At 40.1% G+C, this 72089-nt stretch overlaps 2 protein-coding genes across 7 annotated transcripts in view; both read left to right on the plus strand.

The window, feature by feature from the left end:
- The first annotated feature begins 652 nt into the window (after positions 1-652).
- On the plus strand, positions 653-51975 carry GLRB (glycine receptor beta). Of its 2 annotated transcripts, XM_075091006.1 has the most exons (10): positions 653-720; positions 1904-2045; positions 13329-13435; positions 16025-16092; positions 23521-23750; positions 26200-26282; positions 28929-29069; positions 32446-32598; positions 38525-38817; positions 49010-51975. In XM_075091006.1, the coding sequence occupies exons 2-10, from the start codon at positions 1924-1926 to the stop codon at positions 49304-49306; spliced, it is 1494 nt and encodes a 497-aa protein (XP_074947107.1). In that variant the 5' UTR covers positions 653-720; positions 1904-1923; the 3' UTR covers positions 49307-51975. The 2 variants fall into 2 exon arrangements, with proteins under 2 accessions (XP_074947107.1, XP_074947108.1); XM_075091007.1 differs by lacking the exon at positions 32446-32598.
- A 16098-nt stretch (positions 51976-68073) lies between these two features.
- Positions 68074-72089, plus strand: part of GRIA2 (glutamate ionotropic receptor AMPA type subunit 2) — a 99462-nt gene continuing 95446 nt past the window's right edge. For 3 of the 5 annotated variants that reach the window (XM_075091012.1, XM_075091013.1, XM_075091011.1), the window contains exons 1-2: positions 68074-68555; positions 68953-69093. In XM_075091012.1, the coding sequence (XP_074947113.1) occupies positions 68468-68555; positions 68953-69093 (229 nt within the window). In that variant the 5' untranslated portion in view covers positions 68074-68467. The remainder of the gene's footprint in view (positions 68556-68952; positions 69094-72089) is intronic. The other 2 variants (XM_075091010.1, XM_075091009.1) reach the window with 2 other exon arrangements.

A 72089-nucleotide genomic window follows, 5' to 3' on the forward strand; every position in this document is an offset into this window, starting at 1 on the left:
AACCCAAACAGAGCTTCACAAAGAAGCGTGATGAGGATTACAGGAGGTTACAGAAAGCATCCGTTGATGTATTGCACCTACTTGTTGGATCCACCCTGAAGAATAAAAAGCATTCTTCAGGTGATGCTGCTCTTTTATCACCCTGCAGACTGAAGCTCTGGCAGCATATACTAGGAGTGGTAAGAAATAAGGCTGGAAGATAAAGAAGACTTGGGAACAGTCATGACTTTCACTGCCTTGGTTGCTAAAAAGAATACGAGACTTATGGGATATGATGCCTTTGAACTGTAACGGGAGGGTGGGCACTTGCTAACATAAGACTACTTGGCTGTCTGATGATGACTGTCCATTTCCAAAATTTAGGCCAAACAAGCAAGAAGTTCAGCACGTACCTGTACTTCTATAGGTGTGAGGTACGAGAATCTCCATAAAGAATTTTATATATGAAATCTCTGTTCCCCCACCTCACCCCTCTTCTGTACCTCCCGCCGCCACGGCAGTGACCAGGCTCCGGCGGCGGGAGGCCGAGCGCTGCCCGGTCGAACCCCCCCGCTCCCGCCCTCGGCCTCCCGCCGCCGCCGCTCGCCCAGTGCCCATGTGCGGGCGGGCGGGCGGGCGGGCGGGACATGCTCACTGGGAGGGCACCGGGCCGCTCGGCGCCTACCGCACATGCTCACTGGCCTCGGCGGAGCGGCTGGCGCTGAGCGCTGGGCACCGGCGGTGAGGGCCGTGGCGGCGGCGGGGCTGCGTGTACGCTGCGCCCGGTGGGGCGGGAGGGGAACGGGGGGGCTGCGGAGACGCCGTACGCGGCGGGCGGGAGCGGCCCGCGCCCCGTCAGTACCTCGGCCAGCGGCGGCGGCGGCGGGGCCGGGGCGGGCCGCGGCGGTGGGGCCGGGGCGGGCGGCGGCGGGGCGGGGGGGTCGGAGGCCGCTCTCTCCCCGGTGCTGGGGCCGGCGGGAGCCCTCGGGCCGGGCCGGGGCCGGGGGCGGGGGGGGGGGCTGCAGCTCCCGGGGTGAGCTGAGGCATCCCGCGGTGGGGGTGGGGGGGGAGGGGGAGGCAGGCAGTGCTCCTTAAAAAAGCTTAAAAATAAATAATAACACGAAAAATGGAAAAACAGCAGCCGGTGCTGAGCTAACCGCAGATACCGGGAAGTATCTGTGGGTTGGGAAACAAATGGAAAACCCCCCGGGGTGTCGCACAGCTGTGGCTGGGGCAGGTGGGGCCGACTCTGGCAGGACACAGACGCAGCTCCTGGCCTTTGGGGTACGAGCTGTTGCCCCCGAGAAGTTAAAATATTGAACTGGACACAGTGTAATAAAGCACCGTGTTGCGGGTTGTGTTTAGTCATCTTTGCAAGGCCTTTCTAGTGTTGGCTCTGCAGCAAGGATACTTCATGCACAATAGTCGATTGCATTTAAAATGTGTACATAAAATTAAATTTGCGACCCTTTCTCATAACTAGCATTAAAACGATTGCTGTTTTATGTGTGCAAGGTCGTTGAGGGCTGGCAGTTCTCGCCTTGCTAGGTGACTGGTTGGTCACATTTAGCCGTATTTAATGCAGTTGATGCGTGACATTTTTGGTGAGGAATTTCCAAGTTTCTGAGGATTTTGAGTTAGGCAGCCTTTGAAGGACATTACATTTATTTCTTAAACACACTGGAGCAAACTTGCACTTAAATCTGTTCCTTGCTGTCATTCTCTTAACTTCGGGAAGCTGCTTGACTCTCAGAAAATTGCCTAAGTTGGTTCCACATCAGAGGTACACTTCAACAGACTCCCTCTCCCAAGGCAACTAAGATCAAACTTGTTTTTTTAAAAAAATTTGTTTACTTTTTGTAGGTATGTGTTCGCATTTGCCATATCTAGCTCTGCAAACTTTTTTGTTTTCCTTTTTCCATAGACTGAAGCTTGATCTTCAAGATGAAGTTCTTACTAGCAGTTTTCTTCTTCATCTCGTTCTCCTTATGGGTTGAAGAAGTCTGTTCCAAAGAGAAGTCTTCAAAGAAAGGAAAGGGGAAAAAGAAGCAATATCTATGTCCATCGTACGTTCCTTGTTTCTTTTATGCTTTTGTGTGATGGCAATCTGCTGTATTTTTAACAGTGGAAGTTATGTGACCATTGAAATCGAAGGCGATGCTCTCTGCTGAGAGAATGGGGTGGGAGTGGGAGGAACTGGGTTTGACCAGCATCATAGCTAAGTTCTGTCAATCAACATCTTCTGTCTGCAGCAAGTCCTTGGTTTTAATGAAAGTTAAAAATCTAAGTAATAGTAAGTAATTTCTTTCTTTGTGGAGTACTCCAACCCAGTGTCTTGCTATTTATGGGGACATAGTAATGTAGTCCCATAATGCTATGCTGCCTAGCATCGTGTTGCAGGTAGACTGAGAACAGCAAAGAGGATGCAAAACTGTCATACTGAAATTCAGTTTCTGGTTAGCTTAGTTCTGTAAGAGAAGACTTGTCCTACGCATATTCTCACTGCATGTTGGATAGAACTAAGGTCTTCAGCATCTTCCAGCAATGATTTACATTACTATTATTTGTATGGAGGTGGATTGATGGTTGCTATAAAGCATGCTCTTATGGAATAATCTCCCTGTAGAAATACAGAAATTAAAATCTGTGATTGTCCAGCTGCATAGGGAACGAATTCTGGACACCTAAGATTACGTGATGTTAAAAATACTCCCTCTTTCTAATGCCTACCACGTGTTAGGTTGTGATCCATAGGGCAATGCAAAAGTTTATTTGTGAGGGCCTCTTCTGTCATTTTCTTGGCCAGCCTTGCTCATCTTTTTAGTGTTACAGTGTAAACATCTGAGGAAAAGATCGATGGAATATAATAAGTTGCCAATAAGCGTAGAAAGGCACTATGCCTGAAATGATAAAATTGTGTAGACAAATTTAAACCATTTGACCATAAAAGAAGAAGACTGGAAGATGAGACTGGCTATTTAACATTAATAGGCTTTTCTCAAAGAAAAGAAAAAATAAGTAGAATAACCAGACAGAAGCAATGTTTAAATAGTACTTTTTAAAGTTTCCACTCCTTTTAAATATTGACAGTGATGTTTATTTGTAAACTAAAATTCTTATAAAACTTCTACATATGGTGTTTTCATTCTTTTTTTATATCTAACCTGAAAAATGAGTTGTATCTTTGGATTTGAATACATTACAATACAGCTCTCAAGCGTGATCATGACCCATTTAAAATGACCCCTACCTATTCTATCCCCTTTGAATAGTTAAGTTGAGCTCTGTTTGGAGCTTTTGGTCTGAGCTACCATGAGGATTTGTAGCAAGGAGAGAAATGTCATAGTTCCCAGGACAGGTGTAACCACTGGAGTCCTCAGAAAGTGAGTTACACAGCTGGGAACTGAATCCAGATCTTCCATGGTCTCATCAAAGCAGCCAGCATTTCCCCCCTCTGTTTTTGACTTGTTCTTAATTAGGATTCAAAACATTGATGTCATTTTATCTTGATAAGTGGGTGGATTTTTTGTTTGTTTGTTTTTCTCTAAAGCCCAGTATTTCTTGGTACCCTGTTCTTTCTGATACCAGTTGATGTTACAACCATTAAATACGATGACATTTGTCACCAATATGCTTGAAAAGCATTGAGTAAATGCTATAAATTCTGAAGTGATACTTTTACACTGCAGCCAGTTGAAGCTTTCTGCAAAAATACTAGCAGAATCCAGTATTTGTCTGATGTATCACGTGTGTGGTGTTGCTAGCTAGAATTAATTGCCATAGCACTAAGCCCTATCAGATCTTCTGAATAATGAACAAGTTGTCTATATCTTACTTGGCTGAAGTTCACAGCTTGAGAGACAACTACTTGTAACAGCAGAGGTGCAGGACTGCTGGTTTTGTGGCTGGCACCTAGAAGACCTCTCACAGGAATGAGCAATGAAAGTCAATCCTGCTTGCAGAGAAATTATCTAATGCTCGCTTATCTCAGGCTACTGATTGCAAACTTTCAATCATCAGCATGTTTTTTATAATCTTTCACAAAGCTTCTTTACTTGATGACACTGTTATAAAAAAGGCTGCCTACTCTTCGTAATTTTTTTCCTGTGAAAAAAAAGTTAGGAATCTTTCTTTAGAAAGAAGGCAAAACACAATGCAGTGGAGTGGGAATTAAGTGACACCATAAGGGCTGACCAAAAATAGTCTCAAAGCGGCTGAATGAAAAATTTGCTAGTAAAGCACAAAAATCTTTTAGAAGAATGCATTGTATCTTTTTAAAAGAAAATAAATCAGATTTTACAGCATTTATAAAATTGAATGCTACAAATTCCTGATGCAAACATCCATTTATAAGTTAATATCTTAATCTAACTTTAATTTGCATTGGCTATTGGTGTAATAAAATTTAAAGCTTAATTGTAACCAATTACTGCCTTTTGTTTCCTTACAACATGTGGAAAGCTAAATTTTACCTCCTCAGGAGAACAAAAAACCACGCTAGTAATTATATAGGGAACAGTCTTCTCTTTACAAACTTTATAATGAAATTCAAATGTATGCAAATGTCTTTCCAGGAAAGAGTTATGCTGAATCTGGTGTTACTGCTTCAGTTCCTTAGTTTGAAGTTAAGAAATGGACAGTGTAAGACTGGTATGGGACTTTAGCAGGAATTTGTATGAAAACTGAGCATACTTGAACTTTTCTTTTTATGGCTCTCCAGAATACAATCTTCCACCAAATGTGCCCCCCTGGCATGAAATGAACTACTATTAGAATAAGCTGAAAACAAGCTGATTAGAAACCCCATAAAAAGTTCATTATTGTCTCATAAATAGGTATTTGCTTCCTTCAATTAGAATAATTCTATTTTGTATCTTAGAGCCAAACCTCTTGCTTGTGATTATTCATAACGCTGTACTTCTCAGTGCATTGTGTGGTGGTGGCTTGACTGGCCATCATATTTTCATTTGTTTCTGATATTGTTTTTTCCGGCTTTGTTATTAAGGGGTTTCATGAAGCTGATGCTTAATCACTTGGTTCTTATTTTGATTTAATGCTTGCTCAGAACAGATGTAAGATCTCGCATCCTACATTTGGATAATTTTTATTCTTACCTCAGGCTTTCCAAATGAAACATAGAGTAATTATACTTGTGTATGATTCCTGAATGTTCGCTGATTAACAAAGAAAATTATATATTAGGTCTGAAGTCCATTAACAGGGAGTTTTGCAGCATGAATCTGAGAAGCTGGTTTCCACAGATGCATAGTGCAATAAAATATAAAGCTTTAGTATAACAAAACTCTTCCCTTTTGTCTCCATGGAAAATATATAAGAAAAACCCCCACGGGTCCACCTCTTCAAGAAAAAAATTAAGGATTTTGTGGATTACATTCTTCTGTTTACAAAGCTTATTTTGAAATTCACTATACTGAATACAGATGATTTCAATATAGCTACAGATGGATTTAGTCACTTGATCTCCTTCTTGATTGTAGACTACCCATCAGGTGTATCTCCTCTGTTAGTTACTTCTTATTAACTTCTTCCTATTTCCTCATAATACCACATTCTGGTAACCATGTTGGACACTTAGCTGTGACTTTTTCTAAGAGCACTGCTGAAAAATGTTTTTCATTTTGTTACATCGTAATAAATACTTCAGTTGTTTTATGATATTCGAGCTGCTGCTGTTATCCCCACAATCCTCAGTAGCCCAGAGGTCTCTCCTCAAAACTACTTGAAAGATCTCTAGACAAATGCAATTATAAGGAAAGGGAAGTTTGCTTATGACAGTGTTATAGAAGGCATCGAGATGTAAGGGCGTTTAACACCAGCTAACAAAATCAGTTATGACTGCTCATAATCACAACCGTCCCTGTTAATTATAGTTTTAGTGTGACTCAGTTGTTCACTTGCTCAATGTTCATTTCTGAAGATCCCACAGCATCTCTAATGCTATGGCAATGCTAAGAGTATAACCTCAATCACTAAATCTCATTCTTTTGTCTGAATATCAAGACTGGGCTTTTAAAATAGCGTCCCTCCTTGCCTTTATGCATTCTTCCCTATAGAGTTTTATATCCATGTAGATGATTAACAAAGTACTGTGTGATATCTGTAGAGACTTTGTCACCCACAAGGAAGGAGTACAAGTCATATTTTGGCTTGTATTCAACAAAGCATATCAGCTACTTCAGAAACTGTGAAATGGCCCTCTAAGCCCTCCAGAAAACATGGCCTGTGCCTTGGAGGCAGAAACTTAGAAAGGTCACAGATGCCAAGGTTCAATAAACAGCTTCTTTTAAAAAATAATAACAAAAGACAGTGGAACTAGGGAAAAAAAAAAGCCTTTGATGTGTTTAAAACAGAGTTGTATGAAAGTCTGTCCTCAAATTTCTCTTGATAAACTGTCAGCTTCTGACATGTTCTTCCCATAAAGACTAAAGTAGAGGTTAAAAGTGTATCTTGTGTCTTGGATCCTCTCCACCTTCCCATGGACAAGGACTGTTTTTTAATTACATTAAGTGCTTGGGAATACATGGCCTTTCTATCTGTAGTATGTGATCATCCCCAAAATGTCAATGGTGGCAAAGTGGAATCATCTCTGTCGTCATTCCCATCTTGTAGAAGACACTGTTGATAGTTCGTGAACGTTTTCATTGGCAGGTGTGATGGGAGGGATGGAATGAAGTTGAAAGAAAAGCCTGAATTTGGTTGTGGAAGCAGTTACATCTCACATTCATTCTGAAGAGAAGTACATTGCAGAGGCCAGGTCTGCATCCTATAAAAATTCTTTTGCCCCATAGTAACAGCAGTTGGTTACTGGTTTAGTTATTCGGTAGCATAGCTCTCATGGAAAGCCGTGATCCCGGGCAGAGAGGGCCACATTCCAGGACGTTTGGGAATTTGTTTTCAGAGTGGATAAACGTGCTGGGGAGTAGAAGATAAATCTATATAAGCAAAACCCAAGTTGTCTTGTAAAACAGTAATTAAGCATGGTAGGCTGGTTCTCGTTCAGTAATTCTCCCTCTCAGTGAGCAGCATTTACTCTATTCCGAACACTGTAGTGATGAGACACTACAATCGTGTGGTAAATTTACAGGCCTTGTATTTTATATACAGCCTCCAGACTGAGAAAATACTTGGATCTGCAGGTTAAATTGCACCCCCTAAACCTAAGTGTAAGGAAAACCGTAGGACTAAATTCTGTTCTCAGCTCCACCAAATGGATCTTTAAAAGACAAAGGTCATTTGGAAAAAAGACTGGGACAAGGAACTGATGTGGATAAATTATTTTTAAAATGTCTGTAGTTCTGCTTAAACACCTGATCATGTTTCATGTCTGCATGCAATATCAGGACACAACAGGATGCCCATTATGTGCAAGTGTTGCTTAGGTGGTGACTTTGGTGGGATGCGGAGATGCCTCAGCTAGGCACAAACAAGGTAATTTTAAGAAATGGAAGCACAGATAGCTTGCTGTGAGCGGTACTAGTCAGGGTGGGTAAAGTACCATACTAAGCTGGTTCTACTGGTTTGGGGGCTGTCATCCCTGTGGCAGGCAGATGAATCAGCTTGCTTTTCTCAAGCTTAGGGAACAATAAGAAGGCACTTCAGATTACCATATAAACATTCCTTAAGGTGTCCAACCCTGGCAACGTTGAATGTGAAACCAAAGCTGGACCTGGAGGTTTGTGATAGACGAGGACTGATGTAGTAACGCTAACTGAGCTATTCACACCACCCAGCTTCAGGAAGGTTGCTTAATTCCCTCGTTAGGAAAGGAACCTTTTTTTTCACCACACTGCATTACCTCCAAATTTAGGTTCTGAAGTCACCTATCTAATTTTAGCTGTTTAGCTGTCAACTGCATTTGTGAGGACACATAAACAGTTATTCAGAATTCCGTAGTTTTAATGTAATTCAAATGATATCACTTTGCATTGGAGGCATCGTAATTATTGTTCCTAATAATAGAGATGTCACCTGGTACAGTTTGAGCATGTAGCTATTAAGCGTACCAGAGATGATAGAGATCACTCAGAAGAGTTACATAGTATCTCGTTGATTTCTATTAACCTGTTTTTATCCTTTGAGTTATTGCACTCAGAAAATCAAATGCTTGCCAATCAGAACACTGATAGTTTCTATCAGGGAAATAGTACTTAGAATATATGGTGAGATGACAGATATTGTGTCTCCCAAAACTTATTTTTATCATTAGCAGATATACACTGCCATGTTATATGACTGAAACGTCAGTTTCCATCACACAGATTGGATAAACTGTACTAAAATCTGTTGTTTCAGCATTATATAGGAAATTTAACTGGAGATAACTGAACTGTGTGAGTTGGAATATGTATTTTTATCTGTCAGACAGTAATCTAGAACTATGCAAAGGCAAAGCTTAATGCTAGATTATCCAAGCTATGCACTCTAAGAAAACACCACCAGCAAAATAAGCAAGCTACCCGACCCTCTGGACTGCAGTGTATTGTAAGACGGCGTGTGAATACGTCCCTGTGACATGTCCTTTTTTTTTTCATCCTGATTGTCATGTCATAACTAAAAACTGTATTTATGTTCTCTTCTAAAATTAGAGGCTCTTCAACATAATGGGATTTTAAGACTAGGGATCTGGATAGTAGGTAAATTACTACAACAGCAAAGGTTCTCTTTCCCACTTGTGTAGAATATTGTTTATATTCTTTTCTCCAGTCATCCTCCTGTAGCACTGCATGTCATAAGGTCTTCTTGTAACTTCAGTGGGCTCCGAGAGACTAAATGTCATGATAACCTATAGAGGTCTAATGTCTTCTGACACGTTTGCTTAACAGAAATGTAAGGAAGCTGTATAAATTTCAAACCAAGTGTAATACATGCTTCCTTTTGCCATGCCTATCTGCTTATCTAACCTCCCAAAGACTGGAGAGAGGCCAGTCATATCACACAGAGATGGTATGCTGAAAGATTATCTGTACTTCGTTTTCCTTCTGGCTTTTGAGGACACTGTTCGTAGAAGTGAGAACATTTCTGAGACCACTGGTTTTTTTGCAGAAGAAGAAAAAACATACTTTGGGTTTGGTTTTTTTGTGGGTTTGGTTGGGTTTTGTTTTTTTTTTTCAAAATTGTATTTCAGGTGAAATTCTTGCTAAGGCAATTTCTAGCTTTATTATTACTTGCTTTTAAATTCCCTTTACAGAAACATGAGCCTTTTGTTGGCTTACCCTTTGTTTGGTATTCACCATACCTTGATCAGAGCTCATCAATTACTGTGAGGAATGCAATTCCATTTCCTAATGCTTTCCAGCAGCTCCACATACATTCAAGCAAGTTGAAATAAATGTAGTAAAATTACAATGCATGCTACAACTGGTGAAAATCTAAGGGACCTCTTAGGAGATTTATCAGCCTAAGAAAATTGGAGGTTGGATAAGAAAAAGGAGTAACTAACTTCCCAGTGAGTATTGTTATATGGGAAACCCAGAGCCTTTAGCAAATTGAAGCACTGCTTCTTCTAGGAAGGGAGATCTCAGCTCAAACTCTTTCTCTTCTGTGTAGTCTGCCCTTTTGCCTGTCATTTATTCATTTGAGAATGGCCAATTAAGCAGGGCTGATAGTGGCTATAGGTAAATAACTTAGTGGCATGAATAGTCCCAGCCTGTTTCTCGAAGTGCCTGACCCATCCCGTTCACTGTTTTGTTAAGTCATTCTGCTCATCTGTCACTCTGCAAGTGGCATAATCTCTTAACTCACCAAAAGCACATACAATTTATTGATTTGCATGTGAAATTTAGGTGTTTTGATCAGCAAGGCTCTCTGAAGGAAATACAGTCCTTGTGATGATGTTTAGTTGCGTGAGTGCCATTCAGTGACAGTAGTTCAATGACAGCATGCTGTAAAAGACCACAGTGAAAATGTGATACTCAGCAGAGCTTTTTTTCCAGTAGCTGTTCCAACCACTTCAGTCAAAGTCACCTTTAAAAAATAGCAATTAGTTACTCTCTGTGCTGCTTCTCCTAACTCAAAGCAGCCAACACTGTTGTATTTCATTTGGTTCTTACGTAAATCAGGACAAAAATATGTGCATTACATTTAGATTAGTTCAAAACCCTACCCAATAACTTATGGAAGATGTGATCATGATGTTCTTCACCAGAAAGCAGTGCAGCCACTCGTGCTTCATCCCGTCACTGTCTTCCCAGTGCAGTAGATCTCCTTTGCCAAATTAATGGTTGACCTTGGAACAAACAGCCTGAACAGATATTTGTCCTAATGCACTTACGTAGTGCAACTCAGATCTCACTAAACTATTGCCTTAGTTCACTTTCTGGAAGAGAGAAATAAACCTGTCAGCTGTATTTGGCTTTCTTTGGCTGTTTGATGCTCACTCATTTAGTTTCTCAGACTTTTTTCCTCTTTTCCTCATCGCATTTTATGAGCATCTGTATTTAATTTATGTGTCCATGTTATCCCGTGGGCTTCAGATTACCATCATCACTATTTAATGAACTTCTTTGTATAATCCGTAGCAGAAATTTGAAAAAATTAAGATTTAAGTTTTTTCATTGGTTGCTGTTTACTTTTGTTTCGATATTGCAGTAATACCAGGCATATACGATTTAGAAAGAAATCCTATTGCTTGTGTTAAGGAGACCCTCCTTTTATAAATATGATTTCTGTAGGCATCTGTTATAGATGTTTTAGATGTTAAGCAAGGAAGCAATGCCGTGAACTTTTTGGTATTGGATAGATTACAGTGTACAGAGTGTTTGCCTGCCTTTTAAATACTTAAATCAACATTCTTTTCTGTCTTGTTCCTGCTACAAAATGGAAAATAATCTTAACATTTAACTTTATGTTTTCCTATTGTCCAATTAGTGGAAACTGCAAAAAAAACATACAAAGCTGGTTTATGATATTTGCATAGCAACCTGTTCATTGGTAAAGGTCATCACTGAAATATCAAAATTGCAGAAATAAATTAGTTCTTTTGCATAACAATCCAAAATCCAAAACAAATTTTAAAAGCCATAAACACAACCCTGGCAGGATGGTTTGAAATTGGATTTATCGATTATTCGAAGGGGTTAGAACACCTATTGCTATTTAATTGCTCTAATTGTAAATTATCAGAGGTTTATTGTAGACGGAATAAGGAGATAGTAGTGGATGTTAACATATGTTACTAAAAGTAAAAAGTGCCTTGTTTTATTAGTGGGCCATTTATCTCTGGATAAGTGCTGATAGAACAAGTAGTTCACCTATGCAGTTGTTAAATGTGGCAGCAGTTTTAGCGCATTTGCAAGAGATGGGTGGGGAATTACAAAATGCAGCCACTTAAAGCTGCTCCACAGTTTTTTCTTGTCCTATATGTTCTAGTTTAAGCTGTATTCGTGGATACACACTTTTTGGTAGCTACATCTTTAGGTAGCCTTCAGAATTCATTCTAATCCTGCTAGCGACCGGTGAATAGTCTGAAATTTCAAGGAGAAATGGGTGGTTATTGCTGTCTTAGCTGAGTTGGTGTACTTTTCGCCCTCATGTATAACATCAAACAAATACAAGCAAATGGTTAAACAGATAAGGAGCTTTAGGTTTTAGAAATATCCTGAATACAATAGGGAAAACAGAAACCTGATTGTTTTGTTCCTGAAGGATAAAATGGTCAAAGGGTATCAAGGACACTATGACAGAATAAAACGCAGTTATGTTATCGTAAATGGTTGACATGTTTTTAATAATAGGAGACTCCTTCATAGTTTTATTTATAAACATTTCAGCTGTTAAACATTCACTGAGGAGATTAAATCTCATTGTGAAGGCGTAGTAAGCGCTACCAAGTCGGCAGATCTTGTTCAATGCTCCTGTTGTTTCCCTTATGGTTTGAGTTAAAACAATTGATTTTAAAATTGAGGTTATTCATAAAAGCTCTGCAAAGGCTAGGGTCTGGTCTCATCTCCAGTTTTCAATCAAATATCATGCAATGGTGACAGTTATTTCTTAATTAATTTCCCAGTAGTCATTACGGGAGATGCCGAACAGGTGCTAGTATAATTGGACATCTTAAAATCAGGATGTCTGATACATACATACAATTTTTTTTCTTTGAACTGCCCAAAAGCCTTTTGGAGAGTTAATAATTTCTTCACAAAATGTTTGAATTATGCAGAAGTCCCAGGGGATGTGAAGGAAACTGAAGGATTAGAAGAAAACTAGCAGTGTACAGAGATGTTATATAGAATAACCCATTAGGTCTGTCAAGCTGACACTGATATGGGAAAGAATAATGGAAAAAAGAAATTAATCAGGGTAAAGAAGGCAATGGCAGCTGATGCTGATTATGGAAAACATTAAGGAAATAAACTGGATCATTTTTTAAAATGTGTTCAAACATTTGTTTGTTAGAGGTAATAGTGTTGATGCATATGACATGCCTCTGTGGGGTGTTTGTCTTACTTTTACATGGCATCTTGGTTACTAAATTATAATGACAGAAAGTCAGCAGAGTAGTCCTCATAAAATGGATGGAAAAGTGATTACAAGACAGGTTTCAAAACTGGAAAACATCAGTGGACAGGTTGTACAGACAATATGTAAATTCATTTACACGACATTATCAGCCTGCTAGGTGTGTAAAGTACACGGAGTGGGGGCTGTTGCACTCTTATTGCGTTTTATTGCACTCAATTTCATGTTACTTATGTAGCTACATTTACCTGTCCCAGGTTCCTTTTAATTTTAGCAACAGTTTTAATTCAACACCCGACACAATGACAGCAAGGTAAATGGAGATGTTTAAATTCCCCTGCAAAACCAGAGAAGAGTCAAAGGCCTCATTTTCCATAACAAAGCTTTTATTAGCACTTGTCGAGGAGATTATGCAATGGCTCCAGCTCTCATTGGAATAGCTGGCGCTGGCATGCGAGGGCGGGAGACTGCCAAAAGCCTCTGCATGGTTTGGCACCTACAAAGCGCCTGTCAGTTTACTTATGTTCCTAATCTGACAGTCACTAAAAATAGTTCAGGTGGCTGTTTTCTACTAAGGAGGAAATCGTGCCCCTCTGGACATCTGGATATTTGTATTAGGAGGGAAGGGAACAATTAGTTTATTTATTTTCTCAAGTTTACAGTTCAAATTATATAGAAGAGCTTTGACTTTTGTTATAGTTTCTCGAGAAATATTGAAACACACAAGAGTGTGAGACTATACGCTATGGAAACTGAAAAAACCAACATATTTTGCTCATGAAATGGCATTTACGGCATGGCTTTAAAATGACTTAAGTTTAAGCACACAGTTGTTTCTATCTTAATAGTAACTAACGCCCATTTTTTTACAGACAGCAATCAGCTGAAGACCTTGCAAGAGTACCAGTTAATTCTACCAGCAATATCTTGAATAGGCTATTGCTCAGTTATGATCCCAGGATAAGGCCTAATTTCAAAGGTTTGTCAGATATTTCAGCCTTTTTTTTATTCTTTGGAATTTCACTTTTGCTTTTTTCACACATAGAAAGTTTATAGAGATAATATTCATAGTTTACAGAGATAATATTCACAGCCTAAATTTCTGTGTTTTTTTTGGTTTTTTTTTAATGGAGATTTCCCTAGATAGTGTGAAACTGCAGAAGATATTTGCCCTTTTGAGCTGAAAGGTAATATGTTAGGATTTCATGATCATAATACTATGTGATGCTGCGTTGTTGTTGTTATTATTATTATTTTATTTTTTTAAAGTAGAATTAGATTTTATAAAATAAGTTTTTAAAATGTACTACATTTTAGTTAAACTTTAGTAGTATCTTCTCTTTGCAGTATTTTAAAACACAAAAATTCTCTACAGAGATCCTTTAAGATGACTTTATAAAACTTGGGATCAGCAGTATAGCTATTTGGAAACCATACAGTTATTAAACCCTTTAAAGATTTGTTAGTAATACAGCTTGCACACTTTGGGATTTCAAACAGGTAATGAATTTAAATATATTCTCTGACTTTAAAGCATCTCCCTCGTAGTCAAATGGTGTAGGAATCTTCCATGTAGGCAAATGCAATTTCCTTACATATGCAGAAAAGGTTGGAATACGTATTCTCTGCAAAACCTCTAATAACTCATACAGCTGTAAGTCACGCTTTCTAGGAATTACATTATTTCCCTGCTGGAAAAAGACATAGACAATTTTATTACATTGCAGACACTGCAGTTTACATAAATCAGTTCTTTCTTTTTAAAACTTATATTTAATTATATGTACATTAAGAGATATTTTCACATGCATATCAATAGTATGATAAATTTTGAAATCTGTAATCTTTATCATGCTTTTGAAGAGATCATTTTCAGATGTTCTGTTTAACTAAATTTTATAAATGTGTTAAACTCAGTTCTCAGCAAGTGACCTGCTTTTTTCTTATTCTCTGTAGAAACTTATTTATATGTTTTCAGCACTGAGCCTTGTCACAAAGAATAAATGTCTAGCCTCTCCTCTACCTGTTCTTCAGCATGAGAAACCACAAAGCATATTGCAATTTTCTTTATATTTTTGATAACCCTGCTGGCGGTCTGGTAAGAATCAAGATGGAAGGAAAAGGGAGGACATGCAATGTTAACTCACAGGGAGGTGGAAGGAAAAGAACATCTTCTGACAAGTGGTTTACCCACATTAAAACGTTCCTCACACACGGGTGATTTTCTTGGACGGCACTTCCTATTCAAATCTGAAAGAGTTGGTACACTCTTGGCTACTTGTGGTGTGGTGGGTGCTCTGTCACATCCGCCAGGCACTAAAGCAAAGTATTATGCTTATTCCATAACCAAAAGCTCCACATTTAACTGATTTAAAACAAAAAAAAAAAGCAACAAACTGGTTTAACTGAAAAAAGTTAAATTTCATCTTAGTGATTTTCTGGTGAACCAAAAGAACGAGCTTGAATTTACAGATTAAATGTAAAGTGAAATATTGTATGCAGACAAGCAAACCATGAGATGAGGCATATATAACTTTGTATTTGCTTACCTTGTCAAAATAGTCTTTATATATTGTTATATCTCTTATTGCTGAAAATAGGAAGAATTCCAGTGAATTGAGTACTTGTCACAGCATAAGGGAGATCAGATACATGCATCTAGTGTACATACTGACACTCTCAACCTATAGGTGCTAAATAAAACCAATGGACCATAATTAGTTCTCACAACCATTAGGCCACTTCATGATAACTCTCTGTTAACACCAGATTAAATGACTGCCAATCAGTTCCTGCAGCATGACAGAGGGCAGATGTAGCAGCTGTCACACCATCCCTCTTCAACTACAAGAATCCTGGCTGTGGAAAAGAGGAAAAAATCCAGTCCATCTTAATATCTTCACAGCTGCTGGCTTCTAGGAATTTCTCTTGGCAAATTGGTAACCATTGTAAAATGGAGCAGCTTTCTCTTCACCAAGGCTAGGTAGCTGTGAAAGCTGCATGCAAGAATTTTTATCTGCCTGTATTCGTATTTTACAGTTATGTACTTGACTTGCACAAAGAAGTATCTTCTTACAATATAAGTAAATGTGTCATCATAAATCATAAACAGGTATTTTGGGATGGTAGATCATCATTATGACCTTGGCAGTTGAAAGTGTCCGCTGCTAGAAATGTGAATTGCCTCTATCCATTACACTGCGTGCAAAAGTAATACTGGATTGTGCATTCTGTGATAACGGAAAATCATGGAAATGAAAATTACTCAAATTTATGATCTGAGAAATGCTTTAACCTTAGCACTCTGGACTAAGGATTTTTTTCTGTTTTCTTATCACTACGTTGAAAAGAGTTTTTGTGATTTCTATTGGCTTTCAATGGAAGTAGATTAAACCACATCTTTTGAAAACTGTCTATATACTAACTTGAAAAGATAAAGTTGTATGAGCCTATAAAAAACCATTTCACATTGTGATACCAATATAGAGGAACTTTAAATGAAGGCTAACATACCTTTACTGGAGTGTGCAGTTCACTAGAAATTTTTTTTTTTTTTTTTTTTTTTAAGGAATTCCAGTTGATGTTGCAGTCAACATCTTCATTAACAGCTTTGGATCTATTCAAGAGACAACTATGGTAAGACTGAAATGAAATTAATATAGCGCACATGGAGATTTTATTATTAAATTTCAGGCTGAGGATTATGAACTATAAAGTAGAAATAATTGTTATGATTGTAGACACTGAGAACTGAGTTAATGGGGTTAGTGATAGACTGACTGTGCTTTATGTCATAAACCTATTAATCTGTTTCACTCCATATTTGTCTACACATTGTCATAGCTTTTAGGATCTGATGTACGTGAAAAGAAATCTGTGGTTTCAAAGATGTAAGAAATACACTTATTTCCATAAGTTATTAAGTTCAGGGGAATGAAGAATCTTCCTGAGAGTTAATATGTGTGTTGGTTGGTGTATTACTAAAGAAATACTGGGACTGTATATGGGAGAAGAAGAATATGCCTGCATACGGCTGAAGCATACAGGTGTTCTATTTTATGTAGTTAGTTCTGAAGATAGGAGTAAATCATGGAGGAATAGAAGGAGAAGGAGTAAAGGAGTTGATCATCAATGACCATACTCTTACGCCTGTTTATTTACTGTGTGAGAGTGAAGTTAAACTGAGGAGTGAAGTTTCTAAAAACCTGTTTCCAGTTCAGTCAGAAAATTTCAACATGTCACTAATAGCACCAAATAATCCTTATTACAATTTTGACTTTTTTGTTTCTATATGAAATAATATAGAAACTGTGGTGGGCTTGTATCAGGAATAGTGTGGCCAGGAGGAGCAGGGAGGTGATTGCCCCTGTACTCGGCACTGGTGGGGTCACACCTCAAATACTGTGTTCAGTTTTGGGCCCCTCACTACAAGAGGGACATCAAGGTGCTGGAGCGTGTCCAGAGAAGGGCAACGAAGCTGGTGAGGGGTCTGGAGAGCAGGTCTTATGAGGAGATGTTGAGGGAACTGGGGTTGTTTAGTCTGGAAAAGAGGAGGCTGAGGGGAGACCTTATCGGACTCTACAGCTACCTGAAAGGAGGCTGTAGCGAGGTGGGTGTTGGTCTCTTCTCCCAAGTCACTAGCAATAGGACGAGAGGAAACAGCTTCAAGCTGCATCAGGGGAGGTTTAGATTGGGTATTAGGAAAAATTTCTTTACGGAAAGAGTGGTCAGGCATTGGAAAAGTCTACTCAGAGAGGTGGTGGAGTCGCCATGCCTAGAGGTATTTAAAAGATGTGTAGACGTGGCACTCCAGGGCATGGTTTGGGAGGCATGGTGGTGTTGGGTTGATGGTTGGACTTGATGATCCTAGAGGTCTTTCCAACCTTAATGATTATGTGATCCTATTCTATGAACATCAATTTGAAAATAGAAAGTAATTTCAGCAAAGTCGTTCCAAATATTTTTTGACTTGAAGATCTTTTTTTGAATAGTATTTCCAATAAATACTGCCAAAAATATTGCAAAAAAGTACATTTAATTGTTGATGATATTCTGACCTGATCAGGGTTTTCTTTTATGCAAAAAAGTGGAGAGCACACCATGTCTTGCCAGTATGTGGAAGCCGCATTCAGGGCATGCCCTCAGCGTGGGAGTTCTGAGGCACTCCCTGAGCATCCCCTTTAGAAATAACTTTGATGATCTGCTGTATCAAAAGCATTGAGGCTGTTCTTTTTAATGCTGTGACTAAGGCAGTATTCCTACTCATAATGGCACAGAAGCAATAAACCATAATACAGCTAATAAATAATAAAACACCTTTTGTTGTCGGTGGAAATAAGTACCCACTTAAAATTCAGAACCAGCTTATGTGATACCCTAATGATGTTTCAGTAGGTCTGCATAGCCGCTCGAAGTTAAACATGTGTGATGTCTGAAACAGCTTTTGATCAGCTTGGCCAGAAATTTCTGTTTCTTTAACTAGGAGTGAATAAAGATTTAGATTTGATTACAAATGATAGTAAGTCAACTAATAGCATTAGTGGGAAGTGGCATTAAAACAAAGAATGTAAGCATGCCGAAGATACCTTGAGATTTATTTCCTGAAAACAAAAAGGGGACTGACGTTTAAAGAGGGGCAGGGAAGAACAGGAAAGTAGGAGTGAGATAAGTGTCTAACATGGCAGGTATCTAGGCCAGATGGCCCTTTCAAGTTTCTAAAATTTATTGCATGCTTTAAGAAATGACTTTTACAGAGGCCTTTTTACAATTCACACAGATCCAAATAGTAACAAAACATGAATGTAAGGGCTGTACCTCCCCCCTGCCCCCCCCCGCCAAAATTAAGTGTGCTCTCTACAGCAGTGCGTGTACGCCTGTCTGTGAATTCCTGATATGGTCCTTCACAAATTTACTAGGATGTTTTGTAAGGTGAGTCATGCTCTCCTCCAGATTTCAGAACTTCAGACACCATCCTTACTTCAATTTATGCTTTTATTTAGATTTCTATGTCCAGCCAATCGCCATGATAGCTAAGCGTGTTTATGTGAAGTTTGGATTACTTCCTGGTTGCCATAACATATCACAGGAAGCACTGAGTAAAGAAATGGCCAATCTGTTCTTCCATATATCTCTTGGGAAACTCTTCCTACTGCAGTGGGCATTGGAATGTCCTGTGGACATTCAGGAACCACTGCTCTCTTGGGGACAGCATGGTGCTTGTCTTCAGGTGGTTTGGGTAATGCACCAGATAGTAGAAGCAAGTCCCTTAGACTAGAAAAAAACTTGTACCGTCAGAATCACAGGAAAAGTGTTTCCTGGAGCTGAGGCACCAGCTCCATGAAGGACCAGAGGGGCCTTTTGCATTCAGAAAGGAGAGACATACATTTGCAGGCAGTAACAGGACTGCTGAAAACGGTTCCTCAGTGTTGGAGAAGAGAGTGGCTGTCTGCGTCTCTGCTGTCTCAGGCGTTGGTGTGAATCACAAGGAGTAGTGATTTCTTGACTGTCTCTAAAGTTACCAGAAGCTACTAAACTGGTTGGAGTGATATCATTACTGATACCAAAATCTGTGAAATAGTGTATTTCTAAGTATTTCAGCTGATGAAGTATCATGACGATTCTTGGCTCCATAGCCACTTCTGGCTGTTATAGCTGGATTCATAGGCTTTCACAAAATCTATGTGGGGATAAAGCATCCTGTTTTAGCCACGCTAAAGGGACGATTCCTTCTTCTGGGCAATGGAAGGGTGGGAAAAAATGTCCATGGGTGCCAGGTGATTGGAAGTGAGGTTGTGGTAGAAGGCTCAACAAATGTGAAGAGTGCCAGTGAGAAAAGGCCTTTCAGCATGCTGATCTCCTTTCATTCAGAAGGATGTTAAAAGAGATGCAGAAGGAATTGTCTTCTGCAAGATGTCCTGTATCGCACTCTTAGACCCCCCTCTGAAATAGCCAACTCTGGGCTTAATGCCTGGAACTTCTAGTCAACAGGGTCCCAAAGTGTCCCTCGCCTTGACATCATGGTGGCTGGTTATGATAGTTCCTCACATATTTCAGGAATCCCACAAAATTATTTTCAGTTATTCTTTTGCTTGATATCCTTCTGGTCTCATGACAATTACATTCTTAGTTACGCAGTTGGCTCATCCTCAACAAAAAATGAGCAGAGGTTACCTCCCACTGAGGTAGAGTCTATCTAGTTTTAAGGGAGAAATGAATTTATAGAAAAGCATTGACAGGTTTGAAGTAATATTGGTCTGAGGCAAGATAGGACCTATAGTGTGGATCCTATGCCCAGAAGCCTGTATTGCTTTAATCAAGCCCTTGTGAAGAAACTGAAGGGCAAATGTTTGCTCTGTGTCTAGAAAGGGTAGTATTTGTGTCGTGTTGTTGAATATTTGAGAGAATTGTGACATTTTCACACATCTATCAAACAAGTTACCTGGAAAGACTGAACAAAAAATTAGTTAACTACAGAGTGAATAAGAATTTGTACAGCTAAAATGGAGAAGAGCTTATATCAGAGCTGCTACCTTCCAGTAAGCTCCCTTTATCCTGAATCCTGTAAATCGTTTCTTTCTAGCTCATTAGACTACTTGTCTAGGATCCCCCTGCTAACTCTGCTTCTGATTTTGCAGATGTCTTTTTTTAGACTGCAGTTTTGTGGGTTAACGTGGTGATTATGCATTTAGAAACTGTTATGGACTGGGTGACCAGTCAAGGATTCCTAGAGATAGATCCTTTCTGGTATAAATACCCATAGGGCTATAATACTTTAGCTGTGCTGATGAACTGACCCTCTGTCTACAGAATATATATTCAAGGTTTGTACTTGCAATGTAACATTTCTTAACTGACTTTAATGGCAAAACACCACTTCCTCCTTGTCCTTTGCTTTAAAACTTTGCAGAAAGGTCTTTTTAATATCTATGTATATAATGTCTATGTATTCAGTTTCCTTATTTTAATCTTAAAAATGATATTTTCTACTTCATTAACAGACAGTGCTATTATGGTTCCTTTCTTTGTATGAGTGCAGTTCATGTAGAAAAAGCCTTTCATGATCTTCTGTGTGCTCCAGTTTGCAGAAAGAGATGTGTTGGCTGAGCCTGGTTTCTGGCCTGAGGAGTTTTTCTGGCCACGTGCCAACTGTTTAGTAGGTTGCATTTGAAATATTTCCTAGAAGGCCTCCCCTTTCAACCTCCCTGAAAACAACTTGCCTTCTGTTTGAGTTTCATGGGAAAACAAAGCCCTGTAGAATACTTCTGTGGTTCTTTTTACCTACCAGGTCCTCCTAGCTCTAATGCTGATGAATATCTCTTCCACCCCACCCTAGTTTCAGGCTTTTTAATTGCTATTTGACTCTCCTTTATTATAAAATGCCAATTATTCTGCAATATTCAAAGAATGTTTGTAAAATGTATAGGAAGGAGACTGTGTGCTTCATGTAGACCACTTCTTCAGCCCCTGTTGGACCTAATTGTAGTGCACATACTGAATCTTAAAATTCATTGCCCAAATTTGAGAGGACTGACTGCAGACTTCTTTCAAAATAGATTTATACCAGATCATACTGTATATTGCTTCCAGACGCTCTAATAGTTCATATTCTTCTAAAAAGAAGCCCTTCTTCACATCATTGTCTGGCTAGCCACCGTTTTGTTTCCTGCCATCTCTTTGCTGCATTCTACATTTTCTATATTGCCTCAAGTATGTTGGTGGCCTTCCTCTTTATGTATACCCTGTCACAAGTTTCTAGTCATTTAGGAAGGTCTGAATGTACCTATTTTAGGCTAATGAGATTTTTCTTCCATTGACTTAAATGGGAACAGAATCAAGTTCTTAGAAGGTCACAACATCATGTTGTTGGGTATATTTAAGTTCATTTTTAATATAGCAAGGAAGGAAATAAAATAGAATCCACCTGATCTTACTTCCAGTTCTTATTTTGCCAGTGCATTCTGCTTTTCGGTGATATAAACTTCTCCTCCTGAATGGGTAAGCTGGAGGCAAGAGTTGGACACTGCTTTTCATTTGCCTGTGGCTTTAAGAAGGCATTTTATTTTGTTAAAATTAGGGTAATGCACTTGTTTATGGGGAACTTAATTTTGGTGTAATGAATAGTGTAACGCTTGTGAGCATGAATGGTATGCAGTATTTATCTCATATGGTTTAAAGTAATTGTTTTCGCTGAGACAAGAAGTGCATACGGAATGGGAACTTCAGCAAGAAGGAAGTAAATTTTCAATTATATACACAAAATTGAAAAGATGCTTTCTGAGATAATGACCTGAATTCCCTCCAGTTCTGAAGCTTCTCAATGAAAGCCTTCCAGTACAGTCACTTCATATCAACTATTATTTCAGACTCCTTTACTTTGACAAGATAATATAGGTCTTTGTATAAATAAGAGCCAGACTACATATATTTTTTCAAAAACGGACTGACAATGAGTAACATATCTCTCAGAACTATGACCATTAATAAATATTGCTTCAGTTCTTTCTACTTAGTTTTGATGCTTTGCTTTTCCTTAGAATGATCTAATGAAAAGTATTACACGGTAGAGTGTAATAAAGAAACACCTGGGCTGATCTCACTGGTGCACTGGACATTGGAAAGTGGGCACCATATTCCAATTAACAGGGTAAATCAACAGGATAAATTATTCTGCATGAAGTCTTAGCCAAATGAACTTCTTTCTGTTGGAGTCAGCATGACTGTCTCAACACGGCACTTGCCTTGGACTGTAAACGTATATATTATAGTAAGTACAACAGAAGAGAACTCACATTGTATCAACAGAAAAATGCATAAGAGGGCATTAAAATGTAAAATAAACGTCTTTGTAAAATTAGTTTGTTATGCAGAATACATTGACAAACAAAAATATCTTGAGAGCCTTCACTCACCGATTTCTAGCATTTTGCTGTAATTATCAAGCAGTAGCAGTGTTTTCACTGCTCTGAAATGCACAGCCCTTATCTCAGGATGCTTTGTACCTAATAAACAACTAGGAAGACTGGACATAGAAGTTATCTTACTTATAAAATTTTGGTTGGTTTGTTTGTTTTTTACTTTATTTCAACAATACCTTGATTCTTTTTCTGTTTGTGACCGGCTTGGTTTACATATACATAAAAAGGAGACACTGGCTTAAATGTAAATGTAAAAAGCAAAAAGACTTAGAGGTAAGACTGAAAAATCATAACTGACATACTGGGTCAGATTTTTCCTTTGGATGCACACAGCTTTCACTAAGGACAGAACATGTGCAGGTATCGTTTTGACCTGAGGCACATGCCACTCCAATTCCCGAAGGCAGAACTAGGTACTCATTGAGCATGGCTCTACTACTGTCCATCCTTGAGCAAGAGTCCTGCTGAATTCAGAAGGAAGTTTCCTCTGTGTAAAGTCTTGATTTTGCCTCTTTGAGACCTACTCTGTGTCTCCTTTCAAGCATGCTACCTCAGTACTTGTGTTGCAAGCTGGCATCCGTTTTGCTCAGTTACCAAGAGAGGCCTAAATCACTGTTACAAGGTCTGGGGCTGCATTCTGGGTGGGTATTGTAAAATCTATTATCTACCTGGTCTGTTTTCTGGTTTTATAGTGTGATATTTTGCCATCAGTGTGCCACTTAACCAAATGGAGAATAAGCTGGAATTTATGCTCACAGGATATCCTGATAGAAGTGCTATTGTGCCTGCTGCTTGCAGCAATTTAGTGTGGTCAAGCTATGGCCTCCCTCTGTCCTGCTGTATGCTCTTCTCTATGCCTGGGTAACAGAGGACTAATATCAAGGAGACAGAAAAATGATCCTGGGGGAAGAATTTGGTCCTTTTTGAAAAAAATGTTACCATATTCCAAACATGAGTGAGACATCATCTACCAATTTGTAGTAAACTTAACACTTACCAATGTCATTTGAATAGTGATTAATAACTTTGTGGTAGAAAAATCAGGGCATAAATTGCTTTTCTCTTTCAGTCTGATAGAATGGCTTTCTTTATCCGTGGGTTTTTGGCTAGACTTTTGGCTCATCTAATATTTATGTATTCTTCCCATCAGGATTATAGGGTCAACATCTTCCTAAGACAGAAGTGGAATGACCCCAGACTCAAACTGCCCAATGACTGGAGAGGTTCAGATACACTGACAGTGGATCCAACAATGTTTAAATGTCTTTGGAAGCCAGACTTATTCTTTGCAAATGAAAAAAATGCTAACTTCCATGATGTCACACAAGAAAATATCCTTCTTTTTATATTTCGGGATGGAGATGTCCTGGTCAGCATGAGGTATTTTATTGAGATAATTCTACTCTTTTTTAAAATTACTTTCTATGAGGTAGATATATCTGCTGTGTTAGACTTAGTAACGTAATACAGTTTATGACTAATATTTAAATTTATATGAGTTTGTAAATAATACTACAATAAACTGTGTATAAAGAAAACATATGCGGATGTTTTAAAGTATGTCAGTTGATAGCACAGAATGTACTAGAAATCTGAAGTGTATCTACATTTGTATGTCATGTTAAGCTATCACATTAAGTGAACTAGTATTATTAGAAACAAAATTTAAACCCTTTTGATAATTGCTTGGATTCCTAGAAGCGTAATGGAATGGATAAGATATCTGAAGTAAAGCCTTCAGCAAAACAATATAATTTGCACACCGCTTGAATTTCTACTAAACTAAACTGAAGAAAATTATGGTTACTTACTAATGATATAGGGAAGGGCAAAAATTACAAAATTTGTGGATATAAATGTGTTGTAAATGTACTGGGACATAATCCTGATTAATTTCCATGCCTTACTGGATATAGATTTTTTTTCAGAAGACCCAAAAATATTGTTTAGTTTCATTGCAATTAACGCATATGTTTCTGTGGTTAGGCTTGGTTTATCAGAGGTATACACCATGCCATAAAAATAATCATCCACTGAAAATAGCAAATTGGTTGATTAAAAAGGATTTCATAGTGAATTAAAGATCTGGAGAGTTTGTAGACACAATGATTTGTACAGATTAGGCTCAATTACCTAACTGAGTGAATTTTCTTCTGGTGTGAACTGGAACATAGTGCCCTGGTTGAGGAAGAAATTATTACCTGAATATACAGCAATTTTACCATTAAGAGGGAACCACTTCTGAAATTATGGTCACATGAGCTATTTATTCCTGGAGTAGAAGTGGCTAGAAAAAAGAAAGAAGGCGGCAGAGTCTGGGTTCTTTTTTGCCAATTCTAAATCAGGATGAGAAAACTCAAGTCTCAAGACTTTTGCCAACAGTGATCAGAGAAGAAAATATATTGGGCAATCAAAGCATTTCATTTGGCTTATTCTGAAGGTCCTGGTTCTGATTTCAGGTGTTTACGTAGCAGGCTTTGAAGTCTGTAGAAATTAATATTTCAAAACAGAAAATCACTTTCAGATGTAAAAGAAACTTCCCATTTGAAACAGCAAATGTTAAATGAAACATTGAAACTTTTTAAAAACATTTTTCCCTGTTGCAGCTATTTATAAATGAGCTTATTTCAGTCAGAAGGTTAGGTTTAAAGATAGTGAATATCGAGTGAATACTAATAGAAGTGTTTCTGATGGAAAAATTATCTGAAAACTTCCAAATGACAAAACCAAATTCTATAAAGTTTGAAATTAATGTCACCCTCTAAAAATATTCTGTTGATTTTAATAATACAGTAAGTTCATGAATGCAGGTAAGATTAATTTTTGGAGGCCCTCTGGTTTGGTGAGATGCTTCTAAGATTTTAATTTTTTAAATTATAGAATTGTTATGCCTTGTAGTTTTAGTTTACAGAGATATTATCGCATATTAATGAAAGAATCTCCAGTTATCAAAATACATGAATACACAATGCACGTGAGAGAAAGCTATTGCCTGCATAAATAGTTAGGAATTAGGAAACTGAGTGTAGGAATAAACAGCTAGTGCTACAGGAGGGGAAGTAGAGTCACACAGAAAAATCTCTCTGAGTCCTGCACTCTTCAACGTAAATCATCTGGAAAACTAAATTGGCAGGCACTTTTGATGATGACAAGATATTCAGAACAGTAAAGATAACAGACAACAGTGAGAATTACAAATTAGTCTCATGACTAGGCAATGAAGTATGAGATGAAATTCAATGTAAATAACTGAAAATTATGGACGTGGGAAAAATTATTTTCATGTTACATAAAAACGGATTGGTTTTGAGGTGCTTATTACAAGCTAGGAAAACGACCTTTGGGTAATTATGGCTAGTTCTCTGAAAATTTCAGCTAACAGCTTAGTGCTGGTTGAGAAAATGAACTGAATTCTAGGAAGTATTAGGGATTAAAGAGACCATGATACCACTGTCTAAGTTCGTGCTGGATATCTGGTGAAATATCATTTACTGGTTGCTGTAGTCTCATACTCTTCGTCAGGAGTCTGCCATTGGCCACTGCTGGAGACCGGACCTTTGGCTTGGTTATTCTTACGACCTATATGTAATTTGTCATGTATTAGTAGGTTTCTAATTTGTGAACTACTATATGTTTAAAACTCTATAAAATTTTATTCTCAGACTACTAGAGATAGCTCTATTTCAAACTGCTACTATTATAACTTTAATTAAATTTTTCTGCTATTTTAGAAGCTGAAAATCAATTACCTATGATTTTTTTCCCTACTACAGTCTACTGCTAACATGGCAGCTCACACTGTTTTTAAATTCCATTCCTGTATTTTCAGATTGTCTATTACTCTGTCATGCCCTTTGGACTTGACCTTGTTTCCTATGGATACACAGCGCTGCAAGATGCAATTGGAAAGCTGTATGTAAATCAGTCTGTGCATAAAAACAGTTGCCTTCTAGGAATGCCTGAGAATCAAACACAACCCCATCAATTCTGTATTGTTCATATCAACATTTTTAATGAATCTTGAAATTAGTATTCACTGCTTCCTACCAATATGCATTTCCCTATCAAAAAAATTTCTTACAGTTATGGCACCATGCACTCTGTTTGTAGCTTTTATCAAACATAATGACAACTGATGAGTTTTATAAAAACATTTTCAATAAACTTAGTGAAATGGAAACACACATAATTTGGGAAAAAGAGTCCATGGATCCTCGAGGTAGTTTTAACTCCCACAGCTGTTGCTATTTTGTAGGTTGTTGGGGTCCAATTTATCTACTTGCATTGATGATGCATGGCATTGTTTGAATCTCTTTTGATACAGTTCTGAAGGAAAAGTATTTGATGGCAATACATTGAGAGCATTTAGTATGAAACCTTTTGAAAGTGGTTTCAAAATATGTTGTGGGTGTACTCAGGCATCTCTCCCTTACCAATCTTTCCCTGGTCTCTAGGTGATTTGGTCTTATGAAGGGGAAGCCAGGTCTCATCTCTGAAAGGCTTTATGCCATGCTGGAAGTTGCAGCCAAAATGTTTCTGAAACCCATCTTCCTTCCTGCTCCCCAGGCATAAGGGTGTCTACTGCAGTACAGCCTTTTCCCAACACTCCAACCCTTGGTGATCCCACTTCCATGGCAGTTTGTTTTGCTGAGTAAGGGCAGGGGTGAAGCAGAGAGAGGGAAGCTGGCTTGCTCCAGCCCATTCCTGCTATAATACAAAAACTTTGTTCTCTTGTTACTCCCCCAGATCTGCTGGGGAAGGTGAGGTTAGGGAAGGGAGGACAAAAGCAAAGAAAGAGCAAGATTAATCAAAGCTGAGCTGGGCATCCCAGTGGGGACAAAGGTAAGAATAGTAACAGTAACAGTAATAGTAATATCAGAGCTTTACAGTTTAGTTTTTGATTGCCAGCATTTACCTTTACTATTGTAGTTTTGCCCATCACTAATATGTACATACATTAGCTGAAGTAAATTCTTGTGGTAAATCTAGATCAGTTTGGGGTTAAACTGGAACGAGACAGTAAAATTAATGGAAGTTTGCTCAAGCTTTCTCAGTCTGTATTCCTTTACAAGCATTGCAAGGTATAGTTATTCAAGGAAGAACTACTCATAAAAAAATTCTCAATAACTTTATTTAAACAACCTTTTTGTCTCTTTCCATGCTAAGATGATATATTCAAATTCAGGAGGAGATTTCTCCTTTGGAAAGACACTATGCCCTAAACTTTCTTCCACCTTTTAATTCAGATGACAAAAGTGAGAATGGTACCCATGACTTCCAGCCAGTCCGTCCAGTTCCTTCAGTGGAACTGCTTTTGGTGTTAGCCATTGGCCGTTTTATTCTACTTAAGTTATTTTCAAATCAGCATTTTGTTTCTGGTTGCTAGATTTCCAAAACAAAAAAGGCCACCGGTTTTTACTAAGTCGTTCTTGTATCTGCAGTTATGATCGCCATTTCTACACATTCCCTATAGACAACATATATCATAAAGGATTTGAGCAGTGTTGTGATTTGCTGTATGTTGTAAGGGGGTGAGACTGATTTTATGAATGAAGCATTAGAACAACTGAATTTTTTTTATATTCCATCATGGAGCTTTGAAACATTGAAATTTTTATTAGGTTGTTGTGAATCTGTTGAGAACCTAGCTTATGAACAGTTTACCTTTTTTAATCACAACTGTTTTTCAAAGATATTAAAAAAACCCTGTCTAATGTCTCCAGAAAAATAACAGTTCTTTAAACATTTTTCAGAGATTTTGAATTGCAAAACGCTGCATTCCAACTCCATCTTTTTTATGTTCCACCATCTCTATTCCCATTTAACATGCATTATCTGTGTTTGAATTAATTAATCCTTAATAAACAGAAGGTAGCAGGAAAATGGCATGTAAATTCATGATTATGACTGCATATTTAATTAATATTGCTTTATGCTTGAATATTGTGAGCCTAACTTTCACTGCCTCTCACTTGGTGGTGTTGTCTATGTCATGATTTAGGCACTCAGATGTATACTGAAGTCTGTCCGTACTCAGGAAATCATGATCTGCTTAAATTCCTGGTCAAGTATTCCCTGAATGTCAATGCTTTCATGAGTCAGGGCCTTTAATCCAAACAACTAAGTGGAAAGGTTGTTTTACACAAAAGCCAAGATTCATCACAGTTACTGAGCTGTTAAATTCTTTTGAAGTTACTAGGACTTGTGAGTGCTGTTAAGGTTCAGTATATTTTTCATGCTTTGCTGAAGTACAGTACGGAGCCTTCAAAGCTGTGGAGAATAGAGCTTCACTTTCTTTGTTTAAAGACCAAGCACTGTAACAAACACCTCTTAATCAATGTAATATTGCTGATAAGGTAATGTTCCACCCATCAAGTCCTAATTTAGGCCTACCTAAAAATTCAGGTGTGGATTATTTCATTTTTGCATTTAATTCTTTGAACAGAAAATAGGAAAAAAAAAAAAGAGTGAAGGAAATGATACATATATGCTAGATTTTCTTGCAGAGTCTACTCTGAGATGGTTCTTTAAACGTTTACTATTATTTTGTTCTTGTAGTTGGTTACACAACAGATGACTTACGGTTTATCTGGCAGTCTGGAGATCCTGTACAGCTAGAGAAAATTGCTTTGCCTCAGTTTGATATTAAAAAGGAGGATATCGAATACGGTAACTGTACCAAGTATTACAAAGGCACAGGTAGGTAATATAAGTGATTTTCTGGGTAAAAAATTTTAAGCTTCCTTCAATTGCTGTTTAAGGTTAATGGTTGATATTCCAGCTCATGTCTTACCTTCTGTGGGAGAAAATAAATTACTTATAACAAACCAGTAGTCCATATAATAGTAACTATCACATATAATTACTGCAAACTAGTTCAAATATAGAAAATCTAGGTTGAAGATGAGATTAAACACTTTTCTTGGTTTTGCTTTCATGTCTTCTGGTCTTACTGTCACTGTTTTGTTTCTATAGTCCTAATACCTTCTTATCCTAGTAAATGCCTATCTTTTCTGATAGGATGTTCTCACAGAATTGTGCCAGTTGCAGCAAAGTAGGATAATTTTGGTTTTCTATTTCAACTTTTGTTTTGTTTTGAGATGGCTAGTGTTAGAGTGTAGCTTGTAATGCTTCACCCTGCAGGTTCTTCTTTTCTCTAAGTGTTCTGGAATTTCTGTCATTACAGAAAGTCTGTCATTACAATCCTCAGCCCTGTATTTATTCAATCCTATGATTATTTTCTGAGCATGGGCACAAATTTATCCAATGGTTTCTGTACTCTGGCTTCTCATGATTTATCTTTTCTACCTTGCTTGATTCCTGCCTATAATTACATCCAAACTACTCACATACTGTGACTTTCTACGAGAACAGAAGTAAGCAGGACACATTTTAGTCAATGCTCTTGCATCATATGAATAAATCTCCCATTAAAAGTCAAGGAGGATGGCTGTGGCACTGCAGCTTCTGAGGATCCTCTGCAAGTGTCTCATTGACTGTTCAGCTGAAGTTGAGGGTCTGTTACTTGCAGTTCCTCCTGAGCTAGATCCCAAGTCTGAAGAGATCTCAAGTAACCTTAGTAGAACTCAGACTTAAGGAATTTAACTTGAAAAAGGTAATGAAAATTTAAATGAGGTTTTTTAACTGCAAAATGAGTGAGTTCTTGGCCTAACTACGTAATTCAGTACCTCAGGTGATTTACCATTTGTAAATAATATGAAATTAGCTCCCCTCAGGAAAATTCTGCATCTGTGAAAGCACAACCAACTGGCAGTGATTGCATTCAAATCTAAATCTGGATATAGTTGAAGTTTACTTAGCAGTGAAAAAAATTTTATTCTTTATTAAACAGTGAATTTGCTGAAAAAAAAAAAGCTATAGTGAAAAATTAAAGGGATGGATCTTGCAATTCCCAAATAAAATTCATACAAATGGGAAAATTGGAAGACTTACATTCTATTTGAGGGAAAAAGGAAATACTGACTCAAGATGTCTTGTTATTTAAGTTATCACAATAATTTTGAATTTTGCCCTATATCTAAAACCTCAAAAATCTTTAGATATTCTAGGTATTTTTAGGAACCTTAAAGAAAAATCTAAGAATTATACACCATTAAACAGGAAAGAAAATCAGTAATGTTGTATCAAGTTTCAGCACCTTGTGACCACAAGTTGAAATAATGCTGTGCAAAGTGTTCTGTAAAATGGTCCCATTTTGTGTGTACGTCTGTGTTTTGAACATAAAAGAAAGAACATTAGCGAACTGTTGGAGTAGGTGGAGTGACAACATGAACTTTTAAAAAGTTTTCATAATTCTTTTATTGCAAATCCTTTTTGTTTGAAAATTAAGAGCATCCGTGTTAATCTCTTAACCAAGACTGGAATTAATACTTGATTAATGTTGATGGAATATTTTAGTACTCTGAAGTATTTTCAAAGGTTGTTTTCAGTAGTCGGTAGTTGTTTGTTTTACCTTAAATTCTTATATTGAAGGTCTTTAACAAAGATTTTGCACACAGTGAAATTTAATTCACTTAAGGATTTTATCAGGTAATCAAGAGGCAGTGTTGCATGTACAAGCAAATTTTCAAAGTTACAGCTTACATAGGAGATTCTTGCCGATTGCAAAGAACTTAATACTTACTGCCTATTCATGTCAACTGATGTTTTGTCATACCGAAGTAGAAAGAGGGTCAACAAATTTGGGGTGACTTTTTGTGGCAGTAAATTGAATATTTAAATTTGCAAACTGCCTATTCTTTGTTGATCAAAATGTGTGACAGATCCAAATAGGTCCTCACGAGCTGAATGGTGAGGGCAATAGATACTATTTTCTGCCTGATGAAAGACAATACAAAGCCATACAGAATGCATTTCCGGCATAAAGCAAGCAAATTATGATTTTAAAGGTCATCCCTCATTTGAAAATAAAACCTGAAAGTATCTGGAAACAATTCAGAAACTATAGCGGAGAAATTTGTCAGACAACAGATCACTGAAGAAGGTAGAATGAACTATGAAATACCATATAATATCTACTACAAGGGAATTTTTCCTTAACGTTTTATTGTTTTGTTGTTTTGAGTATTGTATGCCCAAACAGCACTTTTAAGAAGACTAATCATTCTATGGCACTTCATTAATAGAATATAGAATATAAATATATTTTTGACAGATTCTGTCTCCTAAATCAGCTTTGCACCAACTTTATTTATAGATATAGACTGATCTGAATTGTGAAATTGCTGTAATATAGCATAGGAATGCCTTTTCCGTGTGATAGAATAGTTTATGACACTGTTTTTACAATGCTATTGTGTTAATATTAACATAAAAATGCCACTTTTTCTAATTAAGTGAAGCTATGAACAGAATTTGTTTTCTGGTTATTGGACTTCCTGATCCATCTGCTATCTCCAGCAAAACCTCTAGTATCTGCAGCTTTATTTTTGATTGAATTCATCTTAATGGATATCTTAAATGTTTGTGTGATTTAGATCCCCATTTTAAAAGATTTGAGGCAGCATTCCTTCTTTACAAAATTTAGTGGTTTTAGAGTCTTTTTTTAAAGGTCTGTACCAATTTTAGAAGTCACCTGTACCAGGTTTCAGTACTGGGGGATTCTTTGCTTAGAGTCACATTCAGATTCCCTCTTTCCATTCTAAACTTTCTACACTAATATTTCTTAATTCCATGTTTTGCACAAATTACTGCTTAGTAGGATTTTCAGATGAGCTTAAGCTATTATGACGGCTATACCCCATCGGTTTTATCTGGACTGCATCTTGAAGCCAGCACCAAGATGAGAGTCACTTTAACTGCCTGTAACTGATGTGCTGTGAAAAGACGGAGGGTGCCTTATGGAGCACGGAGAGTACCCCATGCCTGATCACACTTGGCAGTTATGCAGTTATGTGTTTTGAACTTTTTTTTTCCAAATTAAGCTCTTTGCCTTTATAAAGAAAATCAAATCATTGAACTTTTAATCTTAAATGGAAAAAGACCTAGAAGATACGGATCTGAAGAGCGTGACCTGCAAAGCACATTAAACATTAATGCATTTATTTCTTTAAAGGTTATTACACTTGTGTAGAAGTAATCTTCACTTTAAGAAGACAAGTTGGATTTTACATGATGGGTGTTTATGCTCCTACATTGCTAATTGTTGTTCTATCCTGGCTGTCATTTTGGATCAATCCTGATGCAAGTGCTGCAAGAGTCCCACTGGGTAACCTGCGTTTACACGTACCGTCACAATCCACTTTAATGCCATTGAGCCATTCTCAGTTGCTTTGACAACATGACACTGGACACTGAAAGCAACTTCAATTCCATTACCCGCTCATCATTTTCACTGAAACCTCCTCATTCCTAGTCCTGTAAAATCCACCTCCACATTGAGACTTCGCTTGATAACGCTTCCAGCACTTATGTGACAAGCACACTGTCTCTGCTCCTCTCAACCCAGTCAGATCTGATCCTGTCCATGTACAGGTGATGCTGCAGACACTGTGGCAATACACAGTTTATAGGAATTTGAACATCTGAATAATCAGTAAGAAAGCAGGAAATAGGGCTTTAAATAGCTACCTCTTGGAGCAGTTTTTTTTGGAGAGTAATAGAACTAGAATCATGTCTGGAAAAGAATTACCATCCTTGTTACCTGATTAGTTTTATTTCATTAGAGCCTCAGTTCATGAGAGTACTTCAGGCTCGTGATTTTGTGCTGCTCATCACAAACCAGGAGGTGGGCCCTTCATTTATTATGAGATAGTAGGACACAGAGTTAATCAAAACAATATTATCTTGACTAATTGGATTGTACATGGGACTCCAGCTCTCGGGTGGCCACGCCTGCTGACCCCAAGAGCTCAATGAAATGCAGAGGTGGGCTCTTGCATCCTGACACTTCTCCTGTCTGGATTCCTGTCCCCATGCCATGACTTCTCGTTCTCCATGCTCTGGCCTCCCCGTGCTCCCCTTTTCCCTGGCGCTCCTCCACAAGTCCATACCCCTTATTTTCTAAATCTTTTCCGTGTCCCAGGAGGTTCAGCACACCTGTTTTCAAGACCCCAGGGGTGCAGTTGCAGAATCCCTCCAGCCCCGTGCCTTTCTCAGAAACCTCTCAGCCACACCTGAACCTCCACACCCCCCAGGACATGAGTCCTGTGCAGCCTCACACGTGCTGATAAGCACTGGAGACCCTTGGAGTCAGGACCTGCCACATCACTTTACCAGCCCACGTCTGTGATCAGTAGTCTTGCGGTAGCGGGTAGCTGAAATCCCTGCGTTCAGAGCCAGCTGGACTGGAAGGGCGCCTGCTGAGTTTTGTTAGGTGGAAAAGTGTCCACATACCCCCTGGCCTGAGCCCCGCTGCTCCTGTCTCAGGTCATCTACCATGCCTTTGCCTCCTCCAGTGATATGACAGGCAAAATAAACTAAGAGCTGTAAAAAATCTGAAGAACTATGACTGGAGTGCTACTTTTGGCTTCTGAGTCAGCATTGGCTACCTTGCTCTAATTAAATGTAACAAAACCACTATTTAAATATATTTATTGTATTTTCTTGACCATTAAAAATATTAATACTTGCTTGGGGAGGAGTCACAGTGTATATCAGTTTGATAGCAAATAACAAATATAATCTCTTACCTTGAAAAGTAGCAAGGATGCATTCCATAATGCGAACCATAAAACACTTTAAGAAAAAAAAAAGTGTGGGGAACATGTAGAATGCCTTAAATTAAAAAGATAGAAACCAGAATTGGAAATATTTTTCATGTAGTAAGCTCCAATAGGATCAAAACCTGAGCTGTATTTCTACTTTTATAATCCTGCACTTCAAATAGCTGGCCAGACAGGCTTACTGATAGATTTATAAGATGTATAGTGCCGATTTATGTAACATGTCTTTGTGACTAAACATGCATGCTTATTTATTATTTGTTTTCATTTCTTATAAGTGTTTATTGGCTCCTTTTATGTGTTAGCGTTTCTGAAATAATGCCTTTTCAAAGATACTGGCCATTGGCCTGGTTACGTGACTTTTCCTCACTCCCTGGAGAAGTAAAACCTGCTAAATCTGACCATCCTTTAGTCATGAGCCCGTATTTAGTAATGCAAATTGGTGGCACTGTCACTGGGGTAAATTTTGTTTTTTCAGTTTGCAAGGGGGTGACAAACTAGCTCTTCTAGCTACATCCTTGAAGGTAGTTGACCTTGAAATCAAAACAAGATTAACATTTCTGTGTCAAATGGATGACATCTAACCCAAAAAAAGTGTTACCAATGCTACTACACGCTCAATGGCTAGGTACAGATCTCATCAGATGAGAAGCTACTTCAGATTTACTTATGAACATCTTAATACAGTTGTCCTTAGAATTAAGTATAGTGGGCTACTGCTCCTCACAACTAGGCATCTCAGAAGTTTCCAGGTGATTTAGGGGTATTTCACAAACCAGTAAGCAGAATATGTTTTTGTAGACTGATTAATGCTCTGGGAGAAGGATGTATGTTTGTTTGAAGAAGACTTTGTCCATGTAGGAACTAACTAAGCTGCGAGCCTTGTAACATTTCACCCAGATCATCTGGTGGTAGGGAAGTCCACAAAGGCCTGGTACCTGGACAGCTGTGGCAAAGCAACATAAAGGCTGATATCACTGAATGTCTCTTTCTAATTAAATGTTGGTGTTTCACCTTTTAATGAGTCCAACAGAGGACTCTCCAGTTCTTTACAGGTGGACAGTGTGCCAGTATCTGTTTAAAAAATTCCTTTCTTTCCTTCACTGCTCTGTGATCCCTGAAGGGAGCGAAATCTTCCCTGGAGCTGTAGGGATCTGAGGGACATCGGACTTCTGTCCATGCGTAGCAGCCTGAGAGCGTGGAGCATTAGTCCAGAGCACAGGGAGGGGTACAACAGGGTAACTGAAGGCTTGGAGTAGTGATGATATGTTCCACTCATATAAAGGACAGCTAGATCTGGTGCCAGGCATGTCACTGCCCCATCACTTCCATCCTCAGATCTATCTTAGTTCTAGTGATTTCATTTAATAAAATTGTAACAAATGTAGGGTCTCAGAGGAAGATAAAGATATATTTTAGAAGTGTTATATGAAGAAGGATTGGCAAGAGTATGTCTCTTAGTTTATGAAGTTTAATGGGAGAAGAGAATGTATTAGAGATATCAGGTTATAAGGAAAGGAAGACAGAATATTACCTTTTTCAGTTACATTAGTGAGATGAAGCCAGACATTTTTAAAGCAGTAATATAAACCAGAAAATACTGTTTTATACAGCATGTAATTAACCTGTGGAATTCACTGCCAGGATATAATGCTGAGGCCAGTAAGTTTGATGGATTCAAAAAAGGGAGATTTATTTATCTGGCAGCATGTGCTGAAGTGCTTTGCTGGATTGGCACTTTCTGATATTATCCACATGTAACTTCAGGCAGTATTTTTAAAATAGTAGCTCTGTACAATCATGCTTTAGGCTGGGAGCTAACTAACCTTCCTGATAAGCTAAACTTTGCCATCGAGAGGGATGCCACTCTAGGGGTAAAAATGCAGAGGTATTTCCTAGAAAGGCCAACTTTCCCTTTACTTGGTAAGTGTGGAGGAAGCAGCTCTGTCCCTTCTCTTTAGTGCTCCCTGAGAAGAAAAGGGGGATTTTTTTGTTTCCTTTCCTTTTTTTTTTTTTTGTTTTGTTTTAAATAAGTGATCTTGCAGTTTATTCATTCTCCTTACTCAGTTTGATCCCTGGGCTTTGGACTGTGTTAGGTAAGGTACCTAGTGCAGCTGCTGCCAGAGGTGCAGCTTAAACTGTTAAACTGGTACTAGGGACTCCAACTCTGATCTGGCAGCAAGTGGTTGCTTAATAGAATATTTCTGTGCTTCTATCTCACTTTATTGTTATCTGAAAAACCTAGAAGTTTCTCAAACTCTGAGAATGAACTTTTCATCCTAGGAATCCAGGCAAATTGAAATTAGCAGCAGGTCACCATGACCTCAATTGCTCTACTGAACAAATTGATGAAAGAACCACTAAAATCTGTTCAAGTAGTAGAATTTATCTTAGTTTTGTAGAATTAAATCCGAGATCTAGTATTTTAAGCTCTACTAAGTGGTTGTACAAATGTTTTAAGCACTAGGCATGATAATAATACTCATATATTAAGATAGCAAACACTTCTAAATTTAGTAGGAAAAAATTACGATATCCAAGATGTTGAGCCGGTCCATATCATTGGCTAACTTGGGTATGCAGGGTAAGGGTAGAGGCTGCCTTTCAGAATTCCAGCGTAGACATGGCGTGTACTGGATACAGCACACTGTTAGAGATCAAACAGAAAGCTGGGCTTCGGCAGAGGTGTCCATTATATGTTAAGAGGCAATACAGCCTTATTTGTACTTGTTATTGCAGTTCACTATGATCCATAATTAGTGTTCAGTCCGTGACAGCTGGTGTTGGTCAGTGAAAATAAATTTGTAAAAAAGGAGACTATTCTATGCTGACTTTATCCTTATGGGCATGTTTATACTTGAGTGCTTCAGATACAGTAGATCGAAAATAAGCCAGAGTGGACGCTGAGGTTTGTTTGTTCATTCAGTATTTGCCGTATCATTATGATCTGACATAGCACATTTGGCCATTCTGTATTATCCCAGTGGACAAACAAATCCAGCTTTGCAATGATATGTTGTTATTACACATTTCAAAATAAAACACCATAAGATTCTGTATTTTAAAATCATATGACTGCAATGTTTCTTTGCAGTTTCTCTTCAGTGTTTTAGCAGCTAGTAAGTTGCCCATTTGAGATTACTACCAAATAAATTATCATATCAATCTTATGGAAATCCAAATGGGAACAGCAGCAAAATAATGGTATGTTATTTATGATCAGCTAGAGTTTAATACTTTCATAGGCCAATACAGATGCTTTCAGTTTTATTACCATTTCACATCCTCAGTTACTTAAAATGGATCTGAAGAAAATGATCTATGAATTACAATTTTTTTCATGCTTTGGATAGCACACATGGCCAATATAAGAAACATAGTTAAGACTAACTGGGCATCTCCTTTTGGCCAATATTTTCTATAGACATCGATTACATTTCATGAAGCCACCGACTCATAAGTAAAAAGATTTTTATTGTTAGTGTTCACAAAAACAAAATAGGACATTCTGAACTGGGAGAGTGGAATAAGTTTTCCCCATGTGACAGCCATTTCTAAAGTTAACTTTTTCCAAATGTAGCTGTTCATGCTACTTTCACCGTTTCATAGGAGCCTCTTTGCGATCAGGCTTGTATTTCGTCTCTTGTGATGTAAGCCCTGTGTTGATGGTGACATTTGGAAGCCTTGTTAAGGAGTAGTGCTTGTTGAAACCTAGTTTGACGATGAGTGTGACCTTTCAACAGCCTTTGCAGATGTATTTTTTTTCCATGATAAGGGCTTCCTGAAAATCCCTTTATCTAGGAGGCTTCCTCTAGATCTTGGAAGCTGAAATAGGGAATGATTGTAGACCCTTAGTTACCTCAGCGTTTTCATCTTCACAAGGAATTGGGAAAACAGGCTTTTTAATGTGCTGGTACAGTTTTGCTCTGTAGCAAAAACTTCCCTTTCCCCTAAGTTTTGCATGTCCCACTTGTGAACAGGTCATTCAGAGAATTGCCCCTGCTATAGCACAGTTCAGATTTCTGGGACAACAGTAGCTCTTCAAGACTAATTTAAAGGACTTGGAGTCTTTTGGTTTAAGTATCATGTATTTCTCTTCCATCTTGCCAGACTTAGATGCACATGTAGGGTGAGTCTCTGGAAAGCCTGTTTCCCAGTTGTGTGATGAAGCAGGAAAACCACAGCAGCCAGTTTAGCCTCACTTATTTCTTCCATTTATAACATGAAGGTACTCATTATTAATAATTCATCATTAACTGCAATATCCTACATGAGTATTCAGTTTAACTTGTTCATTAACTGAAGGCATGTGCACTTTGTCTACCTGCTGCAAAATACACCGACCGCGTTGTGAAGTCCCATTCACTGTTACAAAACACCATTCTGTGTTGTCTGTTTCAGAGGAAGAGCACAGCTAGTGTAAATAAGGATAAGTTTTCTTTATTCAGTATATTGTTTTTCTTTCCGTAGGTATTTTCTCAGTGCTCAGCTTGGCATCTGAATGTACCACTCTTGCCGCTGAACTACCCAAAGTGTCTTACGTGAAGGCCTTAGACGTCTGGCTGATTGTTTGCCTTCTCTTTGGGTTTGCATCCCTGGTGGAATATGCGGTGGTTCAGGTAATGCTAAACAATCCAAAGAGAATTGAAGCTGAAAAAGCAAAGATTGCCAAGGCAGAGCAAGTGGAAGGGAAGGGTGGAAACGCTGCCAAGAAGAACACTGTGAATGGCACAGGGACTCCTGTCCACATCAGCACTTTACAGGTAGGATCTGCGAAGCTGTCTAGACAAAATCAGCATTATCCTCTGTTAACGCAATTCCAGGAATATACTGTCATAATAGTTTTGGATAGCGCTTAATCTTAGAAGTGGCCAAGACATTAAAAACATGCTGGTAATTAATGGCTAGCAATCTGACCAATTGGTCCCTAGTGATTTGGGGTCAGAGGTATTAAACGAAAAATTTGTCTTTTAATATCCTAGCACCATGGCTGCTGCTGAGCTTCAGGTAAATAAAGTAGCAAGCAGCTTTACAGTTGCTATTTTTTCTCATAACAAATAGCAGCTGTCAAGCTGTAACTATTCAGAGGCCAGGACTCTCAGTCACTATTTGCTGAGAGCATACTCAAATAATATTGCTTTCCCTGGGATGGCCACAGCTGCACCACATTGCATGTCAAGCATCTCTGAAGCCAGGGATCCCGAAGTCTTGGCATTTGTAAACAAAAGACAGGTCTGTTTGTCTGTCAAACTGTTCTGTATTTCTTTTGTTGCCAGATAGAGTTTATATGAATAAAGTTGAGATGTACATCTTAGCTCAGGCCAAAGTTTTCCATCATGATGGTAGCTTCCTGGTGTTGTATAATTCCTTCTTTGTGCTCCAAGGTTTATCAAACATCCCAGGCCAATCGCCCTTGGTCCTGAGTGATATTTAAATGACATTTATTCTACAGAAGAAAATACGTTATGCTACAATATATGAAATACAAATTTGGCTTCTAGTTTTCAATAACTTGGCAATTTAGATATGTAAAATACAGCTATTAGGCCAGATCCAAGTGATAATACCGGTTGTTGGATATAATGTGACTGTAAAGCTTCTTTAAAGAGGGAGTAGTTTATTCCAGAATGGAAGAAACCCTGTCCTAGTATCAAGCTGACATTGCCCCATAACTAATTACCCCCAGTCCAGAGGAGGTGCAGCTATCGCAGAGCAGTGCACTTGACTACCATAATTCTCATCTGGTAGTCTCCTGGGGAGTGTTTTGCCAGACAACCAGGCTCAGCAGCCCCATGTCTTCTTTGACTTCTGTCACAGGTAATTCCCCAAGCCCAGGCAACATGGGAATGGAGCAGAAGGAAAGGTGGCTCTGCTAGTTTTGCTTCCCATGAACTGAATGTGATATTTTTGTGTTCAGCAATTTGAGGGTCCCAAATTCAGCTGTTTCTTATGACAAAATAGTTGCAACAGTCCAGCAGAGCAGCATAAAATCTTTTTATCCTATTTCAAGTACTTAACAAGTGTAAGTGTACAGCTCGATCAATGACAATATTAACAAAAAACTAAAGTTTTTCAGTAGCATGGAAAAAAAAAAATTGCTAAATTACTGACTCTCCTCGGTGTGTACACCCTTTAAGGTGCTTGCCATTGTCATAGCCATAAGGAGAATAAAATGATCGCTTTTATCAACAGTGGTATACTTTCATCTTTTAATAAATTTTTTGAAGAAGGCAAGTTTGGGTGTACAGTGCATTTTAAGGCTTAGAGGAAGGGGAGTCATTGTCCACAAAAATTAAGCAGCATTCCCCATGAATGGTGTCTAGCAATAGGCTGAAGTCATTTAGGATTCAGACCTCAGTCTGTCCTCCAAGACCTTGCAGTGTCTCCCCACCACAGTCTTGCAATGTCAGCTCCAGCATCTCAAGTTTGACGTGCACTTTTCAGGGTCTTACCAATTTGTTATCCGAGACCTTTAACGTTCCAATATCTATAATCTCTGCAATGATGATCTGTGTTGGTTTTATATGGAATCCTGGGCACGCGTAGTTCCTGATGATCTTTGTACAGAGAGTTACAAATCATTCGTTTACCGAGACATATTGGAAATATCTATTCATTGCTGTAGAAGCTGGTCATGTGGCTGAGTGGTCACCTCCCCTCATGGCTAGTGATCCAGCTTGTATCCAGCCACCTGCTTGGAAACATAGCCTACCTGTCCTGGCTAGTAATTTCTGGGAAGATCACCAGTCTGAGACAGAAGAAGGTCCCAGACTAATGAATCATTTGACATCAGGATGTGGTAGATCAGTGGTGCTAGATTCTATATATTTGAATACTATAAATCTGCCTAGCTGAAAACTTCCTCTCTGAACCAGCTACCACGTAGGAGTACTTTGAAAGTTCTCAGGCCTGGAGATGCCTGTACTAAACTCCTAAATCAGAACAGGTCTAAATCCGTTTGGCTCCTAATCCAAAACTAGGCCTGCCCACAAGATTTGGATCACTCCCATACAGATCTAGTAATGGTCAAGTGAAGAATGCATTTGTCATATGGCAAATATGCGAGGGAAGGAAACATTAAAGAAACAGGTAATGGAAAAAAATGTATGTTGAAAGGCATAAAGAATATGAAACAAAAGGAGGCCAGAGTATTGTCGCAGAACTTCAGGAGTTGTTTCTCAACAGGATTGTGTAGGATTGTACGTGAAGCAAGAGCAAATACTGTGATAATGTCTGGAAAGACTTAGGCAAACCAATGTATAGCTTTAGGAGAAAAGGAGGACAACTTGGAACTGCATCCCAGACATGAGTGTGCATCCTATAGACATGTTTGAGGATGTTCTCTTTCCACATAGGAGGTGATACTAAGGCAAAAGTGACTGAGGGCATAGCTGGAAATCTCACCATAGCTAGGCTTGAAGCAGTGGATAGACCAGATGGGGCTCAAAGGTAAAGTGAATAAGAAAGAAAGGCCTGGAAGCAGAAGACTACAAGTGGGGAAAAACAGAGAGCATGAATTAATGGCATTTATAAATGTTTCTCCAGCTTAAATGAAGCACTTTTCTTTATTATGAGGGATTAACTGAATTGTGCTGATACATATCTGTAAGTTATTAGAGGAGAATCAAGCTTAAAAAGAGAAATTACTTTATTTCACTTTAAAATGCCCCTGATCCTGATGCCAGACCAGTTTGCCCATGTTTCCCAAGCAGCAAGTTGAGCTCTTGCTGCTACTCACAGCCGTGCAGCATTGGAGCAGTGATGTCTCTGCAGGAGATTTGGGGAAGGGCCCGGTGTGTAAGGTGCAGTGGGGTGGTTGGGGTGGGAAAGCCCCAGGCATGGGGAGGATCAGAGGGAGCGCAGGGAGGCAAATGGAGTGGTCAGGCATCCCTGGTTCCAGCCCTCATGGAACAACTTGCCTTCACATGCTTGCTCCAGTTGTGAAAGATAAAAATGGCATCTGGTCTGGAGATTTGGCATGTTTGATATTAGTAAAAAACAAGCCATAACAAAAACACATGATCATACTTGAAAATACAGTAAATTAGGTGAAGGGATAAACTTCGCAGTATATCCTAAAAATTAAAAGCTTGATGCCATTCAAAACTGAAGGTGAGGAGAAGAGGTCCCCTGTAGCAGAACCTGTACAGGTGCACCTGGAAGTTTTCAGTGGAAAGAACTACTATGTCAGTAGTATCACGACTGATAGTCACCAACAGCAACAGTGAAGATGGCAGGATGAAAACAATACTGACAACCTGAGAATCAGCCAAAGATGGAGAAAGCCTTCCATGGATGCATAGCTACTTCTCCTCTCCACCAAATCCTGGGGACTAGCTGATGTAAAAGCTGTATGTTGCCAGCATACGCCAAACCCCCAAGCCCATGCTTTATGACTCATGCCCCCTCCAACAAAAACCCTTGAAATGTCAGTGCCATTTTAAGCCCACAGGTGTATCGATATGACTGATTAAAGTGGCCCATCTAGCAAGATCAACCTGAATCTGTAGAAAAAAGACAAAATTCAACACAAGCACTTCTGCTGTGTTTGCTAGGAGCTGCAATGGCTACTCATTTACAGGCAAGAAGCCATGAGAAAGAACAGTTTGGATCCCTTAGCTCATAGTGGCTGCAAGTAGATGCTGTTCTAAGCAGAGGAGAAAATGGTGCAGCCTGGTGGTAACTGCTGGCACTGGCTTTTTATGGGGAATCCTCAGTAGGAGTTTGCCCGTGTTTCCTAGCAATGTAACATCATACAGTGAGAAAAACAAGCAACAAGGGAAGTGTTTTGAAGATTAAACAGTTTCTTTTTGCTTTCAGTGGTGGCGTGATTACAGGGAGAGATTGCACTGTTAACTATAACAGCACCTCTCGATTTGAAAAGTCACATTTTCATCAAGCCCATTTTTGGAAGCTGTTCCCCACAGATAATGTGGTGATGACTGGAGAGAACTTTTGCTAAAAGAATGGCTCTGGCAGAGGATGAATAATGCTATGCAAGTGGTGGTAACAGCTCTAAACCCAGTTATTTTTAAAGGGAAGTAGTGCTATTGCTTGACTTATCTTGTCAGACCCACATCTAGGCTCTGAAACCTGATATGGGTTACATTCATCTCTACTGATTTATAATATACCTGACCACTGATGGTGGTCTGTGGTGACCTGATCTTCCCATATTGTCTTCTCCCCTTGAGTGGCACTCCAGACTCAGATTTTTCTTGTAAAGCCACCAGAAATCCAGTTTACATTTTATCTTGTACACAAAACTACAGGCTGCAATCTATTTTAATAGTTCCTGACAGCATTTCAGGTACAGGGTAGGTACTTTCTGCTCTAGTGACTCACGTATCCATCCTCGGAGATAATTCAGAACATGACTGTAAAAGGGCCCCAAGCTATCTGCTTTGAGCAGTGGGTTGGACTAGATGATCTCCGGAGGTACCTGCCAACCTCAGCTATGCTGCGATTCTGTGATATTTTATGTATAAATATATTTTTCTGCTGTACTTTGCCATTAGTGGGGTAATGAGAATTTGCAAGGAATATAATATTTGGAATGTGATAGCAAATTCCTGCTGAGCTGCACCAGAAAACAGACTCAGTCTGACTACACACTAATGCTAAGCAATCATTACTTTATTGATGATCTACATCTATCGTTATGGCAAGAGCAAGAGAAGAGTCAAAACTAGTGGAAGAAAGATTAATGACAGAGTTTGTAGGGACTACTCCTTCATCTTGTATGGAAGACTCTTACACAACTGGCAGCCCTAGTGACAGATCTGCATGCCAAAAGAGGTTGGGTGCAGCAGCAGAATTGATTTTATGGCAGAGAAGAGGTGCTGTGCAGGGCTGAGAATGCTGCTTTACAGTAGGGAGGCACTTCAGCCTGAGGGATGCATGCTGAGCTTGAGAGGCTGCCAGTCTTGTAGCATGTTTGAAGCTTTGCCAGAAATTACAGACAATACCTTTCTGCTCTCAAAAATTCTTGAATCCAAAATGATGGCATTTTATGTTACACTTCATCCTGACGGATAAAGGGGACCTGATCACAGGCTGAACAGTCAGTTGAAAAGGGTCTTTATTCTATTTGCACAAACCAAATTTAGGTGAGTACTGGTATTTTTGGTGCTGGGGGACAGATTTCACAAATTTGAAAACTGTTTTTTCTCATCTGGGTGAAAGAATTTAAACAAAAAATAAGAGTGATGCTGGTGAGCTGTCTGTCTGTCAATGTTCAAAACAGCTACAGACCAGAAGGGAAGCTACACTGATTTTAAAAAAACCCAACAAACAGCACAATTGAAAACAAACTCCCCAAAGACTGAAAACTAACTCAGCTTCAAGCATTTCTCTTTTATTCTCACTGGCAAACAAAGCAGTTGATAGCAATTAATGTAAATTGAAGTCCAGAAAATAGGTGTAGATAACAAAAAGGATATACGGTCAGCGTTATTGAGGGCAATAGGAAGTTACTTTGCATGTACAGCAAGAATACAAAAAACAGTAACAAGAATATGGGTCCAGTACTCGATAGAGATGCTGTAAGTATCAAGAATTGGCAGAAAAGGCAAGTTTTTAACAAATATTTTGCTCTGTGTTTGGGGAGAAGCCAGATATATTCAATCGGATGATGGAACTGCTTTCATTGACAGTAGCTAATGAGGATGTTAAACAGTAGCTATAAAGTTAGACATTTTACAGTCGAGATTTCAGCTTAAGTTTCATCTATGATTTTTTAGAGAGCTGGTCCATGAGTGCTGTGGAACATCAATGTTGATTTTTTAATAAATCCTTTAAAACTGGGAGGGTTCCAAAAGACAGCAAGTAGCTCACATCGTGCCAGTACTTTTAAAGGCTAAGTGGCATAACATGAATAATTATAAGCCTGACATCAATCAGTGGAAAATATTACATAGCTAACAGGGGGCTGACTAATAATTATTATTCATAAGTATTAATTATCATTAATATTCATAATCCAGCCCCATGTTAGCTAATGCATTTAAATGGGTCAGTGAAATTAAAACTGATCTGTGTGCTTATTGATTTAATCAAACTGAATATGATTTTTTAAAAGATTATCAATTAGGTTGATAGAGGTAATGATGCGGAGGTAAGAAACTCTGAAGAACATTTGACTTGGCTTCGTATGTCGGCCTGGTTACGTCACCTGAATTATGCAAAATCAAGGTTAGATTTGTTACCATCTGTAAGTACCAGCAGTTACTCAGACTAACTATAGTCATGCCTTCTGACTGAAAGCCAAATAGATTCAGGTTAGAAATAAGGTACATATGTATGTGAGGAACAAGGTCATGGAAAAAATTCTTCATCCTGGATGTTTTTAAAAGAAAATCTGGTATAAGTAGTTTGGGCAGTGAATGTGGAGAGTGATGAGAACTAGAAGCAACAGAGGCAGCGATGGGGAGCTAGTTCCCCCTCCCTGCCAGTCTGCATGCACAGGCAGCACTTCTTTCTTCTTCTCTTTCCCCACTTTCTAATCACATTATTCCTGTGACTCTGCAAATGAAGGCTTTCTGAGCCAGGCATGGCCCTGCTGCAGTGGCACGCATGGCGCAGCTCCAGGCGCCACAGCATCCAGGGCAGCGGCAGGTGATGATCTTGGCAGTGGGCACCCATCAGCCTGGCTTTTGTGAAAGGTGAGAAAAGATCATTGCAAGAGTCCTTCTGGCTTCTAGGAGTCATTTTAAGGTATTTCTGAGCTGTTCATCAAAAGGCAGGTGTCCTGTCCAACGTACCAAACCTAGACAAAGTGGCCCAGTCCTGGGAGAACTGGGAATTAGGTCTGTGTTTTGGGCCAGTCCCCCTCATGTCACCTTCCCATGCCCTCCTCAGCCCCCCTGCCTCCATGCCGGAGGGACAAGGAGCAGCTGCCCGGCTCTGCTGGGGACATGGGGAGACCCTGCAGTATTCCAGCAGCCTGCCCCTCCCAAACAGCTGCTTCCCACCCCCTGCAGGGGAAAAGCCATAGATCTGGTGGAAGCGTCCTGTGGGCTGGATCTGGCCCACAGATCACAATGCTGAGGCAGGATAAGGCAAATGATATATTTTTCAGGGCCAAGTTCTGTGTCAGGGCAAAGTCAAAAGGAGATAACATCTAACAATGTTTTACTTTCTTTACAAGTCTTCAATGTGGTACTCTAAAATCAAGTCCGGTAGTATCATTTTCGACAGAATTGGTTCCTGTAGCCTTTGGTAAGTGTCAGGAATATTGTTACGTTTCTAGCACAAACAAAGACAGAATGAATAAAAAGCAGAGAAACTACGTTTAATATATATTGTCTCACTTTGTTTAGAGAAAGCTGTAGGTCAACTGAAGCAAATTTAGATTAAATCAACAGGAATATCGGGGAACTGAAGAGTTGCATGAGAAGAAATTTAAAAATATGTCTAGGCAGTGAGTGAATGTAGAAAATAGAAGCACATTAGATTTGTAATGCCAGGGAAATGAAAGAAATTATTTTTAAAAGAAACATGTACTTACTGAAGAAAAATTTGGGCCAGGTTGCTCTTACAAGGGAAATTGTGTCACCCTGATAAATCAGTAGTACAGCTGACGCTAAACTAAGCAGAGCTCTGTGTGAACATGCTGTGAACAGCCCTCTGCTTCTAAGGCACAGGTGACCTAGAAGCCATTCCCTCGGGTCTCTGTCCCACAAGTGAATGAGAACTGACTTGTAACAGCCTTTTGGGGGAGCACTCTCTAGATACTGCAGTTGGAACAGGAATATTCTGTTCTGTAAAGGAGAGTGCTTAGGCTACAATTAGTGTCACTGAGTTTTATGATGTGTTGCCAGTAGTATGACGGATGGACTACAAGTTTGCAAATCCAAAAGAAGGCTGATAATTTCATACATGATTCTATTTCTGGTAATGGCCTTACTAAATCTTACTAGTTTTGACCATGGGAAAACTGTAATATTCCTGTCACTCTTCAGTTACCATGCACCCCAGTCCTGCAAGTTACGCTTTCATTGCACAAGGGTCTGCTTTCTACCTTTATTATCCATATGGTTGGGTATGATCCGATTGGGAGGCACCTCTCGGATCACTAAGTAACAGCCCCATGTCACCCAGGGTCACATAATCATGTTCATACGTGTCTCAATCACCACCTTACTAGACAGTTTGCCCCTGCTGCTCCGATACTGAACACTGTCCCAGACAGTCCGCTCTTTGATGATGGGGAAACAGTTGCAGGAGATATATATATATATAGTTTTGCCTTACCATCATGGAACACCTATCCTGTTTTTCTTTTCTATAACCTGTAATCTTGGTTTTGTTATGTAACCTGCAGCTCAGTTTTAGTGCATTGGTTGCAAAATTTACTGTTTCCCTGAGAAATATAAGTCTGGCAAGCCTGGGGATGTTTGCCACTCCTGGCTGAGAGAATAGTGCCATGCTTCTCTTCCACCTTTCACCACAATCAGCCTTGTCAGTAGTGAGAGTAAAAGCCCCGGTCGAAGTTTAGGTCTCTTCCTGACTGCCACAGTTATTTTCACCCACGGAGAGTTGTCACAGACAAGCTAATAATGTTCTCCAGAATGTTTTTCATTCATCATTAAGTCTGGTACTGTATTTCAATATTATTATTATTTTAGTTACAAAGTGTGGTGATGCAAATATCCTGAACCATCAGCCTAAGACTGCAGAAAACTCAGAGGTGGAGTGAGCTGAGAGTAAAATGCCTGAAGGCCTTGTGGAGGAGAGGTAGGCTACTGGGAAGGAGGGGTAGGCAGCTTTTGGAAGAACCAAGTTTTAGTGTATCTGTGGCTCCAAGAAGCCCTAGTGAACCTTATGTTAATGTCAGTTGCCCATGTGTATAACCTGATTTGTGAAGCAGCATTTTTTCCAGCTAACTCTCAGGTTGTATTTGTGAACAAATGGCATTATTAATTATGCAGTTAAGTTTCATAACCCTTTTTTTTCTTTCTTTTTTTTTTTTTTTGTTATTGCTTTACTGTATAGTCCAATTGAAATTAATCTTTGGGAGGGATTTACCCAAGTCGAAAGCACAGTACCTTGCAAGTAGTCTCCTCAAGCCCCCCCTGAACAGTGTGGGGGTGGTCCTCCTAGAGATCTGTTGTGCCTGAAGTATAAACTATATAGAATCCAAGGAAGCAAATGTAGGAACATGTTTTTCCACCCCCAAAACACTTCAGTTTGAAGGGCACAAAATACGTTTTTTTCTTTTAAATGTTTGTTGTATGTGCCCGTATGATTGTCTGCTCTGTAAAAGAGAATCACTCACCTGGTGTAACCCCATAGCACAGTGGTACCTGATCCCCAAGAGCACTGACGGAGCTGCAGGAAAGACAGGTATTCATCTGCTGGATTTAGATTTCCCAGTTACACAGTTCTCCAGTGTACTGATGGGAAGCACCAAGGACTGAAGGGACAAAGAAAGTGACTTCTAGCCATGCAAGGTGGTCACTCTAGGATGAGATGTGGGATCTTGAGCTGGCAACTATTTAGAACCAGAATAGACTCTAACCGTTGCATCAAACACTGAATTTTAAGGTTAATTCTGACTAACTTCCAGGCCTCAGAAAAATGTAAGTATTGAATAGTGTCTGTCGCAGAGGTTCATCAGCACAGAACCAATTTCCAAAAATACTCTCTACAGAAATATTCTCTCCTGTACTACCATCTTAAAATGGAGTCTAACTATAGCAGGTTGCACAGCATGAGGCACCTTGTGCATGAAAAATTACACAATTATGAATGTTTGGATTAGTTTATATGATTGACTGATCATCCTTAAGTGCTTTATAATGCAACCATTCGGCAAATTAGGCTGATGTAATGTATCCCTACCAACAAGTAATTTCCTATGTGTTTGTTTGCGGTGTTCTCTGGCAGCTGCATTAAGTTCGTTAATGAAATATATTGAGTAGATCATGATCCCCCTTACTCTTTATTTCATAGGTTGGTGAGACCAGATGCAAAAAAGTTTGCACTTCGAAATCTGATCTGAGATCCAATGATTTCAGCATCGTTGGAAGCTTGCCAAGGGATTTTGAATTATCGAATTATGACTGTTATGGGAAGCCCATTGAAGTCAACAATGGGCTTGGGAAATCTCAAGCCAAGAATAACAAGAAGCCTCCTCCTCCCAAGCCTGTCATTCCATCAGCCGCAAAGAGAATTGATCTTTATGCAAGAGCACTGTTCCCTTTTTGCTTCTTGTTCTTCAATGTCATATACTGGTCCATATATTTATGATAAATCTTTTATTTGTTTTTTTTCATATGTGTAAAATATATCCCATTTCATTACCCCTTCCCAGTCATGAAGGCCACTGTGTGAAATTATTTGCATTTGCAAAGCAATATGTTGCATTTTGATGCCATGCGATTGTACTGAACATATGGCATCTGAATTTTGAATGAAAGCATGACACTGCAATGTCTGTGCTCCAACCAAGGTTGTATATAAATGTACAGCATACATCCTGCTTTAGGAATATATATGAAGGACAATGCATACTACATTATAAAGCTGAATAATGCTCTTCAGTTATTAGTAACATACAGAGATTTAAAGTGTTCCTGACAATGAAACTGATGTGCACGTTGAGTATTATTAAAATCAGTATTCGAGTATACGTAGTATTTAACAGCTTTTCTGCTGACTTCCAGAGGAAAAAAAAACCCAAAACATCTTGTTCTTGTATAATTTTAGATGGCACTGTTGAAGAAAAAGCTAAGTTGTAATTTATATTATTTAGACTTTGTAAGTGAAGGCAGCATTGATTGAATAAGCTGATCTTGTCTATGTGGAAAAATAAAGATCAGAGAATTACTAATTTTGTAAAATCAGGTCATTTAGAAAAAAAAAGACTAATAACCGTATCCATCAAGCAAGCACACTTAAGTGTTAAGCTAAACTAGATACAATATGTCAAAAACAAACAGGCCACTTTCTAGACTAAAGGTATCAGGAGTTTTGGAGAAACATCACAAGATGCAGGTCATATCAGGATATATTATACTTTTTTACATTACTTTGTCCTCTGGCTCTTCTGCTGTAGCGTCTGGCAAGACTGCAGTATATCATAGTTTTTTTGTTGTTGCACCAGATACATCTTACTCAATTTGTATTTTTTTTATCCCCTTGAAAGCTTTCAGTTTAAACAAACCAGTTGTTGTCAAGATGCAATCCCATTTTTACCACTAGTTATACTTCTTTTGTTTGCCTGTTGTAGCACAGATTACCAAAACTAACACCTAGCCACCTGTAGAAGTGAAGAAGTGCTAAAGGTCTAAGGGGCTGAGACTCTTAAATATATCATGACTCTTTGTGCCTATGTGTTAATTAATGGCTGCCATCAACAGCTCATTGATTTGGCTGCTACTTTTTGAAGAATAAGGTCCTATGCGTGAATCTGCTCCGATAGGAAACTGCTCTCTATTTGCCAGAGGAACCCCCGTGACATGGAGATGACAGAAACATGATGTGCGTAGGGCAGGACATGTGGTCTCCAGTGGGTGCCAGGGTACACCGCCTCGTAAGGGCAAGTCACGAGGAGAAACACAGCCAAAAGAAAGCTGCTTGTGTGTAGGCACCTGAGTAGCTTGTGTTCCCCGGGAATGCACAGGGACTGTGCCTCAGCCCTTGTGAGTGTGCCATAGGGAAACATGTCTCCTCTTGTAAAGCTGGGGCATCACAGTTAGTTAAAATATTAAAATAAGACAGTTCTCACTAACTTGGCAATTCATAAAATGTACTACAGATTATTGACCCCTCACAGGCAAGGAAGGGACTGAATTAAAGACCTGAAACCTTCCATAGTGAGGGAACAGGCACAATCACACTTGTGCTACATTCCTAGCTCATCCAGGATGTGCTGAGCCAATCTGGGCAACGAGTGGACTGTTGGATCACTTGGGTATTGCCCACCACGCTGTCCACATATGGCAAGCCTGCACAACCAGAAGGTCAAAAGTGGGAATATAAAAAGGGCAAAGCATGCCATGCTGGCTTCACTGGGCATCTGGCAGATCTGCACGTGCCCAGGGGTTTTTTCTAACCCCTGCCACTTTGTGATCAACGCCCTGGTTGCAAGGATTCATGTCTGGGTTGAAGAGATCTGCTCTTCAGAATACCATCGCGTGCTTTCTGCCAGCTTCCTGGCTGCTTCCCGGTGGAGATTTCAAGGATCCACTTTACCAGGCAGCCACAGTTTGTCCTTTGGATTTCTTTCCAATCTGAGGAAATGGAAGGGAAATCCCAAATGTTACTGAACTGTGTCAAACCAGAGGAAAAACAAATTATATCTTTAAGGTCCAGTTCAAAGTTTCAGTGTTTGTGTCTGTTGAAGGTATTTACAGAATTGTCAGAGACTCTGAGAAGCAATAAGGATAATTCAAAGAGAGGAAGGAAGGGAGGGGTAATTTTTCTACAATCAGAGTGCTGTATTTATAGACATTATTTATTCTCATACTTGTATATTTTCTTAAAGTACTGGAAGGCAAGCAAATAATTACCCTGTGTTGGAAATTATATGAATTTTGGAAGATAAATGTCTTCTTAGAACTCTTATTAAATGATTTATCTGTAATTAATGTCCACATTCTATCTGTATAATCTCACTTATAGATTTTATTGTTAAATTAATCTTTGTTCCTTCTTGTTTTCCTGCTTACTTGACAGCTTTTGTGTTTTATCATAAAACATTTAATCAATAATACACTGTAATTGCTTTCCAACTCACACAAAAAGAAGCAAAAGGAATGTGTATTGTTAAGATAAAGGTTTTTCATTCATTACAGAACAAAAACTAAGGACAGAAGCAAAGTTTAACAGCAAATTTGAAACAAAATTTAAAATAAAACAGTATCAGCTCTCAGGTATTCATTTTCTTTTTACTTACACTAGATTATATTGCAGTATTTGTGTTACCTCGGAATATATTAACTTGTCCTACTGAGCAGTAATAATTGATCTAGTTTTTTTTCTTCTTTCCACTAAAGGTCATTGAGAGTTTTGCATACCATGTCACATTATGGTCCTCCAGCACCCTCTAGTTGTAAAATTCTGCCTGTTGACTTATTTCCAGAACAAGGTGGAAATATAAAACTGTATAGGGAGTATAGGATGTTACTTGGCAGTGATAATACGAAGGGGAAAAAATATTAATTGGATATAAAATCAATGGACAGCTGTAGAAATTTGCCATGCAGTATGAGTTTAAAATTGTAGAAATTAAGACTTTCAAGTAGTAGCAAAGGTGAGGCTCATGAAGTACGTATTAGTAACTAGATTAGCTAGTCATGATGTCTGAACAAACTGCATGACAGCAAAATCTGTTCTGAGGGAGAGACCATCTGTGTTTCAGTTGACATTTACTTTAAGTAGAAGAGTTACAAATTTTTGTTCTAGCCTTAACATAGACCTCAGTATTTTCTTGTCTCTTAAGCATCGAGAAGTAGTATCCAAATAGTTCGTTCCTTTCTTTCAAAGTGTTATGGCCCTTTAGATATATTTCTATTTCAGGATTTTAGAACACATTCAAACACTGCATCAGGATTTTCCAATGAATTAATTCATTGCTTACCTGCATCCACAAATTTAAGCTATGCAATAAGTAAGGATGTGACTTGAAAAGTATATCAGCTGCTATGCGTTAATTCCCTGTTAGGATGTGTGAAATGTACGGAGTGGAGTAATCCACACCTTACTTTCTCATGCTGTTTCTACTCATGTTTGATGCCCAGTTTTAGGAGCAACTCTGTAGTGGGTTTTGGCACCTCTTTTTTCAGTCTCACGTTAATTCTAGCTGAGATGGTGTATGTGAGCAGTCTGTCTTTTGAGTGAGGAAGGGAGTTTATTTCTGTAAGTGCAGCCTACAGAAGACTGACCACTTGGAGACATTGTCAACCAGCTTTTATTCTTCAAAGTCTTCAAATTAATTTGGACTTGGAAACAGGAACTGTGTGGGTAAAGAGAGAGCAGCTTCAGTGCCCTATTACCCACTAAAAAGAAAGTAGTAAAGACTGCATTTTGGGGTAGTTTCAATGAGCATGACCCACAGAGACTAATCTGGCTGCATAATCATTTTGAAGAAATGCAGTTACAAGTAATCTTTATTTGAAAAATTTCACTCTGAAGAGAGACAATAACTTACCTAAGTAGTCCGTCACAAGCTGTTAAGGCAATCTATTAAGAGACATTACCATACAGGTGAGACTACTGGTCTCTTCTTCAATTAAAGCAGCTTACCATTATGGTTATTGGATGACCTCTGCTGAGGATATTTATAGAACAGGTATCAATAAATTATTTATTTCAAAGGCAGTGCAACATGAATATATGCAATGTCGAGTGATTTTTCAGGCTATATACACAGCTTAGTGCTGAAATGAGCACAAATGTGATGTGTAGCAGATAAAGAAATGATAGGACACTGTTACCTGATGCTTTGGTGTACTAATTGCAGGATTAGAGAAGATAATGTGGAAAGAAAATGAAATTCAAATACAGAGAGATTGAGTAATAGTTTTGTTTGTGCCTACAGTTTAATTTAATTGTGTCTAACAATTTAATTGCTCCATATAGTAATAAAATGCTGTAACAGTTGCCCTCTTTCTCTATAAATATAAAGGATTACTGAAAAAAAAGAAAACTTAAGCTCATCTGTTGTGTCAGAAAAATAGACACTAGTTCTTTTCACAGGAAGCTCTACACTTGAATAAACAATGGAACATACAGAAAACAAAATGCAGTTTTTAAAGACATAAAATTCTCATTGTTGTGGTTTTGTCTATACCATTGTATCAATCTGGGCTGCTTGCAGCACTCCCTTGCATTTTGACTTACTTGGGAAAGTTGCCTGCCCATCTACCTCCCAGCACCTGTCCTCATTCCATCAGTGGTAATAGTGTCACCAGACATTTAAAAAAAGAAATTACATGGCTATTTTGAAATCTTTCTGAAAACCCTTCATTGCTATGAATACGTCTACACTGCAGTCACTAAAATGTCTGCAGCTAATGCAGGCTTATCCAAATTAGCTTTAAACTAGCTGACTTGGGGATGGCTGGCAATGTAGCCATGGTAACGGTGAGCTCCAGCTAGGCAGCGTACCTGCTGGCGTAGGAAATGAAAAAATATACTTTGGTGTTAACCCCCACAAAGCTTTATGCTGCCTTGGCTATTATGCTCAAACATTTGGTTTAAAGTTAGCTCGTGTGGGTGTTTATCAGCCCGCGTCTGTGAAATGTAGATGTACGTCGTATGACGCACTGTGTGCTAGAACGGAATTATCTTTTTCCCACTGGTGATGTGAAAGATACTGCAGTAAAATAATCTCTCTAGGGGTTTTGATGACATACAGGATTTCTGAAATGCTTAATTCTGTGTACGGACAAAAGTGTTCACCAGTAGTGCCAAAAATGAAATTCATTTTCCCGAACCAATGCATGTGTAAGAGAATGAGCTGGATTTGCCCACTAGAGCATGAATGAGGTTACCTACTGGGTCATAAGACTATCCCTTTTACGCATTAAAAGACCCATTCTGTTTAAAGTCCCTAACCCTAATGGTGGGTATTGGATCATAACCTTTTAGATGACTGAAGAGACTAGTGAGACTAATGAGACTAAGTCTATAAAAGTCTTTTTTGGCTTCCAGGTTGTCCACAGAGGTTAACCCTGGTTTTGAGGGGCACTGATTGCTTTTCAGCATGGTGTTCTCCACACATCGGTGCCTATCAGGGTTCTGGAGAACAGCACTGACTGGTGTTCTCCAAACAGGGGAGGTATCTGAAGGGCCTTCAAGCTCGCTAGTCGACCCTTCTTTGGAGTATTGAGGTAAATCTGAAGTCTGCCTGGCACCATTAGCTATCACACAGAGAGAGCAGGTACATTAAGCACATGTCTTTTAATACAAGAAAATTTACAATCTTTCCCCTTATTGCCTGAAAGTATGGTTTGCAGTAATGGAAAACAACCAGTAAGGCAACGTAAGTTACTAAGAGTTTTTATCACACCAGGCAGTTGCTTAAGCCACATAACATGCTTTGAAAGGAAGAAGTATGGGGACTGTGGAGTAGAAAGGAGAAGGTTTCGGATAACTGTTCTCCACCTGATGAGTTCTTTAGGTTGTGGCAGTGGATAGTGTGGGTTTTTTCATATATATCTGTGTATGTCTGCTCCTTTCTATGAATATTCACAGTGGGGGTCATTTTTCACTTGAAGAAAACTCAAGAGCTTTTTGGCCCCAAGAAACCCTCCTGAGTATAGCAGGTCAAGCTGCTGTACCACTGCCCCCTGCAAAAACCTTTCAACTCAGAGGAATCCTTCTCTAATGCCATAAATTGCAAGAAAAATCCCTGCTGAAACTGTGACTGCTGCTGAGAGGAAAAGCTGTGTGTAGGCAGTCCCTGTGCTTCCACCTTCGTTTTCTGTAGCATACATCATGATAATCAATAGCACTGTTTAGCTTTTCTGTTCTGCAAAGCACTCCTTTTATCAAGACTGAGTTATTTCCTCGGCAATACGCTTCAGCTAGCCTACTTTTCATCTCCATACAGTCAGAGAAAAGATCGTGCATGTGACTCTGAAGGACTTCATGAAGGCAAGCCAGTGCTGGTGTTCAAGAACAGATGAATGGTAATATATGAGAAGACCTGGGACTCTCTCAATTCTCAAATTTTACCATCATCTACATTATTCTATTTTAGTTATGTCCCTACAACTCAGATTATTGTATTATTTGGATAATACCTTACTACATGCATTATATTTTTGAGTTAAGTGTACTGAATCACGAATTTATTGTCAAAAGCAGGATACAAAAAAAAAGTAGCCCATGTGACATATTTTTAGATGTTGATTTCCTCTATTAACCTTAAAACTTGCATTTGACCCAGAGGCTAGGGAAATACATTTCTCGGTGTTTAATAAGCCTTACATTGTCATAACAGATTTATCAGTGTCTCAGGCAGACTCATTCCTTCAGATTAATTTGTTTGTTTCTTTGACTCCCAAAGGCCAGCTCATTGGAAAACATTAATTTGAGGACTGGCTATTTCAAAGGCGTAATACTGACAGGAACTGACTGTAAAGACTAATGGTTTTGACCAATACCACTCTGGCATCAGTTTCTGCTTTTGACAAAGCCTATCTAGCTACCTGCTCTAGCTTCTGACAAATCCTGTTTAGCCTCAGCCTACTGGAGGGTGTAAAATCTTAGCAAGCTTTTTAAAATATCTGTCTGACTGTGTCAGCTTCTGAGGCAGCTCTGCTTCCATTCCCCTCCTGGATGTGCTTCAGGATCAGGCTATTACAGAAACAATCTTCTTTTTTCAAGCAAATGCAAATGATATACAGCATCCACCGTGAGCTATAATCTACGTCATGGAATTAAACTTCAGTCTTTCTTTATTTATTAATTCTTCATGTTTTCTAGCTGGTTGTTTCCCTGAGGTGAAAACTTCTTCAATAAATAAAAAAAATTCTTAAATGAATAAATAAATGTGCATAATGTCAGGAGAAGATTGCATTGGCCCTACTTGTTTTCTCTGGACTTAGAGCTCTTCCCTTGCTGTGGTCTTAAAGCCAAGAAGGCTTCGGAGAACCTACTGCTGCTTCAGTCGTTACGGCTGCCCTACAGAAGCATGGGCAAAGGCACGACCCCCTGCACAGGACCTGCCCTGTACAGCTGCGTTCAGTGCAAACCAGGCAAAGGAAAACACAGCTATGTTTCCCAAACCCTGTGTCTTTGCAATAATGTGTACATCGTATTTTACTCTTGATGAGTTTTCTTGCAACACAGAGGTACTTTATTCAGAAAACTAACAACAGTGATGCCATGGTAATATCCTAGGCGCTGCAGTTTCATGGGAGGATTTTACACCACTACTGTAGGACATGGAATATTATGAATGTCACCATGGGAGATTTTAAACAGAAAATGTGTATCCAAGTTGGCAGCACTTTATTATCTGTTACCCGTAAGAATGGCTTTATTGCTTTATTTATCATATGCTTCCATATTGTTCCTATTTCAGGAACAGCATCTTAAAATGGGAATTTTTCTAAGTATATGAATTATTAAAGCATTTTGTGGTTTATCCTATTTTTTTCCCACAGGCATATAAGAAAGAGATAGTGTCTTTTACATTACAGTTCTCTTGCAGCAAGTTTACTAGTCTCTGTGAAGAAAGTCTTGATGAAATTAAATAAGTGGAAAAAAATTTCATGGAGTGTGCAAATGAAACAGCCAGGAATGAATCCATTTATGCAAGACTCACGCTGAGAGTCTGATGAGCTTTGACAATTGGAATAAATTATTTTGGCTGAAAGGAGGTTCCAGCCTTAAAAGATGGGACACCATTGAATCTTTCAACAGTTTTCATTTCTTGGCTGAAAAGACAAATACAGCTTTATAGAAAAGACCAGGTAGCCTTGTCCATACTGACCTCATATCTGCGCCTGACCAGCATGATCTCTCCTAATACGGTCTTTCTGCCAGTACGTGCTGCAAGAATTCAATAGATGAAATTATTTCTTCTCTGACCAAGCAGTAAAACGACTGCTGTTAGCTGACTGGCGCACAGTGCATGACTGAAGGCACGGCTCTGTGTACAGCTGAAGTTTGAACATCGTACCTAAGTGATGGTCTGTGGCTCAGCACAGTACCCAGTAACTAATGAGAGCTAGGTGTCCCTTCCCCAGATCTCCTGCGCAAGTTTGGCAGACTATTTCCTCTGTTTTCTTACGTTCCTCTGCATCGAATGATAGATGCTGACAATGCTGCTTTCTGTTGTGCTAAAGGCCTTTTGTTTAGATTGGACATGGCTGGGACAAAAAATAATCTGCTGCTATATGTTGTACACTGCCTTAGGGCACTACTGAAATGGACACAAATAATAAAAATTATTTCAGTCATCCTTAATAATCAATTCAGTGTTATACAGTAGTGATATCTATATTTGTTTTCTCCTGGTCTTAACATTTCTGGAAGTAGTCTGCCTCTGATATCAAGTGCCTGATATTCTTCTCATGTACACTGGCTTTACACTGTAGTTCTTCCTGATTTACTGTCAGAGGAGGATCAAACCCACTGCATGTATACATTCTTCCCTTCAATATTACTCCTTTCCATCCTCTAAAAAGGATTCTTAAAATAACCTCAGAGTTCCTTCCTTGGATCCAAATTCCGCAGAAGAATCTGCAGAATAATGAAGGAAGAAGTTGAATCTTTTAAAACGGTACATTTATTCACTTATAATTTAATGTACATATGCAGAAATACCCATATTTAATATAATGGCATTCTTAGGACTAAGCCTTCATGAAAATGGCTTGTCAGGATTTAATAACTTACCAGTACTTTCCCCTTCCATTATTACTATTTTGGTTTGCAAGTATTTTCAAAGCACATTGATATCATACTATGTATTTTTTCAGTTCCCTGTAAAATAAATCATCCCCTGCCATGGCACAGAGTGAGCTATGTGGGCCACGGGATATTAAATCACACGCTGGAGTAGCTCCTTCAATTGCAAGCTCAGAACAAGTTTTGTCACATATAATGTAGTCAATAAGTACTGTTTTTTAAAGAAAAACAGTGATTAATTGGTAACTAATTTTCTTCTAGATTGTTAATATTAGTAGTGCTATATGGTAATTAATCAACATATTAAGTTATTTACTAGTAAATAAATTTATAAAAGGGATACTAAAAAGTGTGGATACATTTCCTGGGGTTTGTTAGCTAAATCCTTGAGGTGGGAAGCTCACATTCGGTGATAGAGTCTCTCATTTATAGGGCAACAATCTAACAGCACTATAGGTATAATCACCTGGGGGCTGGTTTGTATACAGAAAGTTAGAAGTGAATGCCACACATCTGTCTGACTCACGGATTAATTACTGCCTTCTCCAGGGTGGAGTGCAAGTCCAGCACTGCTCTTGTCAGAAAGCAGGGTTTCTTTCATGACTGACGTTCAGAAAAAACAATGATTGTGGGAGCCCATGAAAGGTGGCATTTTCAATCCATTTAATTTCACTGCCCTTTCATGGGATGTTACTATAATTGATTATCCCTATGTACCACACAGTTGTTTGTCAATAACACCAAATTGTCTGTCACCAAAATGAGACACTCTATTGAGATGAGTTATAATTAATAAAATTATAAAATAATCAGATGATGAATAGAGAAAATTCCACTCCAAAACATAACATTTATACTACAGACTTCTTTTAGTACAGCACTGCAATAGCTGCGAAGAAGCAATATTGCATTCTGCTATCTTGTTCTGCAGTAGCACTCAGAGCGCTTGCAAGATTTGTGATTTTCCCTAACTGCCTCAAATAACTGAACTCTTCTCGCTGTAAAGAAAACCTGAACTATTGCTGCTGAAAACATCAGTAAGAACTGGGTTATTCCGGATACATGCTTGAGGCTAGAAGTTTCTGATCTTTTTATATTTCCCTGCTTTTTTCTAAAGGAGATCTTTTGTGGCTTGGGTAAGCTCATTTTGTTGCCTTGGACATTTATTTGCTATAGCTGACCAACCTCTAAAATTAAGGTCCTATTTTCTTATTACTACTAAAACCACAGGGAGACCCACAGAATACAGGCAAACGTTGGAGGGGTTCTCCTCCAGAAAATGCCTTTCGGTGCTCATATTTACTTCAGATACCATCAGCAACTACTTTTTATAGTTTTAGTTATAGAAACTGAGATCTTTAGATCACATTAGCAAACCTGTTTGATTTAACAGAAAGGCATAAATGCTGTATTCACAGTAGCTACAGCTGGTACTGACAGGTTGGGGACAACCAAAACACAGGACCGAGTACGATGGATCCCTATAAGAGCGTGCCTGTTGTTGGTCCACATAGTCATAGCTGTGGCATAAATCCTTTCTTTGACTGTAGATTGTTTTTATTTGTAGCTGGTTTAGCTTCAGGACAGTGATGTCTCTAAATTCAAGGTTAGGTTTTTGTTGTGTGCTCGTAACTGGCATCTCTGAACTGCCCTTGAAACCCCATCAACTTGCCTCTTTCTTTTTAAGCCCTCAATGCATTGCTTTGCGTATGCTGACCTGTAATGAAAGGAAACCATAAATTTAAAATTGTTCTGAACGCAGTTACCTGCGCACATCATCTCTGTGTGTACGTCTTATTAGGGCAATGCAATTAGCAAGGAACAAGGTAAGTCTCAGGTTAAGTGGCAACTGCATAGACTCTAATAACAGCTAGCAGTTAATCTGTATGATACAACCTTCCATTGTAACACAGATGAAGTCTCAGTAAAGACAAGCAACATCATTTACGTTGTCTTTAATGTCAGAAATATTATAAGCAGAAATTTTTCTTCTATGAGCTCTGCAATTAAAGCCTATATTTAAAACAATTATGCAATTAGAATAATGTTATTTTCTGCACATTTACCATGACATAGATGTATTTCTAGTCCAAAGTATGTAATTAAGTGCCTCATAAGAACAGTTTCTTTTTTCTTACATTTCTGCTTTGTTGTTTTTCCTTCTGTAAAAACTTGCCATTGACACCACACTTTATCACAGTTAATCTCTAGGAAGATACGCCTATGCAGAGGTGAAAGTAAAAATATCTCTTATCTGTGCTGTGAACTAGTTCTGGGACTGAACCACTGAAGTGGTTTTCAGAACTAAAAATAAACTTCTGTTGAGCACAACTCCATACATTTCTGGGATAACTCAAGTGAGCTGTTTCTTGACAAGTTGGTTTTCTCAAAATAAAACTTATCAATGCCAAACAAGTAAACAGTGAACCCAAAAAATATTTCTGTTGCTGAAAGGTTATAATGATAAAAGAGCTGATGTTTCAAATCACAACAGTCCTTTTAACCTTATATCCTACTTTTTATGGGATTTTTCAACGAATAGTGTAAAATGACTGCAGTAGGTAATTGAACAAAACAAAACAAAAATCTTCATGTCTTTTGAGCATTTCCTGAAGGAAGGAATTACTATCTTGTCTCATGCAATTCTATCTATTCCTCCAACTTAATTTATTATTAATGTTGCTAAGGGCTTAAGTTCCATAGTGTAATTTCTGCAACAGCACAATTCCTCTTTTACTTATTTGTGTCATAAAATACATTATTTTAACATTTGCTCAAGTGTTTTTGTACGGTTGATATAATTTTTCTATTATTTTTTATTAAAAACATAGCAGGGAACATTTGACTGATCTGTGGTCAACCTCTTACTCACTGTAGCTTAAATTTCACTTTCTTTTCCTTGTGACAGAAGGCTTGACAAAACTATAAAACTATAAAAATTATCTCAATAAAATCTACTGGAATAACATAGCCATTGTTTAAACTAAATCCATAACATGAACATGTCTCTTTTTAAAAGAAGGGTTTTTTTTTTTTACTTTTTAAAATTCACAAAAAAATAATCCAGCTTCACACACTTTACTTATAAATGAACCTATGACCTAATTCTCTGTTACTTGCGGACGCATGAAACCCTATTACATAGCCAGTTTGGTATAAAGTGGTTATGACTGCAACTAGTAGTGTTGGCATAAGTGGAAACTGATGCCTGTGTATCTTCTGATATTTCTATAAGGTTCAAAAGGGAAACATGCCCCCTACAGAAGAAGAAAAATTGAGGTTTCATTTACTCCCTTGGTGACCACAGTGAATTTTGTTCTACTTTACAGTGGAGGGAGCAGAAAAGCAGTCTGTTACCACCATGTATCTCACTACGTTGACAGCTGGCCAAATTGCCTGGGCCCTACCAAACAGCCGAGCCCCAAGGGCCGGAGGTGACACACCGCCCTTTCACCCTCCCTGGCGCTGGCTCCTGACCAGTTTGGTGCCCAGGCCAAAAGCAGGGTTAACACCAGCGATGTCATTGCAGCTTTCCTGCTTGTTCAAAGAGCTCTTGGCCTTGAAGCCTTGTGCAAAGGGTGTGAATGAGGTCACACAGATGTTGTTTCAGACAAGAAGTTAAGTAGGAGAGATTCACTCCTGCACTGTGAAATATTTTCAGAAGCTGTCTTACTTGGATTAAGGAGTTTAGCATAAAAGTTAGGGATTCGTTAGTTTTGCTGTGGTTGAAAGGCTCTCTGCAAAGTTTATTTCAACGCTCTCCTGAATGCTGTGTGAGGTCATAAACCAAATTAGGGTATTGACTAGCAGCGCAATACTGCTGTCAGAACTTCCATTCTCTGTAAGAGTTCGGTGTTCATTAACTAATTTTACCTTGTTGGCATATAAAAAGCAGTCAAGTCTCTGATGTTCTTTGACCTTGTCAAGATATCAGATTTGCATCAGATTTGAATTTGGACATCAGTTGATCTCTCTAGGTTGCTAAGATAGGCGGAGTAGGCATATATTTTATGGGTAGTTTTCATGAATGAAGCATTAAACCGAGAACGGGCCTCCTCCGTCTCAAGAATGACCATTACATGGTCCATTTCCCATGGGCTGGTATTTGTCCAGAACCCTTGTTCAAAGTACTGCCTCAGCACACACTACCATGACAGAAACAAATTCCTACGATATTCATAATGTTAAGTGCAGCCATGAGGAATGTTTGAGCAAGCATATACAAAAGTGTTATTATCAATGGCACATATTATCCTTGTTTTTCAATCTGGCTGTAATTTGTGGACCTGGAGCTGCTCCTCGCTATCATCGCTCGGGATTCTGAAGATGCGAGGTCACCACATGGTGCTGTGACTGCTGAGGGAGAAAACACCTAGATTTTGGGAAACTGCTTCTGTTGTACAGAATAAAGGCCCAAGTCACAAGTGAGTAGAAATCAGAGAATGAGTAACAAAAAAAGTGTACCACAGGTATATCGATAGAAAGCAGACTGTAACATTCTTTGTCAGGTTGTATTTGCCTTTGAACGTTTTAGTGTGTTGTTTATGAATGCAGGGAACTGAGGTGGAGAGGCGATTTGACAAGTACCGTACCTCAGCAGAGTACAGCCCACCAGTATATGAAATCCGATGTCTTCATCATCTCCAAAGGGCTTTTTGTTATGAATAACGAGTAACACATTTCTCACAGGTGACAGAAAAGGTGCCAGGCTAAAGAGGAATTTCAATGATTAAGAACTGACCTGAAAAATGGGTGTAGGGTTCATATTTCGAACATAGATGTTGGCATGGAAAAAGGAATAAGAACATGATGAGAATCAAAACCAACACTGGAGTCAAGGCTGGCATTGCTTGTGGAACAGATGGGAGAGGTGGCAGATGAAAAGAGAGAGGATCAAGGCTGGCTGTTACAGTCTAAAGAAAAAACCAACACATTTGAATTAGCTGGGCTCCGCAGGGGGAACGGGGATGGTAAAATCAAAATAACAGGAGAGAAAAAAAAAAAAAAGATTCTAATGGCAATGCTTTGGAAAACCAGATGGAAATCAAGCAAGGAAGGAGACAGCAAGGAAGAAGAGAGGTAGCAGGTAGGCAGGGAAATATCAGGACAGGAATAAGAAATGTATTCCTTGGGTCTGAGACAAAGCAATGGAAGTTGTTCATACTGTTGGAAGAAAAGGGATGATATTGCCCAACAAGAACCATGGATTTAGCATGCATAGTCTAATCTGAAAGTGTTCCGTTTATCTTTTTCTGGAGCCTTAAGAATGCAATTTGCTACAATCTCATCAGAAGAAAAAAGAAGTAATCTATAGCAGATTTTGCACGCATATGGATAGTTCAGCATATACCTAAGTGATTTTATCGGCAAAATGAATATAGCATTTCTTGCAAATAGCAAGAATGCAAGTAGCTCAGATAAATATAGTAAATCCCAATTCACAAGAAATTTCTCACAATGGTTAGCCAAGCTAGTAACAAACTGCCTTGTCACAGCTACTGTACGGCAAAGGGAACTTAAAGTTGTACAATTGTCACTAATTATATTACATTAGTTCTACCAGAGGGTAGTGATGTTGCTTTTTCCACCATCAGAACCACATAATAGAAGCATAAGCTATTCCTCAGTGCGTGTCATCCCCGGGTATATGTACTGTTAATGGGAACAGTATGCGTCTGCTGATCAGGAGAGGAAGCAGAATGAGCATGGGAGATCAGGACGTACTTTTTATTTTTAAAAAGACTCTTGAGAACCAGAACGAACATATGGGACTAAACAATTTAAGAAAGATTTGGAACTTGAAACTTTCATTTATATTCCCTCTTTATTTACATTTAATGGTAGTTGCAAAAGTTCTGCAGATTTCAAAAATCCAAGGACAACAATCTTTTTTGAAGGGAAGAATTTCTTGACTGCCCATAGAATCAAAGGATTCGTACATTGGTACAGCATTTTTGCATCCTACAAAATCTACATATTTTCAGATTTTTTTCTAATGAAGAAAAATGATGACAATAATTCTGAATATAAAAACCAAATATTGATGGCATGTGAGGCCAGAAGAGACCACTGTAACCATTTAGTCTGAGCTCTTGCCAAGAGCCTTCTCAGAATTTAACTTTTCAACAAGGATTTTTAGAAAAGAATCTGATTTTAGCTGAGCATTTTCCAGGACCGATGAATTCACTACAATGCTCAGCATGTGATCACCATGGTCAATGACACATTACTAAAACAGCAAAACAAAAGATAAACTTTATTTCTATTCTGAATATGATCAATACCTGTGGTTTTTTACTGCATCCGTCTCCTCAAGTGCTTTATATTATCAAAGTTACTTTCCTGAAGCAGGCACTCCATGTCATCAAATCATTCCTGAACTATCTTTTTGATAAGTATATGGAGCGATCACTAAATATTTCTGAGTGCAAGGCAAAAATTTCCAGTTCTTTAGTCATTTCCAAGTTTCTTTCCACGTCTCCTGTGCACCTGCTGAAACATATGAACATTTGGTTGAACTGCAGCCACTGTCTCAACCGGGACTGTGCCAGGATGAATTGCTGAGGGAATGTATTCCTGATAAACTCATATTTATTTTAGCTTCCTCACCAACTTCTACCTCATGTTCCAAATATCATCCATTAGACCCTATGAAATCAAACATAGCTGTGATGGAATCCTGCATTCTTTGCAATAAGTAGCAAATCTCTGCTGGACTTCTATGGGATCAGGATTAAGCACTTAGCCTTTTTAGGGGTTTGACATCTTATTATTTGATATCTGGCCTCATGTCATCTGTCATTGTTTTCATTATTATTGCGCCGCTATGTTCCTTTCAACAAGTGATTGACGCTTATTATTAACAGTCCCCCTGTGGATGCTTTGTTCAGATTCTCAACTAATGCATTTTTAGATGAGCTTTTATCATGGATTTAGAAGAATGCATATAAGAATATAATCTTCTGTTTTAAGATTACAGTCCTTGCTTACCTCTTGCTAGATCCTTTTCCTTTTCTTGTGCAAAAAGTATTGAATGTGATTCCCAGTAATGTAGCCTGATTTTTTATGTGCAGTGTTAATGAGTATGTCTATTCTTAGTACACGGCCATAAATTACTATCACCTATAAATTTCTTTTTTCTCCTTTGCCTGCTTGCATCTTTTTGATTAGCATAGGACTGTTATAAAAAATAGAGAGTTGAAGAAGGCCTTATTTTATTATCAGCATTTGCCCCTGTTATTAAACTCTGATTAAACTGTTTTCTTGCTGATTGATTAGCCCATGTTGTCCTTTTGTACTTACTCATCTCAGTTGAAATATTTTATTTTTCTCTGACGCACCAACAGTAGAATATGGCCACATAATTTGATGTTTTTTCTGCATGTTCTGACATGACGATACGAATCTGGAATATTACATACACACACACACACACACTGCAAATTATGTTTATATATATACACACTCAAAATGCTGTAATGGAAAGTATGCAGTAGAAAATCAACAGTCAGGGTGGTATCAGTTGTGATTGCCGTGGCAGTTGTTACTAACTCACCACAAACGGTCTGTACAAAACTCCCAGTTGTAATTGGTAATTAACATCTTACTCAGGTCACTTTTATTTTGCCTACCTGCCCTGCTGTGTTCTGTAGGTCTTTAACGTGGTGTAGCAAGGACACTGTCATAGAATCACAGAATCATTAAGGTTGGAAAGGACCTCTAGGATCATCAAGTCCAGCCATCAATTCCACACCCCCATGCCTCCTAAACCTTGCCCTGAAGTGCCGCATCTACACGTCTTTAAAATACCTCCAAGGATGGCGACATGACAGAAAGTGGGTCCAGGACCTTAATCCATAAACTGTTTGACTTAGGTAAGGTTGCTTGTCGCGTAGTGCCCACTACAGCGGGATCCAAACTTAGTTTAGCATTTATCCATGGTTTAGTATAAACAATGAAATAGTATTTTACTATCTAACCAGATAAAACATGCGTCACCATGAATTATTCTTACTGTATCTGACAAAGGCCTTTTAGTTCGTTATGCAGCTGAAATGTATATTGGCAGAGAAGATTTTTTTGTTTTAATTGTAAAATACTAAAACACAATCTTCAAACTGAGATCTTTGCTGCATTTTAACCTTATTTGATATACATAAGGGGATTCTTCAGACCTAGGTGAAAAAAGTATACATTTACGATTTTTCTGTACTCCTTTTAAAGATTGGCAATATTACACTAAAGTATTTACTAAAAGTCAATGCCTGAACGTCTCATTGTCCAGGGCGCAGCGAGGGCTACCTGAATGCAAGCTTTCTTCTGATACCTTAATCTATCAATGGCCTCAGTGACACCGTTTGCTCTTTTCACAGAATTCAGTGGTGGGTTTTATTGTGGAGCACAAAACCTGACTACTGGGAGGGACCAGGCTGGGGGAGAGAGCAAGGACGGGCGGTAGTCACTCTGCCATTCCACCCAAACAACGTGATAGGGCCTATAAGCTCACGGTGTTAAAGCTCGCTCTCTTTTCCTTTTTCAGGCTCAACTCATTTTGTGGTGAGAGAGAGATGATGACACAAGTACAGACAGAAGCTAGTACAGAAATTCCTGGTGAGATGACTCAAATGAAACTAAACTCATCATGAATTAGTGATGGGTAAAGGGCGTCAAACTGCCTGCTTCTTATGTGTTCAGCATATGCACTTATATTGACCTCTGAGTACCTGAAGCTTTGAGACCTTTCTTTGTCTCTGGAAAGGAGAATTAAGACAATTTAATAATGAAAAGAAAAGGAATTGCAATGCAAGATCAGTATCTTTTCCTACATGGATATTCCTCATCTTTTTTAACAACAACAACAAAAAAAAACATATACCAGCAAAAGACCATTTAATAGCAAATTCATTGTCACAGTCACAGTACTGCTACACTGCTTCTTCTTCTGTAAGATACGTGTGTGTGTCCATGTGTGTCCGTGGTGCATAGCAACAGACTTTGTGCCAAACTGGAAAACGTTAAATTTAGCTTGCAGTAAATAATATAGCTGGAACCCATCTTGAAAAAATAATGCCCTTTATATATGAAAATGAATTATCTGGATAGGTTTAAGCCTTCCTGCGTATAAACTCTTCTGGTTTGGTTACGGCAGTTAAAAATATGCTTTTCTGGTATACCTGGCAGGCGGCTACATCCAAATGTCATCCTAATGAAGACTAGGGAAAATTTAAAAAAAAATCTTAAAAACTCTATTTTTTTTTCCTGCATTCCTGCTTGCCATCCCAGCGCGCTCCCTCCGAGGGAGGCGTTTGGGCCGAGGCACCGGGCGCCGGGTACGGGGGGATACAACCCTTCCCCCGGCGGCGGCGGGGTCGGGACGGGACACGGGGCCCGGTCCTGGGGGGACCTCCGCGGCCCCCGGCCGGGCTCCCCGCCGCTCCCCGGGGCGGGGCCGCGCCGCCGCTCCCCGGGGCCCCGCCGCAGCGCCCCTGTCCGCGGTGCTGAAGGGCTGGCGGCGGCGGCCGCGCGCGAAGGGGCGGGGCGCGGCGGCGGCGAAAGGGGCGGGAAGGAGGGGCGCGCTCCCGCCAGCCTGGCCACTCGCGCAGGCGCGCCGCCGCCGCCCCGCCGGCTGCGCCGCCCGCTCGTTGAGTGCGAAGGAGCGCGGGCGAGCGCCTGTGAGGGCAGGGCCGGGCGGCGGGCGCGCTCCGGCAGCGGGAGCACAGCGGCGCCGCCGCCAACGGCACGCCGCCACCACCCCCCACCTCCGCCCCCCCCCCCCCCCCCCTTATTTCCGGAGCCGGGACGAGGACCGGAGCGGCGGCAGCAGCTCCCGGCGTGGGCAACGGCTTCTCTGACTCCTGCCGCCCGCCGAGGGCTTATTCCCGTTTCCTTCCCCCCGTGGTTGGCTTGCTCCCGCCGGCTGCTCGCCCGGCGCGCAGGGGATCTAATTTACTGAGGAGCCGGCTCCGCGGAGGAGGAGGAGGAGGACAAGGAAGAAGAAAGGGCTGTTTCCGTGGCTTTGTGGATGCTCTACTTTTCCTGGAAATGCAAAAGATTATGCATATTTCTGTCTTCCTGGCTCCTGTGTTGTGGGGACTGATCTGGGGGGTCACTTCTAACAGCATACAAATCGGTAGGTGCCCGGGCGCCGCCGCGGGACCTCGCTCCCCTCCCGGCCGCTCTCCCGCTCCCTCAGCCCCGCCGGTGCCGCTCGGGCATTCCTGTCATGTAGCCGCGAGCACAGCCCCGCCGCGGTAACCGGCAGGTCCCCCCGGCAGCCGTGCCCGGCGCCTTCCCCCGAGCCGCACCTCCCCTCCCGCCGCGTCCCCGGGCTCCGCCGCGGCGGCCGGGACCGGCACGGCGGGGACCTGCCGCCGGCATCGCGCCGGCAGCGCTGTCCGAGCAGCGGAGCCCGCCGGCACCCCCGCCCTGCCCAGCCCGGCCCCGGCGGCGGGCGGGGACGGGGCCCCGGCGCTGCTCTGCCCGTTTCCCCGCCCGCCTGATATGCCTCTGTGTGTGTTTCCCCGCAGGGGGGCTGTTCCCGAGGGGCGCCGATCAGGAGTACAGCGCGTTTCGGGTAGGGATGGTTCAGTTTTCCACCTCGGAGTTCAGGCTGACTCCCCACATCGACAACCTGGAGGTGGCCAACAGCTTCGCCGTCACCAACGCCTGTGAGTAACGCAACGCCGCCAGCCCGCTGCCGGCGGCGGGGCGCCGGTGTGTGTCGGTGCGGTGTGGGGGGTCTGTGGTGTGGTGTGGTGTGGCGGGACACGGCGCTGCGCCGCCGCCGAGCAGGTGCGGGAGCGCCCGGACTCGGTCTCGGCCTCGGCCCCGGGGAAACGGGGCGCGGGGTCTCCGTGCGCCTCCCCAGCCTTCACGGAGCTTTAAAATGGTTCCTGCCGCACTCGCCCGCCCGCCGGCTCTCCCCGCGCCTTACATCGGGCTGCGCGGCCGCCGGGGCGCCTCCCCCTCCCGCGCTCCCCCACCGCCGGGGCTGCCCGCGGGCTCTGCCGCGGCTGCGGAGCCGGCCCGTCACCCGGCGGTGGCAGCGCTGGGGACCCCTCCCGGCAGCGGGCGAGCGGGGGCGATCAGCCATTTTACGCCGCGCCGCGCTCCATCTCGCCGCCCCGGGGCCTGCCCCCTCGCCGCCCCCGAGGCCTCGCCGGGAGCCCGCCGCCCCCGAGGCTTCTGCGGCTGCCGTCGACGGGGGAGCGGGCGGGCAGGTGGACGGCGGGGCTGTGCCCTGGCTCCGCCTCCGGCGAGGCAGGGCCCGGCCGCGGGCGTGCGGCGGGGAGCGGAGCACATGCGGTGCTCGGGGAGGCGACGGGGAGGGTGCTGCGCGGTCGCCCCGGCGCGAAGAGGGGAGCCCCGGGGCGGAGGGGCTATGTCCCGCAGTGGGGTCTGCTGCTGCCCGCCGCTTGGTGGCTGCCCCCGACAAGGCGTGCGATGAGGGGGCAGCGGGCTCTGCCCGTGTCGGTGCCGAGGGCTGGGAGCCTGAGGCAGTCGTTCCCGGAGCGAGGGGAGGGTGGCCGCCTTGCCCCGCTGCCCTGCCTGAGGTGCCCGGTGCAAGCGAAAGCGGGGGCCCCGGGGCGGCGCGGCCGGCGAGGAGGAGCGAGCCCGCCCTTGTGCCGTGCTGGCCGCTCCCGCCGAGCTACGGCGCATCGGCCGCCCGGTGCTGCGCTCCTCAGGCGTTGCCTCGTCCCTCCTAGGGACGAGCCGCGGGGGATGCTACTTCTGGAGGTTAGCTGTCAGCGAGAGCAGTTTGCCTCCATTGGCCACCTTTTTTTTTTTTTCTTCCCTAATTTAGCAACGTGACGGTAGGTGTGGTGGTGCTGAACAGGGGCCTCTCGGCACAGACTCTGGGATAGGTGATGCAAGAATTCAGCCCAAGGAGCTTTACCGAAAGCATGTATGAGGCATGGCAGGCATGAGGCATATATGAGGATGGGAGGGTATAGCACACGCAGCTGAAGTCAAAAAAGGTCAGAGCACATAACCAGCCACAGTCAGGCTACTTTCCTAATCTTTGCAAACTGTCTGGGGAGCTTGTGTTTTCTTAGGTAATGAGGGTTTCCAGCAACCTGAACTGCATGTGGCTAGTGTTTGCAGTATGTGTTACTGGGACTGTTGGTGAAGTAAGGGGTTGTGTGGCGATCTAGATGGCATTCTGCAAAAAGGAGACGGGTCTTTCAGTGTTTCTCTATTTTCAGGATTTCCTTTACTTCAGAGAATTATTTGTGTAAAATGCCTGATTTTTTTTTTTTTTCTACTAGTAGTAGAGACAGACAGGTATAGCCAGGTGGTCTTTGCAAAAGTAAAGCATTCATACTTTTCTCAAATCTCATCAAGATTTTTATCAGTGTTTGTGAGCGTGCATCAGCCTTGTTCTTGAGCTTAGCGGCCCTCTGTGGAGAGCTCTCATAATAATCAGATGACATGTGTAGACTGCAGGGATGGACTTGGAGACTTTGGGCAGAAGGGAGATGCTATCCACGTCTCGGGTTTCCCTTTCTCTGAACCTTGTCCAAGGCTTCCATTTTCAAGCAGTTTGAAGAGCACCACAGTAAGACATGTATTCACTTTTTCATCACCTCAGTCACTATTGACAGTTTAGTAAAGTTATCTTGTCAATTGGATTTAAGTGACTAGTGAATGTATAGTGTAGTACTTTCTTGATTACCTTCCAAGAAACGTTTGACTGGAGAGCAAAGAATTCTGAAGGCAAATAACTGCCATATAAGAAGCAGAATTAAGCAGCTGATTGCAGAGCGCTGCATACGCAAATGGTTAAGGAGGATCCATCTTTTTTCTGTTCCCTTTATGCTTGTTCTCATTTGAAATACTGAAAAATCTGCAGGTTGGTGTTTTTTTTTTCCAAATAGTCTACAAAGCACCCATGTCCAAACCCAGCACTATAAACAGTGAAACAATGCAGGTGTAAAAGAAGGTCACGGAAATGTAGGGTATGACGATGCTGAAGATGCTTCAGTAATTAGCCAAGTATTTCACTCCAGCATGGTGATTTTCCTTCACAGAAAGGTGGTGGCTGGCTTATACCGTAATAGGGGTAATGACCTTTTTCTGCCCTAAGAATAAGCTTTCTAAAATCGGCAAGTGGAATATTTCATCTTCTGATCTAAAAACACAGAGCCAGCCCAGCCTCAGGCCGCAGAAGCTCTGGATGATGCTGTGGGAGGCGCGGCATGCAGCCCTCTGCCTGTGGCAGGGTGGCAGCTGGCCTGGGGGCCCGCCACTGCCGCCCTGCTGGGGGTGTCCCTGCCTCCCTCCTGCCACTTGGTAACCACAGGGAAACTGGGGCATACAGTGCCATCTGCTTTAAAACCAAACAAAAAACCCACTGTAAAACTAGTTAAAGGGATCTTCAAACTTCATCAGCACTTGCTCAGAGTTCATTCAAGGCGCAAATGGTTTTCCGGTGAATGAGTTGTACTGCTGGAGCTACTTTTAAATTAGGTTCCTAAACTTGCAGAAAAGAGGAGGCGGAGGTCATGTACCACACAGGGATGTCTGAAACAGTGTAAGACTACTGAGTCATTTAAAGGGAACCAGAAGGTGTGTGTAGCAGAGGAGCAGTGGAGGCTCTGTGAGTGGGTAGCCTTAATGCACTTAATGCATCTGTAAGAAATAGTTACTTTAGGTTGTTAGA

This window comes from Phalacrocorax aristotelis, chromosome 4, assembly GCF_949628215.1.
Source record: "Phalacrocorax aristotelis chromosome 4, bGulAri2.1, whole genome shotgun sequence".
NCBI lineage: Eukaryota > Metazoa > Chordata > Aves > Suliformes > Phalacrocoracidae > Phalacrocorax > Phalacrocorax aristotelis.

Excerpts from the sequence above, each read along its gene's own strand:
- GLRB (XM_075091006.1), top strand. The coding sequence starts at position 1,924 with ATGAAGTTCTTACTAGCAGTTTTCTTCTTCATCTCGTTCTCCTTATGG. Across the intron at positions 16,093-23,520 it reads CTATTCAAGAGACAACTATG|GATTATAGGGTCAACATCTT; the intron begins GTAAGACTGAAA and ends TCTTCCCATCAG. Across the intron at positions 29,070-32,445 it reads CAAGTATTACAAAGGCACAG|GTTATTACACTTGTGTAGAA; the intron begins GTAGGTAATATA and ends ATTTCTTTAAAG.